This window comes from Protopterus annectens, chromosome 8.part0 (genome assembly GCF_019279795.1).
Source record: "Protopterus annectens isolate FY-2018-M chromosome 8.part0, PAN1.0, whole genome shotgun sequence".
In the NCBI taxonomy this organism is placed as follows: domain Eukaryota; kingdom Metazoa; phylum Chordata; order Ceratodontiformes; family Protopteridae; genus Protopterus; species Protopterus annectens.
Genome location: NC_056741.1, coordinates 499,468,843 through 499,540,931, shown reverse-complemented (window position 1 = coordinate 499,540,931; position 72,089 = coordinate 499,468,843).

Here is a 72,089-nt window from a genome sequence, read left to right as displayed (position 1 = left end):
GCCCTGGACATTCCCAGTGGGGACACGGTTCCAGTGGCCATTTGTCATCGGACAGTAGCCATTCTCTACCTCTGCCTGGTAGTGCCCATGCAACCCCTGGCAGGCACAGGACACATGGCCGTGGCTGGACACAGTGAGCTGTACAACCTGCTCTGTACAATCTGGAGCTGTCGATAATACTCTTGTGTAGGCCTCAAAAATGACAGAACTGTGTGCACACATACACGCACACAGCAAACACAACTGTAGGGCTCCACAACACCCACATGCATACGGAACAGACATGTCCAATCAAATCACCGGCCCTTACCCACACACATGATGTCATCCATTGGTGCAGCCTATGCCCCTGGCAAACATTATCACCCTGTGCATATGATGAAGCCTGTGCCACATCCCTGTCATCTACACCATCGGTGCAGGGATATGCTCAAATGGTCTAATGCACAGGGTGAACAGAATAGCAAGAGGTGTATGTTACATTACTTGTGTATGCATAGTGATGGAAGTGTATGTTGCATTGGTTGTGTGTGAATAGTGAGAGACGTGTATATGACATTGGTTGTGTACTGTCGACATGCACCAGACATACCATGTAGTACAGGTGCAGCATGCATTGTGATATGTTCACAGTATGTGTCTCAGTTACAACAGTAACAGCATGTTAGTAATGATGCCCTGGTTCCCTCCTATGGTGTATTAGCATGCGCCTACAGGTAGCAGTGTTTGCATTCCCCCATGTGTAACTGTGGAGTATTCACAGGCACGTATGGCAATATCAGCATGCTAAATGTACCCTCAACCTGACTGTTGGAAAGTCTAACATGACACAGATGTCTTCACATATACTGCACCTGTAGCATTTGGTCAGTTGAACAGGCTACAGCAGCCAGAGACGTGACATACATACCAGGAAACATTACAGGTATGTTGACATGGTGCAGGAGTTGTACATAGCGGTCTGGCCAATGATGACGTTAGAGGCCACTTGATAGCATGAGGCCACACTGTGTAGCAGTAATACCCTGTCACATTACAGGAACATACAGGAACATGTCCACATTCACGGGGTCTACAACACTATAATGCATACCCCATAGTGTTGAGGTGAGGACCCTTGCCTATGTGGTCAGCCCCCTCACAGTACTTTGAAACCCACACAACGTGACACAGAGAAGGAACATGCACAGGTAGCCAGTACGGCTGGGACCAATGGCATCAACAGGGTAGTAGACTGCATCACCATGAGGGGTTGGTGATCCTGTTTTCACTGTATGGTAGCATACACCCTCACACAAAGCACCAGACAGCCATACATACATACACACACACACACACACTGTGGTGACCACAAATGTGTATATGGATAGCCGATGTGTGTGATACACCACACCTGCCAACGTCATGCTTTCTACACTGCGGTATGTACAGATTTCTACAACGGTGTACAGGGGCGTGTAACAACTGGGACGTAATCCCCACCATATGTGGCATATGTGATCACACAAGCGGACACACATGGCAGTGCTGGGAATGATACACCTGCCATATGATGAGACCTTTGACAGACATGCAGCGATATTGTCCGCATTATGTGTACCAATGCTATGTCTGGCAATTGTGCTGCTATATGCACACTGGAGGAGGTAAGTGTTACAAGTTTCATGTGATGTACAGTCGGTAACACCTGACCGCTGTGTGTTATGTCATCACCGTCAAGTAACAGTGACATAGCGTACTGTTTGTACATGTCAGGGTAGGATGGCGTGTGACACACCTGTGAGCCGTCCCTGGCAAACATCCATCTACACAGGTGGATCACCACTTTATGTACACACATCTCTCCATATGTGATGTACAACCAACCATACTGTCAGTATGTCACCATATACAGGTGTCACTGATGGGGCTGCATTGCGACTGCATGTTGTAGTTAGGCACAGATGAGTTACGGACGTCAGCCACTGCATATGCATGGTTGCTGCATGCACAGTACAGATTGTACATGTGTGTTGGTCCTACATGCGTCTCCTGTAGCCATGTTTGTATGCATTGCTATTGGTGGACATGTGAGTTGACATACATAACACATGGACTGTGGTATGATATCATGGGTGTCATGGGTGACTAGTACAGGGGAATGTGTCCTCAGTCAACATTGCTACCTCCTGTATTGTGAGCATTCAACAGACATGGACCCACCTTCCATTTGTGTGCGTATGATTGCTTAAGCCACTTGTCTGCACGGGGGACAGCAAACGCTATGCTATGTACATATGTGTTGTGTGTGTGGTCCATGCACACATCCACTGCAATCACATGTCTGACATATCAAAACATGTGTGCTCGTTGGTGTACAGCAACACTCATCTGTAACAGCTGTGAAAGACCCAGGGCCCCTGGTATGTCTTGAGCCGACCTGGTCATGTATAGTGGTATCATTGCAATGCATAACACCTGTTGGAACCCTGTCAGTACATGTGTACTCTGCACAGTTGCTGTAGACCTCTGTACAGTCCACTGGTCATGTGTCACATGGTGTTGTGGTAATGTATGGCTGTGTATTGCTGCACCAATGACATGGTGATGTCTTGAGGGCTACAGTGTAGACTGCGGTGTGTACATCTGGGATCTGCACCTATGACAGCTGTGATGGCACCTGAGTGTGTACTGGTCACTGCATGTGAGTGTCCGCCCTGTGCGTGGGGACAGTTATACCTTACTGTGCCCTTCCGTGTTTAGACTCCGTCTGCATGCAAGACAGCCCTTTGCAACTGCTAAGTGTGTAAGCATGCCCAGTATGCCGTTGTGTAGATGGACACACAGGACAGTCCAAACTGAGCCCTTTTGTGTTTAGACTCTGTCTGTATGCAAGATGGCCCTTTGCAACTGCTAAGTGTGTGAGCATGCCCATTATGCCATTGTATGGATGGACACACAGGACAGTCCAAACTGAGCCCTTGCATGTTTAGACTCCATCTGCATGCAAGACGGCCCTTTGCAACTGCTAAGTGTGTGAGCATGCCCAGTATGCCGTTGTGTAGATCGACACACAGTACAGTCCGAACAGATGTGTATTACTGTGTGGCCATGGCCAGTGACACCTTGTGTCGGTGATGTCCCTCTGTGCATGGGTATGGCCATTGACATCCTGTATAGTGATGGTGGTCATCCACGCAACAGATGTCCATTTTCAATGTCACAATGGATGCCTACCGAGTACACACTGGTCGACTATCTTGAAGGGTGTACTGTCTGTGGCACGTCCCGTGTCTATGTATTGTTGTTGTAGTGCTCCGTAAATCTTTAGTTGCCCCAATCACACCACTGCCATGTGTTTGTCTACGTCTACCGTGGGACAGTAATATGTCTATATGCTTTCAGACTGATCACTCTCTATACAATCCCTGTCGGCGTCCTTGTCTTTGCGGATGATGACACGCACCTAGAAGTATGCCTCTGGGAGTGCTGTGTTCAGTAATCTCGGTAGGGCATTCTGTAAATGCGTCATGCTGTAGTGTGATAGGGTAGTTAGATGTACGTTCGACTCCCAGCCCTGCCAAGTGTGTGTGTGTGTGTGTGTGTGTGTGTGTGTGTGTGTGTGTGTGTGTGTGTGTGTGTGTGTGTGCATGTGCTTCCATCCGCCTGGGGACTCAGTCATGCTTTTAGATGCCTCACACCACAGATATTTCCTACCGGTGTGTCTTTGCTAATGTGGATGATGACACGCACCTAGAAGTATGCCTCTGGGAGTGCTGTGTTCAGTAATCTCGGTAGCACGTTCTGTAAATGCATCATGCTGTAGTGTGATAGGGTAGTTAGGTGTATGTTTGACTCCCAGCCCTGCCAAGTGTGTGTGTGTGTGTGTGTGTGTGTGTGTGTGTGTGTGTGTGTGTGTGCGCGCGTGCTTCCGTCCGCCTGGGGACGCAGTCATGCTTTTAGATGCCTCACACCACAGATATTTCCTACCAGCATCTTTGCCTTTGCGGATGATGACTCATGCCTAGAAGTATGCCTCTGGGAGTGCTGTGTTCAGTAATCTTGGTGGCGCGTTCTGTAAATGCGTCATGCTGTAGTGTGATAGGGTAGTTGTATGTTCGACTCCCAGCCCTGCCAAATGTGTGTGCGTGTTTCCAGCTGCATGACAACAGTACATTGCTTTTACATTATTCACTCTCCATAACATCCGTACGGCGTCTTTGCCTTTGATGCTGCTGTCTGCAGGCTAGACATATGCCTGTGTGAATGCTGTGATCTACTAATCATGGTAGCACATTCTGTAACTGCGTAATGCTGTTTTGTGTGGTACAGTGGTTACATCTGTGTTCTGCTCCCTACCCTGCCAAATGTGTTTTGTGTGTGTGTGTGTGTGTGTGTGTGTGTGTGTATATCTATATCTATATATACATATATATATATATATATATATATATATATATATATATATATATTGTATATAGATATGTATGTTGAGATTATCACTCTTGAATGTGCTGCATTATCTGTACGTGATCACCTTGGATGTATGTACTTCTGCTATGGCTCTGTGATAGTGCACATACTGTGTGCTGTAGTGATCCTGCGTTACACTTGTGTAGTGACCAGTTATTGTGTTGCTGGGTATTACAAGGGGCATTGGAAACAATGTTAGTACAGCACCTTTGAATGGTCGTGTGCTCATCTCGGCAACAGTCAGCAGTGGTTATTACTTTGGAGGGTGACTATGTCTCATATACGTATGTATTAACTGACAATACTATGCAACTCAGGTTAACATTACTGACTCCCATTTATCCACAGGTTGTGGTACAGATCCCAGGACTGTATGTGTATACATTGACAGGTGCAGGGCTGGGTTAGTGTTGGATGCATGGAGGGGTGTCCATGGCCAGTAATGGCGATCTGTACAGCCTGGCAGGTATGGTCTGTGACTGTCCCACAACCTCCTGTATATGGCTGACACATGCTGTACCTGTGTATATGCAGACACACACACTTACCACAAACAGCTAGGGCTATCACATACACACATCCATTGCATCACCATTGGGCCATGCAATAACCATTGTCCCTCACTCACACACACACACACACACACACACACACACACACACACACACACACACACACACACACACACACACACACACACACACCTACGTGTAGATTGGCTCAATGACAGCTCTGGTAATGTAACACCACATCCTGTGCATTTGATGTCACCTGTGCCACCACCTGTGATGTGTAACATTGATGCAGGATCAGACTAACCTGGTGCTGATGCACATGGTGGCTTTATACCACTGTATTGATGTTAGAATGTTGTTAACACAAAGTGTGATATCCTTCTAGGTGTATATCAGCAGGCATGATGCATTGCAGCTATGACCATCAATGTAGCATAGTTTACAGCACTGTTAATTCTGATGATGTATTCTCCATCCATGTGCTATTTCACTGATATGTGTAGTACTGGCAGCATGTGTTTCTGAGTGTGCAGTACTTGTGTAATGTGTGTAATACACATTTATACATGCTTACAAACATGTACACTGGCTTACACGACATTACACGGGCTTCAACATTTGTACACTAGCTTACTCGTTCTTCAACACGTGCACACGGGCTGACATGCCTGCACACATGCTTAATCAGGAGTACTGGCATGCACAGGCATGGACACACTGTAGGCAGGTTTGTAGGAAGCATCGGTGGTATCCATGGCATACACCATCAGTCTCCTGACTTTCCCTAGGATAGATCATAACACGACTCTTACACTGATGAGTACTGACAGTAAACATGTGACACTGCTCCGGTAAGATTACAGTGTTTTATACATACACACTCATGTTGTCACCTATCTTATACTCTGATAGTCCCCTTATCCTACACTACACTGTAGAGGCTTGGCCCATATGGCATGACATATTGCGATTGACTATCCTCAGCCTCACTTGCATCAGATTGCCTACAAATACTTGGTTACATCTCTGACAAAGCGCTTCCACACATAACAACCAGTACGCAGTAGCCATGTTGTCTCTAGCTTGCCATTCATCTGCATGGAGAACTAACATCTAACTAAACCTACATTTTGTATGTATATTATACATATTTGACTTGTTTTGAAGCACAGCGCGTACTCATGCCGCTGCGCTACGCTTCCACACCAGAGATCGGGGGAGGACAACTACAGTTTTATTGCTATCCAATGGACAATAATGCACTGGCTTTATATTTGGTCATTGGCATGCTTCTTCGACTGTATTCATACTGTATTTGCAGCTGACATTGCTCCGTTTAGCAACATGCAGAACGTTACTTGCTTAACATCCAGGTAAATTTCTGCACATAATTCTGCTCTTGCACGGACAGCGTACTGTTTCATGTATCGCATATTTACATCATTTGCATAGCTTTCACCTACAAATGGGGTATGTTGCAAATCCCAACATTGTCCGTGCAATGTTCGTGTTACGGGCGGTCTTACATGCCCCTAGAGGAGTTTTCTGAATAACTTGACAGACATCTTTCCTTGCTTTACTCTCACTCTACTTGTACACACTGGAGGCTTCGTGTATCATGGCCTAGGCTTTGCTGTGTGCTATGTCTATTTGTGGTGTATGCATGGCTGTGGGTATGTTGTGACCTGCTATGTCTGGCATTTCTACAGAGCAGCTCCCACTGCCATCATTTGTAAAGGTGGCAGCCCTATAGGTACTTTATATAGACTGCTGTGTCATTTGACATGTCAGCAAATACCTGCGGTCAATACTGACCTTCCTACTGCAGTGCTTTTCATACCTTTTGAGTGATCTTGCAGTCGATAATACTGTTTCCTCTGACATGTATCTGTTTCTGATATGGGATATCATTTTATTACACCAATACACACAATATATGGCGGCATCACAGGCCAGATGCCATTACATTCCTATTGCAGGACACAACCACCCAGCGGGTTGTATTCCTCACAAAGGCCAACAGGTGCTTATCCACACTTATTATTCTATCATGTACCTTATGTGTTCACCGGTATTTGTGCTTTCTGTCAGTGGCAGAACTCCACGTGCGAGTGTGGGGAACTGGACACTGTATCGGGGACACTGCATGACATCCTGAGGGACACATTTCTTTTGATTCTATTAACCTTCCATATTGACTTTCACAGGGCATATGTTGTCATTCACATTTGTCGAGGTACATGCTTTTGAATTGTACATGTTTTGTCATTTGTCCTGACGTCTTTCTTCTCACCTGTCCACCTAGTATCACTAGTTCTGTACATTTATTTAGGACGGGTTACCTTCATACCTCTCACCTGTACACATTTTGGGTAAATGTCCCGAGGTTTGACCTATGATTTTGTTACTTTTTTCATAATAATGTGCCTTTCTGGTAAATTACTGGCAAGGCATTAAGGACTGTGAAGTTAGATAATAATGACTGACATTTGTATTTCATGGTTAATAACCCTCATAAAATTCATACTCCTGACTACGCCATTATTCTATCAACGTTCTGACTTTGTCTGAGGTATATTTAATATAGTCCCTATTTGTATTTCATGTACTATGCCTTTGTCCAGCTGTCTTATTCTGAAAGGTTGGAAGGTATGGTTACCATCTTGGTTGTACGCATGTCCATCCATGATAATCGCCTACATGACACTGATATAAGTTCCTACATCTTCTCCCAATGGTTTACACAATATCCAGTAGATGGGTTCTAACTTTTTGGAGAATATAGGTGTGTGCTGTACCCACATAGGTATATTGATCACTCCCATGGGGCGGACCTGATAAATCTGTGCCAACCAACGCCTAGGCCCATTTCTGCATACCCATGATTCCCATACCTGACACCCCTCCACAGTACTCATTAGACATATTTAATGTGAGCGATAATAAAGTATGAAGACACTTCTAAGCACTCTCTGCTGTCCAGATATCAGGTCGTACGTCATACATTCTATCGACCCATGTGTTATTACCCTTGCACCTGCTACTGTTGCATGTACAGCTATATCGTAGTTGCAGCTGTGACTCCTTTGCATCGATGATAATTGGACACACTTAGTACGGGCTCAATTTTTGGGGTCCTGCAAAGGACACCTATATCCATGTTTAAAGTGTAGAACTTGCAGGTCTGTCACACTGGTACTTTCCGAGCAATGGTTTGGAGAGCAGCAGTATATTCACCTTTCATGCATGTCTGTCTGTCTATCCATAATAGCTATGCTGTGACCTATTTATGTACATGTGTTATATCTACAAGGACATATGTTTATGTTTGTTGTGTATATATCTATTAATGCATCGTGTGTGTATATATATATATATATATATATATATATATATATATATATATATATGTCCATATATGTCTGTACATTCCTCATTTCATACATTTCTTTGGTTTAAGTCTGTGGATATATGTGTATACACAGATATATATATATATCCATATCATACCTTTCAACTGTACAGATTTTCGCCAAATGTACAGATGTTTGCCTCTTATCTTTGGTCCGTTTTTCATAACCTTGTGGCTATCTAGCAAATTAGTGACATATCATTAAAGACTGACGTTGGAAAATAATGACAAGCATTTGAGGTTACGACTTCATACCCTTCAGAGAATCCATGCTAGTGAAACACCTGTTATTATATCCACATTCTATGTTTGTTAGGGCAATATTTGAGAATTGTCCCTATTTGTACCAGTTGTTTTCATGGCTTTGCCCGGTTTCTTACTTTACGGGGTTAACAGTTATGAGCCATATATATATAACGTGGAGAAAACAGCATTAATTTGCTATGCTGTGAGCGGATTACACACACGCAGGCGCACTTGCATATCCTTATTGTGGGTTATATATGTTTAATAAATCTTTGTGCTTACGTGGGCTTTCCTAATTGTGACCGTAACAGTTACATATCTGTATTCCGGTTTACGGACATATGCGAAACACACGTTCACATTTACATATATAAATGTGTTTACAGCACAAACGCATTCATTACACTTTAAACTTATATGTGCTGTGGTCGTAATTCAACCGGGACTGCATTCACATTGGCCGAATGCTGGGAAAAACTTGGTACTACTTATTACACATTCCCTATTGTCTACTGCTGTGGACCCCAGCTGCATAGTTAATCACTCCAAGGATATGCAGAGCACCAAGGCTTATAGTCCTGGCACATACAGGTCTTTGATTGTCAGGGTGTTCATGTAGTGATCTGGGTTTAGGCTTGTCCACCTGGTGAACGTAACTTCCCTGGCCGAGTTCAAATGTCAGATGAAGCACATGGACAGGGAGTTTCTCCCTATTATGAATTTTTACCTGTGTTTACAGACACAGGTGTTTGGGAACCTGTCAGCAGCTTATGCTGTTGGCAATACATATTATGGGTGGGGTTGTTACAGTCCATACTCCACGGTGAGGGGTGTTCCCATTCACATTTGACTATTTCCTGTATTCAGTCATATGGGGATTATTATTTTGGACATGAAGTGACTACAGGTATGCAGTTGTACATTAAACAAATGTGAAGGGTTGTTACTGTAAATATGTATGGACCTCTGTAATACGCTGTTGTGTTCTGGCAAAGCAGTAGCTAATCATTAAAGACTGAAGTCGGAACATGATGACAGACAGTAGGGTTTCAGACTTCATACTCTTCAGGACATTAATGCCAATGTGCAAATTGTTATTCTATCAAATGTCTATGTTTCTAAGAGGTATCTTTACAAATTGTCCCTACTTTAGGGCCTTTGTCTCACTGTTATTCATGGCTCTGTCCAGGTATCTTGCTCGCACAGGTTGACAGGTATGGTCGGTCATGCCTGCACACAGTAAGTGTCCCTCACACTTGATCAGGGTTATCCTGTTTATGTCAGTGTCTTCATCACCCTTATGCCGTTTGCCACTATGCGAATGTGTGCAAAATATTCTCCCGCCTATTCGTGTCGGAACCCGTGTGTCACGGGCAGGTGTTTTATCCTGGGTATTAGGTTATGCATGACCACGTAGGGCTGGACAGTGTCATGGACCTCTACTGCACATTTTGACTTGTCTCCAGATAGCTACAACATTGGACATTGTGTCTTCATACCCATTCTACTATTTACATAGGTTACTTATCCCATGACGGATATCCCAAACATTTGACATGACCAAAACAAGACAGATTCCGAAAATTTTTTTGGCATTATGAAAATGTGCAGGGGGTTTTACATGCAAGGGATACATGGTTTGCAATCCTGGAACTGCCTAGGGTGACACTACCTACTACATATGCATAGGGCTCACTATGTGTAGTGGTGTCTGCAACGAACCAGTAGGCCAAGTACGGCTGGATTTGGTGGACGTTCTGGTATGGGAGTGGGTTGTGTGATGTGGAGGGAATGCTGGGTAGGCCATTATGCATCAAGGTGTGTTGCATTTGTTACGGCCAGTTCCATCAGGACCAATCTGTGGGTATGTGACGGTGACATATCTATACATTTGTATCGCACATTTCCATATTCATATGTTTGTGGGATTGTGTTCTACACTATGGCTTGTCTGCTTGTCTTGCAGCTGTTTCTGCATGTGTTTGTGTTTCTTTTAGCTTCACCCGCTACTCCCTCATACACCTCCGGTTCACCTTTTCTGCATACGACACAGTATCGTCTTGGAGGATTTTACCATTACCCATCCACTCCACACACACAGATTCCTTACACCCCATAGATCACTACTTTGGTTGTTGGCCCATGACATTGCCAGAGTAACACATTGAATACCCTACATGTGTCAGGTACCTTTATGGTTGTGTGGACTACACTGCCATGTTTGCTTTCCACATGCTATACCTCATGCACATAGGTACATACCCATACTTAACTTTCATTACTTGGTTGGTATACCCGGGTACTACCCATTCCACTGTGTCACATACAGGTTCTGCTTGTACCGCTGACTTCCGGATTTTGCCAGCCTGTTGTACTCATTGGTAGGATGGCACCTTTTTCTATGTCCAAGCTATTCCTTACAAATATCCAACTGTTGTGGACAATGCCTCCCCACAGTCGACAGTAGGGTTTCCACCTTTTCAATTGGCCACAGTGGGACATTTGTGGTGAACACATCACATTTTACAGGCTGACACATACCCACAGTCAGTTCGGCAGATAGAACTTACAATTCTTGCCTATATATAAGCTTATTCTTTTAGCATTTTAGTATCTTATTCTGTTTCTTATGACATTTATGTAATATACATACAGAGAAACTGTTTAATGCAACTATTACATAATCTCTAAGGAATAATTTTGTCCTATAATCTCTGGACATTTGCCATTTTTACAAGTTTTTGTCAGGACACATCTGCCCATAGAGGGACTGTCGCTCGCAAAGTGGGACAGGTGGTAATCTTAGTTGACGGTACGGATCATACTGTTCCTTTCGGCCTACATGTGTCCTTATTGTTGTAGCTGTTTATATGCTCCTTCTGTTTTGTTTACATGCATATTCTATTTCCTATCACATTTGGTATGTGAAATACGGACATACCTTTTGTATGTGACTATTACATGCCTTGTGGGATATGATTCGGACATACGGTCACTAAATATATCTACATTTCTCCTCGTGTATTTTGTTATGGACACATCTGCCCAGCTATGTACCCTCCCTCATGTTATGGGTCAGCTGGTGACCCTCTCCATTAGGCTGGACGTACCTACTGGCAGCGCTCTAACATATGATGCGTTTCACTTCCACATGGTATAGCTTTCTACCCTACGTTGGACTACGGGCACATGGTTTTCCATGTCATTTGTTCAAGGGTTAGGGACCCGTTATTGCCTACTTTGCATTTGTGTTTGCCTCTTCATTTTCTGTTCGCAGGAACTATCTTGCATGCTTTGCATACGTTTCAGTATCCACAAACACTGATAGGTGCGATTACTATTGCAGGCGGAATATAATATTCAGCAGTTTAGGTTGCTCATCGACAGCTGACATTAACATGCCTCCATGCGCAACTTCGATATGCCCCATGCACTTGCACAAGTTTCCTATGCACGTAGCTGTGGCGGCTACGCACCTTCATTAATATGCATATGGCACTACTACTCCATATATACGCCACACGGCCAGCGCAAGCCTTATGCCGGCCTTGCGCCGAGCTTCATGAATCCCGGGGTTTATCTATTATTTGAATTTTTTTTGTAAATCAAATTCATCTATTGATATCACAGTTAATAATTCTTTCCAATTTGTAGAGCAATTTGGACTTATGCAATCTAAGATTGTTTTAGATATTGATGCTTTTATATATGTTTCTGTATCAGGAAAGTTTAATCCTCCCTGTTTCCATGGTCTGATATGATGTATTAAAGCTATTCTGTCTCTTTTGGGAAACCATAAAAAATGTATTAGGCATGAATTTATTTCTTTAAGTATATTCCTTTCTGGTAATAGTTGTATTGCCAAGGCAATATATAGGATCTTGGGCAGCAAAAACATTTTTATTAAATGTAGTCTATCTTCAAATGTTAATATTATTTTGTTTCATTTTTCCAGAGAGATTTTAATTTTATTGATGATATTATTGCAGTTTTTTTAGACTAATTCATTATTATCCTTCATAATTCAATTCCTAGATATTTTATGGTAGATTCTTGTTTCCCTATGAAGTGGTCACCCTTCGTCTGCAGTTCTTTTTTATTTAAAAATAAAAATTTTGATTTTTATTTATTGAAATGGAGTCCTGAAGTCATGTGAAATTTGCCAGTTAATATATCTAATTCTTCTAATGTCTCTTTTGTATTAGATAATGTTAGTAATATGTCATCAGCAAATAGCATATTGTTACGAATTGAATCTGCCAATATTTCAATAGCCAGAGCAAATAGAATCGGTGACACAGGATATTCTTCTTTAGTGCCTTTTGTTATATGTATAGATTCAGAAGTAAAAGGACCTAACTTGACATATGCTAATTTATTCGTATATATATTCTTTAGGAGAAGAACAAAGGGTGCAGGAAATTCAAATAGCATTAGGATTTTGAATAAATAGTCCCGATTTAGGGAATGAAAGGCTTTCTCTATATCTAAGCCAATTATGAGTGTTTTATTTGTTTTAGTAACATAATCTATAAGATAAATTATCATTTTAATATTGCCATGTGTGTGTCTGTGATATATAATTCCAGTTTGATCATTATTTATTGTTTTGGATAGTGGTATTTTCATTCTGTTAGTTAATATTGTCATAAACATAGTTATTATTTAATAATGATATAGGTCTATATGAGGTAGAGAGGGGTGGGGATTTGTTTTCCTTTAGGATTGATGTGATTAAGGAATATATCCAAGATGGTGGTATTAAAGCTTGTGACTGAATTTCTAATATAGTTTTATGGAAGAGGGATAGTACCTTTGAAAAAAAAGTTTATATATTTCCATAATTATGCCATCTATACCTGGAGCTTTATTATTTTTACCCTCTTTTATTGTCACTGCAATTTCTTTGTAGGATATGGGTGCTTGCAGATCTAGTTTTAATTTTTTCTGTTTTTTTTATATTAGAACATTTTCCATCTAGATTTAATTGATCAATATGTATATTTTCTTTTTGGAAATGTTCCATATAGGGATTTATATAGGAATCAAGAATGTAACCTATATCCAAGACATTTTTCCCTTTGTTTTCATGGAAGATACCTTCAATGTTATTAGTTTTTGATTGAATTTTAATTCTTGTGGATAAATTATGTAGATGTTTGGGAGAAGTGGCCAAGGTATTCATTTTTATTTTTCCTAAAGCTAAACTAGTTTTATGTGTTAGAATTCCACTGTATTTATTGTTTAATACTTTTACTTTCTTTTTCATCTCCAAATGATTTTGATTTTTTTTCAGCTTTTACTGACAAAAGTTTGGATTGTAGATCTAATAATTCAGAAGCCTAGTGTTTTTTTACCAAAGAACAGTCTGATTTTAGAGAATTGAAGAAGCCTAGTGATTTTTTACCAAAGAACAGTCTGATTTGAGAGAACTGAAGAAGCCTAGTGATTTTTTACCAAACATGCATCCTAATGTTTCTGTTTTTGTGAATTTATGTCAAAATGACATTGAGTGTTATATTCATGATAAAAACAGGCGAAGGTTTCACAATTTATGTTCAGCACAGCGTGAAGCTTTGCAGCAATTATGTCGAGATGAAAGGGTAGTGGTGAAGCCCGCAGATAAAGTGGGTGCGATTGTGATACTTAGTAGACAGGATTATTGCAACAAACTTTCGTCTTTATTACAGGATAATTTTACCTTTATACCTATTTCATCTGTTATGGTAAAAATGATAGGTGACAAGGTCCAGACTGTTCTTTTAAATTTGAGAAAAAGTGGGCTAATAATGGATTCTTCTTATGAATTTTTGCACATAGAGCATCCCAAGACCCCAGAGTTCAAGGGGCTACCTAAGTTACATAAAGATGGGCCCAGCCCTCCCCTTTGACCCATTGTCTAGGGGAGAGGTTGGGCCACTGAACACATCTTGCTATGGGTGGAGTGTGCGTTGAGACCTGTTGTTCAACTTTATTTTAGGATTTTGAAGGATGCGCCTCATTTTCTGACTTCACTATCTACGTATATGGACACAGTTGTTTGGCAAGATTTTTTTATTCATGACTTTGGATGTGAAGAACTTGTTTACTGTTATTCATAATGAATATGGGTTACAGGCTATTGAATATATATTGAAAGAAAAGATCCAAATGAATGATGTTGATAATGAAAGAATATGTAAATTACTGAGCTTGGTATTAGAGAATAATATCTTCCTATGCCAAGGCAATCATTATAGACAGGCACAGAGCGTTGCCATGGGCACGCCCTGTGCCAATTTGTATGCTAACCTTGTGTTAGCTTTTTGGGAGGACATGGTTCTTTTCCAACAGAACCATGCATGGAAGGAGTTGGTGGGACATTATGTCCGTTTTGTAGATGATGTGTTCTTTTTATGGGGAGGCACACTGGAGGAGCTGAGGCTTTTTGTGGATTATTTGGAGAGTAGCACAGAGTTTTTTAAATTTTCTCTGAGCTATTCATCACATGAGATAGAAATTTCGGATGTACATTTATGCAAATGTTCAGATGGATGCATAGAAACTATGCCTAATAGGAAGGATTGCTGGAGGAACACCTTGCTGTCATTTGACAGCATGCATCCTAGATATACCTTTAAAAACATTGTAAAGAGTCAAGCAAATAGGGTTTCCTGCTTGTGCATTGAAATGGAGTGATTTGAACAAAAAGTTAGGTGATTTGTCTAATAATTATTTAAGTAGGGGATATAGTAGACAACAGGTGGTTACATCAGTGGATGCAGTAAGGTCTGAACGGAGGCAAGGGGCCAAACCTTGGTATAACAGGAAAGGCAGTGATGGAGACATGAATAGAAAAAGGGACATTCAATGCAGACAAGGACAATTTATGCTTACATATGGTAATGACATAGGGAGTGTTTGTGACATTATCAAGAAGAACTGGGGGGGGGGTTCTGCGTATGGATCGCAGAATAGCAGAGATGGTTGGAGAATGACCAAGATTTACTTTTAGGAGGAATAAAAATTTAAAGGACATGTTATGTCATGAACCCAAGTCAGGTCCTGACAAGATGGTCAGGATAGAACGTCAAGGCACTTTTCCTTGCTGTCACTGTAAAGCATGTGACTATATCTATAAGGATAATTTATTTATACATCCCACAACAGGACAGCAATATTATTTGAAGGGATATGCAGATTGTAGAAGTATGAATCTTGTTTATATAGCTATGTGTCAAATGTGCAATTCCTATTATGTTGGTAAAACCAACTGTATGTTAAAGAACAGGATTTTTGGACATTTGTATGAAATTAGACATCAGAACCTGCATAATGCTTTAGCACAACACATTAGTGAAAAAGAAGGTCATTCTTTTAAATTTATGGTAGTACAAATGGTTAATAAAACTGTTAGATGTGGGGATGTTGTCAATGAAACAGAATGCAATGAAGCGAAATGGATAATAAAGTTAGGGGCTGACAGGAACCCAGGTTTAAACACTGCTGTTCCTTTAAAACCTTTACTAAGGAAAAGGAGGGTAAAATACTAGGATTGGATTGGATGGCATGGTATTTTAAATGTATGTCTTAACTGTTTTAATGCATCTGAGGAAGGGCTTGTTGCCTGAAAGCGCTCATGCACACTTTTATTTATTTTAATAAAAGTTTTACTGTATTTTGGATATCGCCTTGGTGTCTCTTCATACAAGTTTTTATTGGGATATATTTGGTGTTTGTGGAGAGACTTTGGAGCAGGGAATGCATTTTTGCTTTGTTTGAGATCTAATAATTCAGAATTCCATTCTCTGATTTTTTTTTTAATACCAAGTTAGGGTTTTACCATATATGTAAGCTTTTACTGAGTCCCATATCACTATTTTATTTATCTCTGTGGTGTAATTAATATCTAAGAAGAACTGTAATTCAGATAATAACCAGGGGTCTGAACTCTAAATTTAGTTATATATGCTGGAATTAAAGATTAATGTTTTGTACCCATTTTGAAGTTTACTATCAATGAATTGTGGTCTGAAAAGGGACAGAGAGTGATTGAGAAATTTATGATTTTAAGAGTGTAAGTCATGGGCAGCAAATATTTTATCTATTCTAGTTTGGATACCAAATCTGTGATCTTGATGGGAAAACAACAAAGATTTATCTTCTTTAAATTTGATAGTATATGCAAGATGATATGATTCTACCCACTTGTTTAAAACTTTTGATATATCAGATGTATGCAGCGGTCTTTTATTTGTAGTTTCAGAAATATCAAATATACAGTTAAAATCCCCTCCTAATATTAACTTGCCTTTATAACTATTGGATATGAAAACCAAGTGTTTTTTAACAGTTCCTGTTTCAATGCCTGAGAGACAGTATAGATTGGCTAGGGTCAATGTTCTGTTATTATATTTAACTATTGCTAATGCCATAAGGCCGTCTTTATCTTCATACTTATAAATGATTTCTGGGTTAATCGCATTTGTTTTTCATAAAATTGCTACCCCTTTTGTCTTTGTCTTATAAGTGGATTGCACCAATATCATATATTCCTTAGGATTCCATTTGTAATTATCATTTGTTTTGAATTGAGTTTCTTGAAGGAAGACAATTTGTGCTTTGAATCAGACTCTGGATATCCACATTCCGCGACCACCTCCGGTCAAAGAAACCACCATGAAAAACTTTTAAATATTTCATTTGAACACTTGCTAGGATTGTTTAAGCCATTTGTATTTAAAGATAATAAAGTTAAATCCATCTTAGGTTATTTAGATTATGTATTTGTTGCTTTATTGTGACTATTAAACATTTTCCTCTGATAACTATAAAGTATATGTTTGAGCTTTTAAAGGAAATTATCAGTTTTATAATTTGAGTGTTTACCAGTAAAGTAATATTTTGGACAGGCATACTAAAAATGTTTTTGTGAAATAAATTTAAATTAATACATGTTAACAAAACAAAGATCCGCACTAGCCATGGAATGGAAATCATTCCTAATCTGATGGATAAACCTAAGTCCATCATATTATCACTCATACCTTGACAATCCAGAGCATCTGAGCTCCATAAACTGTATCATCATATGAAAAAAAAAACGAGGGTAATGCTACTCAATGCTAGAAGTCTAAACCTCAAAATGCATGGACTCGAGGCACTCCTCAGTAGGGAGAAAATCGATACACGTGCAGTAACAGAAACCTGCTTTAAGGCTCCAGAGAGCACCCCAGCACTAAAAGGCTACAACTCATACCATACATTTCGGCCTCAAAATCTGGACCAAAATACAAAAGGCAGGGGAGTATCCATATTCATCAAGGATCCCCACACCTCCAAGTTAGTGGCACAATGCTTCAGAGATCATCCACGTGTAACTAACAACAGGCAAAACTGCTATTCAAATAATAGCTTGCTACAAATCACCCACCATGTCCCAGGATCCCCACTCCGCATTCCTGGAAACACTGGGAAACATAAAGGTCCTACCAAACACCCTGATATTGGGTGATTTCAATTACCCAAACATTAACTTGGAGAACTACTCAAGTAGAAACTCCCTTGCCCAACATTTCCTAGAATATATAAACTCAAATGCCCTGGATCAACTGATCAGCACCCCCATCAGAGGTAACAACATATTGGACCTGGTTATCACCAACATTGGTGAACGGTGTTCCAAACCGAAGGTCAAGCCCTTGCTGGTTAGATCTGACCATAAACTAATGACTCTGGATATCCATATTCCGTGACCACCTCTGGTCAAAGAAACCACCATGAAAAACTTTTCAAAAGCAAGCTTCATGTTACTTAAGACCGAGGTGGAAAGTTTCAAAGCCGATATGCTAAAGGATAACGCTGTCCAAGCTGCAAAATCCTTTACTAATTCACTCTACCGGCACCTACAAGAATGCATGGATAGTGCTATCCCAAACAAAACTAAGACTCACTCCTCCAAGAAAAGGAAACCAGTCTGGTGGATCCCTGCCATAAACAAGCTACACAATAGAAGGAGGAAACTAGTACAAAAAAAGAGTAAAATCCCAAGAAGGGAAGACATCCCTGATCAGTATAAGCAAGAAACTACATTCCCTCATAAAATCATCCAAGGCTAGCTTCGAAAGAAAAATTGCCATGGACTCCAAAGATAACCACAAGGCATTCTTTAGCTATGTCAAGAATATAAGTGGCAATTCTCATATCTGCTCAGAGTTAGTGCAGAATGGCACAAAATACAATGAACCAACCAATATAGCCAACATTATGGCAGACAGGTTCAGTGCAAATTTCACCCCCCTCTCATCCCCAAAAGGGCTCATAGCAATACCAAAAGAATGTAGTGCCCCTGAAATCACAGGCACTCAGGTTAAAACAGCCCTCTCCAAAGCCAAAATCACAGTATCAATGGAACCGGATGGTGTCCCAGGCTGCATTCTACATAAGCTCAAAGATGAACTAACCCCTCACCTAAACACACTGTTTAAACTCATCCTCTTCACAGGCTACATGGCCACAGAGTGGTGCACAGCAATGGTTATTCCACTCTACAAAGGTGGAGCCACAACAAACTCCGGGAACTATTTCTCTATAAGCCTGACTAACTTGGTCTGCAAAGCTATGGAGCGCATCATCATGGATCTCATTAACAGAGACATTGGAAACCTCCAAATACTGGATCCTACCTAGTTCAGCTTTGTTAAGGGCAGATCATGCCTTTTAAACCTGGTTGACTTCTTTGAGACAGTTACCAAGGCTATAGACAAGGGAAAGTGGTCCACACAGCCTACCTAGACCTTGCAAAGACCTTCAACACCATTCCCCACTCAGGTATTATAGATAAGCTCACTAGCCTGAACATAAATCCCTACATCACAAGATGGGTTGCCAACTGGCTCATGGACAGAAACCACATGGTAAGAGTTGCAGGAGCTAGTGGCATTCCCCAGGGCTCAGTCCTAGGACCCCTCCTGTTCAACATATCCTTCTCAGAGGTACAGGCAAGCACAGGAGGACTATGGCTGACCAAGTTCACAGACGACTGCAAACTAGGGGCTATAACTTGACTCACCAGTTGACACAGACATCCCCCAAAAGGGTCTCACTGAGACAGATACCTGGTGTCAAAACCATGGCCTCAAGCTAAATGACAAAAAGTGCATAGTCATCCCCTTTGGAAAAAAGTACTCACAAACTACCACATAGGTGGTAGCCCTCTGAATACTGAAGACGTAATAAGGGATTTGGGGACCAAAGTAGATAGTAACCTCTCCTTTGATAATCACATTGCCAAAGTGGTTATAAAATCCTTCTATGTGGCCCACCTAATCACAAAAGGGTTTGCATACAGATTGAAAGAGGTCATTGGGCCCCTCTATGCATCACTCATTAGACCCATCATAGAGTACAATGCCCCATTTGGGATGTACCTTACAAGACACCTGCAACAACTGGAAAGACCACAGAAGTACCTCACCAAAAGGATCACTCGCCTCAAGCAGATGCCCTATGTAACTCGACTGAAGAAACTGTACATGGTTGCATACCGCCTACTCAGAGGTGATCTTTGCCTGACATACAAGGCCGTGTCCCACCCAGAATTGATGGACATGCTCCACCTAAAGAAAACCATATCCTCTCGAGCCACATGCTCCAGGGATCTAAACCTCACCGCAGCAATAAATAGGACATGCTGGAGAGATAGATTCCTGTCCCAGACACTTCCCATGCTCTGGAACAAGATTCCAATCAGCATTAGGCAGAGCTCCTCGCTAACCCTCTTCAAGAGAAACCTTGATTACTGGATGGGAAACAGAAAGTTTACCCCAGGGATCACTTCAGTGGCTCTGCTGGACAGAAGCACTGGGAACTAATCTAAGGGGGGGGTGAAAGCCAACACAGTCTGGCTAGGCTTATAAATGCCTTTGGGCAGATAGCCTAGTACCTACATATGAACGTATGAGAATATTTGTAATAGGAATAAACAATATTTATATTATTTTGAATATATATATATATATATATATATATATATATATATATATATAGTACTATTGCAGATTACACAGAATTATAATGCATTATAAATGTCTACTTACTGTATAAGCAATTAATATTTGCATGAAACATAGATGCCAAGCAATTCAATTATAGTAAAGTAGGATGTATCATATATAAAACCACAGTAAAAGATTATAGCACACAGTTATTTAACATATTCACCCTTTCAAAACTTATTACTTATTATAAGTTATGGTAATAATTTTTATACCAAATGTTTATAATACAATGCAGTTTACTGAATATATCAGAAGTTATATTTCATTGTTTGCCAGCATTTAAGCAATCACTCTGTTTGTTGCTAACTTACTTAAAGTATTAAGTTTGTTTTATTTGGACATTGATGAAAGTTAGTGCATTTCTTATTATAAAATGACTGAAATTGTAGGTTAAAAACAACAAATTCACTTATTGTGATTAATGATTACAAGTTCCCTTTCCATATTCATAAATTGCAATTTTATGGCATATACTGAAAGTTTTTAGATTTAAATGGCACCATTCTATTTTGTATAATCAGAAAAGGTTAAACTGAGTGATTATTGTCAATTTAATATTACTTGTTCAGAATGTGATTGTTACATTCTGTTACATTCCTAGTTCAGGCTTCTATTGTTTCCCTTGAACAACTTTATCAGTTTTATATCATGTATAAAACATTAGTTACCTTGGTAACAGCTTATGTATTATAGGATCATAGGTTCATAGGTTCATACTAGGCTATCTGCCCTATGGCATTTATAAGCCTAGCCAGAGTGTGTTTGGCTTTCACCACCCATTTTAAATGAATTTTGCTATGCCCTTTTTCGAGGTTAGTATACTGTGCCTCTGTCTAACAGTGACACAGAAGTGATACCCGGGGTAAACCTACTATCTCCCATCCACTCATCAAGATTCCTCTTGAAGAGAGTCAATGAGGGACTCTGCCTAACTTGGACTGGGATTTTATTCCAGAGTGAAGGGAGCCTCTGGGTTATGAATCTGTCCCTCCAGCATGTCCTATTTATTTCAGTGCTGAGGTTCAAGACTCTCGAGCATGTAGCTCGATGGGATTTGCATTTTCTGAGGTGCAGCATGTCCATTAATTCCGGGTTGGACATGGCTTTATACGTCAGGCACAGATCGCCTCTGAACAGGTGGTATGCCAATGAGTAGAGCTGGAGTTTCTTTAACCGGGCAGCATATGGCATCTGTTTGAGCCCTTTGATCCTCTTGGTGAGGCTTTTGGGGTCTTTCCAGTTGCTGCAGGTGTCTGGTAAGGTACATCCCAAAAGGGGCATTGTACTCAATTATGGGCCTGATGAGGGATGAGTAAAGGAGATGTGAATCCCTTCATGATTAGGTGGGCTATATAAAATGTTTTTCTAACCACTTTGGCCACGTGGTTGTCAAATGAGAGATTGCTATCAACTTGGGTCCCCAGGTCCCTAATTACTTCTTCCGTACTTAATGGATTACCACCTGTGTGGTAATTTGTGGGCACTTTGTTTTTGCCAAAGGGGATGACTATACACTTTTTGGCGTTTAGCTTGAGGCCATGGCTCTGGCACCAGTTGTCTGTTTCTATGAGGCCCTTTTGTAGGATGCTTGTGTCAGCTGGAGAGTTCATTATGGCGCCCAGTTTGCAGTCATCTGCGAACTTGGTAAGCCACAGTCCTTCCGTGTTAGCCTGTACCTCCGAGAAATATATACCTAAGAAGAGAGGTCCCAGGACTGAGCCTTGTGGGACGCCACTTGTAACTGGTTTGGAGTCTGACATGGCTCCAGCAATTCTAACCATGTGGGTTCTGTCCTTGAGCCAGTTTGCAACCCATCTAGTGACACAGGGGTTTATATTTAAGCTGGTGAGCTTATCTATAATGCCCGAGTGGGGTATTGTATCGAAGGCTTTTGCAAGGTTCAGGTAGGTTGTGTGGACCACCCTCCCCTCATCAATGACCTTGGTGTCTGTTTCAAAGAAATCAACCAGGTTTTAGAGGCAGGATCTCCCCTTAACAAAGCCGAATTGGGTAGGATCCAGTGTCTGTAGGTCCCCAATATCTTTATTTATGAGGTCCATGATGATCCTTTCCATAGCTTTGCAGACCAAGCTAGTCAGGCTTATGGGGCAATAGTTTCCAGGATCCGTTGAGGCACCACCTTTGTGGAGAGGGGCCACTGTTGCTGTACGCCACTCTTTGGGTACATATCCTGTAGTAAGGCTGAGATTGAACAGTAGTTATATTTTTGGGTTTAGTTCTTCTTGGAGTTCATGTAGGACGCAGCCCGGGACACCGTCTCGTCCCATTGATGCTGTGTTTTTTGCTTTGGAGTGGGCGGCTCTTACCTGAGCATCTGAGATGTCAGGGGGGCAGCGCTCTTGCTGGGATAGATATTTGCCCTTTTGGTGGGGAAGGGGGGGTGAAGTTTGCGCTGAACCTGTCAGCTAGGATGTTGACAATGTCTGTGGGTTCGGTGTATTTTTTGTCATTTTGGACTAATTCTGAGCATATCTGGGAATTCCCACCCAGGTTCCTAACATAACTAAAGAAAGCCTTGTGATTATCCTTAGTGTCCTGTGCAATTTTTCTCTCGAAGCTGGCCTTAGATGATTTTATGAGTGCCCGTAGTTTTTGCTAATACTGATCAGAGATGCCTTCCCTTTTTGGGATTTTGCTCTATCATGAAGTAGCTTCCTCCTTCTATTGTATAGTTTGTTTATGGCTGGGGTCCACCAGACCGGACGCCTAACTTTGGAGGATTGGGTCTTGGTTTTATTTGGGATTGCATGATCCATGCATTCCTGAAGGTGTTCATAGAATGAGTTTATAAAGGATTCTGTGGTCTGGGCCGTATTTTCTACAGGCACGGGGGCTTTGAAGGATTGCACCTCGGTTTTGAGGAGTGTGAAATTTGCTTTAGAGAAGTTTTTCACTGTGGTTTTCTGGGCAGGGGCTGGGGTCGGGATGTGAATATCTAGTGAGATTAGTTTATGGTCTGATCTTACCAGTCAGGGATAGAGTCCCCATATTGGGGATGATAAGGCCCAGTATGTTTTCCCCTCTTGTGGGAGTGGCAACAAGTTGTTCCATAGCATTTGTTATAAATTCTAGGAACCTTCAGGCTAGGGTGTTGGAGCTAGAGTAATGCTCCCATTCTATGTTAGGGTAGTTGAAGTCGCCCAATATAATGGTGTTTGGAGAGACCTTCATATTTTCCAGTGTTCTCAGGAAGGCCGAGTGGGGTTCCTGGGTTTGGGAGAGTGGTCTGTAGCAGGCTATAAACTGGAAGGCAGTTTTACCCACTGTTAGTTGCACATGGATAGTCTCTGATGCTTCGTGCTGTGCCACCAACTTGGAGGTGTGGGTATCTTTGACGAATATTGATACTCCCCCTCCTTTTGTGGTTCGGTCCAAGTTTTGGAACTGAAAAACATGGTATGAGGTATAACCTGGTATTGCTGGGGTGCTCTCGGGAGCCTTGAACCAGGTTTCTGTTACTGCACAGATATCAATGTTCTACATGCTAAGGAGAGTTTCGAGTGCGTGCATCTTGAGGTTTAGACTTCTGGCTTTGAGTAGCATTACTCTTAGTTTCTTATCCCTTGTGATACCTATGAAGGTGGGTTTGTCTTTTGAGCCTTACCTAAAAAAGGCACTATGGGGGTGGCAAGAGCCTTTGCCAATATCTGAAAGCCCAGGGGTGACAGGTACAAGCCATCCCTAGCGAAGCATCGTGGATTGTCGAGCATGTCATCCCAGGCAGACAGGCATTGAATCCCCTTTGAATGACACCAATACTTAAGCCAATTGTTGAAATTGATCACCTTGTCTTCATATTGTGGCATCATTCTTGGTGAGGGTAAGATGCTACTCAAGGTCAGGCTCATACCGGCCTGGGCTACATGCTCAGAGAGCTCCTCTATGTCTCTTTTCATGCAGTCCAGGGATGTACGTCTCAGGTCATTCACACCAGCATGGACAATGACTGAGTCATATTTGTAGTTGCCTTGGAGTGACCTGAGTGCTTGTGTTATGTGACGGATCCTAGCGCCCGACAGTCAGCTCACCGTGACCTTCTCCTTGTTCAGTCTGGTGAGCGGGATGTCAGTGTGCCTGATGATAGAGTCACCTATTACAAGTGTATCAGGTGTGTTGTTTAGCCTTAAGGGCTGTGACTGTTCGGCACATTGGCTTTGTGAGCTATATGTTGCACATGTTTTGTTTTGGGGTAGCGGTTGCTTGGGTGTCTGCTTTGGAGGTCTCTGCTGCTTAGGCAGATTTTTATTTAGAGCCTCTGAGTATGTTTTTGTGTGTTTATGTGTTTGGTTTGCTGTCGTGGTAGGTCTATGTGAGACTGGAAATGTAGTGAGTGTGGTTTCCTTCTCCTCCTGACTGGTTACGCCAGTACTGAGTTGAGAGAGCTTAGCCTCCAGTTTGGCTATATGGTTGCATCTCTCACATGTGTTGGAATTTGTTGGGAGGAGGAGAGGGTTGTCTGTGTACATGAGTTAGTTGTAACATTGCCTCAAGATTCCCAGATTCACCAGCTGGACTGGAGAGGCGATTGACAACTGACCTTTGGACATGCTAGAATAGTATTGGGAATTCCTTTATAATTGAAAAAAAGGGATATGGGGAACAAAGTACTCAAGGTGAGTTTGTGAGGGTGTAGTGCTTTTAATTTTTTAGTGCTGACTTATATAATTGCTTTAGTGAGCAAGTGCCAGGCTTTAGAGTGGGAATAGGGTGTTTATTATGAGAACTAGATCAGTTCTAAGGGAAAAAGTGAAGACCAGGCTTTGTGGAGCCGAGAATGGTTTAAGGCCAATTAAGTGGCACTGCCTGATGCTGCACTATGCGCAAAATCGCGCAAACCACGCTAAAGTGGTTTTATACAGGGGGACTTGAAAGAGCTAGAAATTGGCCCAAAACAGCCAATAGACTACCAGATTCTTGTGCTGGGAACACTCCTCCAAGGATAGATAGGCTGCTCCAAGCTCCCCACTGCCACTGTTGAACAAAGAAGCCTCCCTTTATCCAAGAAAGGAAATGGGCAACACAGGACCTTTCCAAAAGTCCAGAATACAGCAAAGCCTGCATTTGGACTACTCTAGGTCAGGAAAGACGGGAAACAAGGATTTTTTTTTTCTTTTTTGCAACAAACAGCAGGAAAATGCAATAAATATGTAACACAGGCTAGCGCACTTGAGTGTGTAGCCTCAACAGGAAAATGCAACAAACAGGACAAACTTTAAAAGTGCAGGTGCAAAAACAACTTTAAACAGTTTAAAACAGTTCAAGAAGCAGAAATACTTGCAGTTTAGCTAGATCGGACAGTCGCCTAGGTAGTAGCAGGAAAAGAAACACTTTTGTCAGGTTAGCAGTCACTCTTTTAGCCTCTCTGCTGCTAGCACCACTCTGCAGGACCACAAAGAGCTTGGCTGAGTAGTAACAAGCGCAAAAACTGCGCCAAAGTAGGTTTTATACAGGAGGACTTGAAAGAGCTAAAAATTGGCCCAAAATGGCCAATAGACTACTAGATTCTTGTTCTGGGAACACTCCTCCAGGGATAGATAGGCTGCTCCAAGCTCCCCACTGCCACTGGTGAACAAAGAAGCCTCCCTTTATCCAAGAAAGGAAATGGGCAACACAGGAACTTTCCAAAAGTCCAGAATACAGCAAAGCCTGTATTTGGACTACTCTAGGTCAGGAAAGATGGGAAACAAGGATATTTTTTTTTTCTTTTTTGCAGAAAACAGCAGAAAAATGCAATAAATATGTAACACAGGCTAGTGCACTTGAGTGTGTAGCCTCAACAGGTAAGTGCAACAAACAGGACAAACTTTAAATTACAAGCGCAAAAGTGCGCTAAAGCTGGCTTTAAAGCAGGGGGTTAGAAAGAGATAGGAAATGGCCCAAAACAGCCAATAAGCTACAGGCCACTGGGCTGGAATCACTCCTCAAGGGACAGATAGGTTGCTCAGAGCCCCTCACTCTCACTGATGAACAAAGAAGCTTCCTCCTATCCAAATAAGGATATGGGCAACACAGGAACTATGACACAGCCCAGAGATCAGCAATACCTGAAGACTGGACTATTCTAGTTCAGTAAAGAAGGCGGGAAACAAGGATTTTTTTTTTTTTTTTTTTTTTTTTTTACAAAGTAGCATAAATTAGGTACAGAAACACAGTAAATGCTTTAATTCGGCTAGCACACTTGAGTGTGTTGCCTACCAGTTAAACTAAGCAAAAACAAACTTTAAAAGTGCAAAAAAACTCAGAAATACAGGCAGAATGCAATAAAACAACTTTGCAGAGCTTATTTAGTTAAAGAAACAGAGAAGTCTATATATACAGAAAAGCAGCTAAAACACACAAACACTTCAGATGCAGTGCAACCTAGAGCACTTGAGTTGTAGCAATATTAAGGCAATTACAGTTATAATAAATGCTCTGAAATACACTCTATATTTCCAAAATGTTTGAGAAGCACAGTCAGAACACAAGGAGGTTCAGGCAAAAAAAAAAAGTTTTTTTTTTTTTTCTTTTGAAAGGGAAAAAGGAGAAACAGAAGGCCTTATCAAATGTTCTCTCTGTACTAGGTAGAATGATCTAATGACACTAGACTGGGAGGAGTGTCACAGATCAGATTTACAGTAGGGACGGGCAACTGCAAAGCCACCAATATAAGAGCAAAACACCAACTGGGCGGGAGGGTGGGGACAATAGCCTACAGCCAGTAAGAAAGCCACAAACAGATAAAGATTTATAAAGATACCGAATGCTTTTATCTGCAGACAAATCAGTTACTTGTGCAGATTAGTTAATAGCAATAAAATACACTCAAAGACTAAAAAGTAGACAATAAAAGTGCTATATATTAATTGTTAAAAACAATAATCTGTATAAATAATCGAAAAAAAAAAACAGGATACTTATATATCTCAGCTAACAGCTGCGGTCAACAACTCTTATCCACTCTGCTCAGTGTGTATAGACAGAAACCCTATCAAAGTTAGGGCTTAAATACCAGAAGAACAACTTTTTTTTTTTTTACAAGAACACAAAAGAACCAACCCCCACTCAGCAGACTATTAACACAATATAGACAAGTTAAAGAGAGGCTTCAGCTAGAAACAATAGCCTACAGCCAGTAGCACTAGAGAAAGCCACAAACAGATAAAGATTTGTAAAGATACTGAATGCTTTTATCTGCAGACAAATCACTTACGTGTGCAGATTAGTTAATAGCAATAAAATACACTTGAAGACTAAAAAGCAGACAATAAAAGTGCTATATATTCATTGTTAAAAACAATAATCTGTATAAATAATTGAAAAAAAAAAACAGGATACTTATATATCTCAACTAACAGCTGCGGTCAACAACTCTTATCCACTCTGCTCAGTGTGTATAGACAGAAACCCTATCAAAGTTAGGGCTTAAATACCAGAAGAACAACTTTTTTTTACAAGAACACAAAAGAACCAGCCCCCACTCAGCAGACTATTAACACAATATAGACAAGTTAAAGAGAAGCTTCAGCTAGAAACAATAGCCTACAGCCAGTAGCAACAGAGAAAGCCACAAACAGATAAAGATTTGTAAAGATACAGAATGCTTTTAACTGCAGACAAATCAGTTACTTGTGCATATTAGTTAATAGCAATAAAATACACTCAAAGACTAAAAAGTAGATTATAAAAGTGCTATATATTAATTGTTAGAAACAATAATCTGTATAAATAATCGAAAAAAAACAGGATACTTATATATCTCAGCTAACAGCTGCGGTCAACAACTCGCATCCACTCTGCTCAGTGTGTATAGACAGAAACCCTATCAAAGTTAGGGCTTAAATATCAGAAGAACAACTTTTTTTTTTTACAAGAATACAAAAGAACCAGCCCCCACTCAGCAGACAATTAACACAATATAGACAAGTTAAAGAGAGGCTTCAGCTAGAAACAATAGCCTACAGCCAGTAGCACTAGAGAAAGCCACAAATAGATAAAGATTTGTAAAGATACTGAATGCTTTTATCTGCAGACAAATCACTTACTTGTGCAGATTAGTTAATAGCAATAAAATACACTTGAAGACTAAAAAGCAGACAATAAAAGTGCTATATATTCATTGTTAAAAACAATAATCTGTATAAATAATTGAAAAAAAAACCAGGATACTTATATATCTCAACTAACAGCTGCGGTCAACAACTCTTATCCACTCTGCTCAGTGTGTATAGACAGAAACCCTATCAAAGTTAGGGCTTAAATACCAGAAGAACAACTTTTTTTTTTTTACAAGAACACAAAAGAACCAGCCCCCACTCAGCAGACTATTAACACAATATAGACAAGTTAAAGAGAAGCTTCAGCTAGAAACAATAGCCTACAGCCAGTAGCAACAGAGAAAGCCACAAACAGATAAAGATTTGTAAAGATACAGAATGCTTTTAACTGCAGACAAATCAGTTACTTGTGCAGATTAGTTAATAGCAATAAAATATACTCAAAGACTAAAAAGCAGATAATAAAAGTGCAATATATTAATTTTTAAAAACAATAATCTGTATAAATAAAAAAAACAGGATACTTATATATCTCAGCTAACAGCTGCGGTCAACAACTCTTATCCACTCTGCTCAGTGTGTATAGACAGAAACTATGTATGGTGAACATGGGTTACAAAACACCATTTCAGGTTAAAGCAATTATATAATTTGTTATGCACATTTACTTATATGAGAAAATCATCATGCTTCACCTTGATGTTCAATATAGTGTATGTCATTTATGACAAGTTAAAAGAGTAGTGTTATTATAAACAAGCCCATGCTATTAAACTGAGTGTCTATTGTCAATTTAGTACTATTTCTTCAGAATACGATTGTTGCATTCTTTGACATTTTAAATGCAGGTTCTATTGTTTCTCTTGAACAACTTTGTCAGTTTGATATCATGTATAAAACATTAGTTACCTTGGTAACCACTTAAGTATTATATATGGTCAATATGGGTTACAAAAACTATAATTCAGGTTAAAGCAATTACATGACTTGCTGTGCATATTTACTTATATAAGAAAATCATCATGCTTCCCCTTGATTTGCAATGTAGTGTATGTCATTTATGACAGGTTAAGAGAGTAGTGTTATTATACACAAGTCCATGTTATTAAATCCTGTCTTTAATATCTAAATTCAGCAGACAGCTTCATCTCATATGAAGATTATATATGTTATGTCTAGATTTACTAAAATCATACATTACATAATTACTGTGTGTGTGGTTTTTTTTTTTTTTTTTGGCTGTTGCTTAGTTATTTAAGAGACCACAAGCTGTAATGCTTATTCTTATTATTAGCTCCTTCCAAGCATGTTTATACAGTCCATAGACTTTAAATTAAGAGACACTTCTAGTTTCTTATTTGTTATAAGTATATTTCCATCCTTACATAGTCACATATCAGTACTTCAAGCACGAGCAATAATGCCCATCCAGTTTTGCCAGAATACCATTTACTAGTTCATGTGGTGTGTTTCCAGGCTTTTCTTAAAATATCCAAACCAATATTTGTCCTGTTCCATTTTACCAGCCTGTTCTATGCAGTGGCCACTCTGCCAGTGAACCACTCAACACACCTTTCATTCCCACAGATATTTCCATGAAGGAAATCTGATGACTCTCTACAACTTCCTGGCAACCCCAAACACCCCTAGAATCAGCTATCCCCGTATGCCCAACACATCAGAGCAAGCTCGTCTCCCAGACCACTGCAAAGGATACTGCACAAGACCAAGTGCTCTTAGTCATTCACAATAACTCAGGCTCCCACTCTTATGTAGGTCCTTAATGTGTTTGGGCTAAAATACATTTTAAATATAAAATTGTGCTTAATTATTTATTTTTATCAGGAATAACCTAATGAGCTAAATGAAGTGTTGGGAGACCATCAATATGTATACATATGGTTTAAAACAGCCATTTTATATATATATATATATATATATATATATATATATATATATATACATTTTTTTTTCTCAACCAAAAACTTCATTGCTGAGAATCATCTCAGAGGCTCCACAGAGCCGTTAACCATTATCTTCACTCTATCTCCATTACCATAGTAACCTGGGAGCATCTGTTTCTGTTAGTGTGTCTGTGTACTGCATACCAGAGGCCAACGATGCACCTGAAGCAAAGCTTCACTTCACTGCAACTTCAAGTCTAAATTCCCTCCCTTTCAGTGAGGCAGCAGCCAGGAAAAGAACAGAAAGCAAATAGATAAAAAGAAAAAAAAATCCTCCTGACAAGCCGCCACAACAAGAGATAACACATTCTTCCAGCCTTCCCACCTCTCACTTAGCAGATATATAAACAAACTATTCTCTGCCAAAATATCCCAAATCACAGTTTTATCCACCCCCTTCCCCTGGATCCATGCTAAAACACCAAATGTCTCTTCTTAATACACAAGCATCAGTAAACCTTGATCACATGCTGCAACCCATAGCTTCCTGGAGTAGAAAATGGGAACATGCAACAGCTGCCAGACACAGCTGTATCCATGCACACCATGTCAGGCTTAATTAAACAGCACTCAAAGCTATGATACCTGCCATAATTGATATTAACTATTTTTAGACAGAATAATAATGACATTTGTACTAGTTGCCAGACACGGCTGCATCCACACACACACCATACCAGGGTTGATTAAACAGCATGCAAAGCTATGAACTCTGCCATAATTGATATCAACTATGTTTAGACAGAATAATAATGACATTTTTACTAGCAGACCAACACAGCTGCATCCATACATACCTTATCAGGATTGATCAAACAGCTCTCATAGCTGTGAGACCTGCCATAATTGATATTAACTATATTTAGACAGAATATTGATGACATTTGTACTAAGACCCTGCTACTATTATTTAACTAGGATGTACATGACATTTCTAAATCATACTTTAACTGAAGAAGCATTAGTCTCCATGACAGCATTTTATTTCAAAACACTCTACTGTTACTGCTATTATGTATGATGTTAATTTGTTACATTTGAGTCTGAACTCTGATGAATGGTACCTTGTTGAATTGGTTAATTAATTGCTTAAACTATTATAAGTAAAATCAATGAAAAATGAACAATATAAGTATTCATTGAGGTCAAGTAGGGGAATAGAAACTTCCATGTTTGTATTATATGTTGCTTGGTTTGGCTTATATATAATGTAAATAGTAACCCATCTTGACCTACCTTTGTTTGTGAAGAAGTACTGGACTCTTTGAACATTCTGAATAAATCATTACTGTTTCTCAGTTGTTTAAGAAACCCTCTTTTTTTTAAATAAAAACAGATGACAAGTGATGTACCATATTGGTTGATACTTTGAGAGCTGTAGTTGTAAGAGTTTTTTTTTACATCTAGCTCGGAATCAGTTTTTGTTACATCTTTCTAGCATCAGTCCAATGATTTGTTTCTTTTATTCTTTTAAGAGTGGTGGCTATTCATTCCATTTGTTCTGAGATAGACACTATGTTGTTGCTTTTGATGATATAGTAGCTTCTTCTAAGTCATTAAAGATTCTCATCTCATTGGCAAAAAGTATCTTTATCTTGTCTGGAAAGCTCAGCTGTGCTTTAATGTTGTTTTGTTTCAACAGTTTAATTACTGGCCAGACTTTTTTCATTTGTTCTAGTATTCTGGAAGAATATTCATTGTCAAACCTTATCAGGCTTTGATTGTATTTTAAGGGCAATTTTCTCCAAGCAGTTTTTAATATTAGTTCCTTGTCCAGAAATAAAAGAAATTGTATAACTATGGATCTAGGTGGAGTATTTGTTGAGTTAGAAGTAGGTTTCCTCAGTGCTCTATGCGTCCTTTCAATTCCAAATGAAAGTTCCTCTTTCAAGCCTAAAAATTCAGGAATCCAGGTTGTTAAGAATGAAATAATGTATTCTCCTTCAGTGTTTTCAGACAGACCAAAGATCCCTATGCTGTTTCTCCTTTCCTTGTTTTCTAAGTCATCTATTTTGTTAAGCAGCCATAAATTCTGTTTAAGCATAAATTCTTTTTGGAATTCTTCCTGTTTGAGTTTCCTTTCAATGTAATTTAGAGAAGTCTTTATATTTGTTATTTTTGTATGGTGCTGCTGTAATAGTTCCTTATGAGTATCAGTCTGTTTTTGAGAATTTAATTTGAGGTTTTGTATGCCATTTCTAAAGCCATCCATCTTCAAAGATAGTTCCTGTAAGGTAGATGTCATCAATTGCAATTTTTTTTTCAAAGCAGCATCTGGATGAGAATTCCCTGAGTTGTTCATATTCAGTGACTCAATATGTCTCCAAATTACTTGACAGGAAAATTTTTGTATATCTCCACCAAAATTTATATTTATGTAGATTAGTAGTTTATCTATAGATGTCTGATGTTTTAAACTTGAAAATAATAACATTTTCCTATATTATTATACTAGTTTATGGAGCTCTCAAAATACACTGCTCTCAGTTGGCCACCTAGGCTCCACCCCCTATTTTGTATTTTGATAGCTACACAGGTATTTTACTAATCCAACGATTATTCTGCGGTATGTTTTGTTACTAAACAATACTTCACACTGATATGATATAATGAATGAACTAAGCTGCTAAGTAGTTCTGAAATAAAACATATTTACTTTGCCAGAAAAGAAACAGAGACAAAGAATTAACCTTGAATTGTAGAGTTATTTTTTTCTGCTTGTGGTTAAACACAAATATTTGCATATAAAGTATACAGGAGCAGTGTGGAATGGAAAATGCTTAGCGGAATAAATAGAAACGCTGAATAACTTAAAAGTATGAAATACTTTTTTTAAAGCAGCATATGTTTTAGAACAGTAGATTATATCACAATAGTTTACTGGTATTATAATGTATGCTTTATTAAGATATCATGACTAATGACCAATGACGGAAATATGTTTATATATTCATCTAAGACTTACAGTTTTTTTCTTTTCTTTCTGTCTTTCTTTCTTTGTTAAACAATAGCTTAAGCTAATAAATGGAGACTGAACTCAAAGCAATAACATTTCAGACATATTTAAATGTGATAAAAGTAAATTGAAAATTCATTATGATTTTTATTACAAATACAGCCAGCTCTAGTGGGGTACAAGGGCAAATATCCTATTTGCAACCCATGTGACCTGAGATCACTTAGCCACTCTGACACAATGAGAGGATGATGGGTGTGCCCATCCTGGGGGGTGGAAGAACAGAGCTGGCCACATGCTGCCACAATCCCTTGGAGGAGGGATGGCAATAAAAAATGCAAGGCTTGCTGGCAGTTGTTGGGTTCACAAAGTCCCCAGCTGGTGGTAGCCTTCAATTAAGATGATTGTAAGCATTCATCCAAACAGGAAAAGGATACTGTGAGTTCTACAGTGATACAGATCTGATTACTTTCTGCCCAGGGACAGTGTTAAGTATTACAAAAACCGTCATTGTCTTGTCTGGATATCATCATGGTCTTAAAACTCCTGAATAACTTCCTAAACAATGGCTTCCTCTGGGCATCTCCCAGATTCCAAAGAAATGAATCTGTTGTTTCCCCTTGGAAGGAGGGATAATAGAAGGTAAGGGTGCAAAAAACAGTGGCAAAAATCCCATTGGGGGGATTAATGGCTGACAGAACAGGGAAAAACAATTGTTCATTACATATACTGGATTATGTTTTGTGAGAAGGTCTCATTGATAAAACAAGAAAAATGAGCTGCAGAATTCTTTGGTTTTGTAACCTGATGTGCTAGTTCCCTGGTTTAATCTAATCACTAAAACATAGTATCTCTTTGTCATTGTTGTTTAGATTTTACTCATGACTTTAGTAATATAAAAGTTAAGTTTCACTCTTCTATTGCCATAATGCTGCAAATAAGTTGAAGTTTGTAGGTTACCTTAAATATTAAACAGGAAACTGGAATTATGTTAAAAACATACCTACATAATTCATAGTGCTACCACCTAGCGTTATGTCTTTCTAAATCCCAAATATTCCACTAGTTCATCTTCTGTCACTAGAATATCTTGTTCTACTCACACTCTCAACTAACAGTCACAAGTCTGTCTCCCACTATTACTTACCTATACCAACCACACAATACTTAAACCAGAATACCACAAAACATTTCTCTAATATCTCCTCCAGGCTGCTCAGCATTAATCACATTAGTTTCCTGAAATACAAGCAAGCAGTACATGTTCTGCCATTATCCATAATCATGTATAAATCCAATCCCAAATATAAATGACTCTTCAATAGCCACATTGCTAACTGGTCAATTGTACTTGGAGGGGATATAAATTCCGATCCCAGAACCACTCATCTAACCACAGACCTCATCAAACCAGCCCTACACATCCTGAAACAGCAACAGGCTACCTCTCCAACCACCAAGGACTTAAAATACTATATTGTAACCTAAGAAGTCTCTATAGCAAAATCACAGAATTTCATACCTGTATAGCCCACTAATCCTCTGATCTCTTCATAGTGACAAAAGTCTGGTAAAAGCAAATTAGCAAAGATATAGAAATATTCCCACCAGGTTATAATATACTCCAAATAGACATAACCAACAAAAAAGCAGGTGGAGTTACTGTTTTCTACAGAAATGTTTTAGATTTTTCCCCTTATCATGACACAATACATTTCAACAATGCTGAATTTTTCATCTGTCACCTCTAACTGAATACTTAACAAACCTTGAGCTATCATAGGTCTATAAATACCACCTAATAACAACATTCCCTTCCAAGAAAAGCTCTTTTCCTGGGTCTGGGCAATCATAAGACTGGAGACCATCTTACTTAGAAGATGTTTACATAGACTGGCAAAAGATAGCCCTAAAAAAATAATTCACTTCAGCTATATAGTTTCACTCAATGTATCAATACTCAAACTGGAATTAAAAAAGTCAAATCTAAAGAATCCATCTTGTACTGAATAATAACATCCACCCCAAACAAAGCTTTCACAAGTGGCACCCCATTGGATATTCTAAGTGACCACATAATCAGATACCTGAAACAGTCCCATGAGGTTCATCACTATAACACAGTCAGAAATCCCAGCGACTTCAATGAAAATAAAAATTTTACTTACAATCTGGTCCAGATCAACAGGGCTCTGCTTAAGACTCTTCCATTTGATGAAGCAGTAAAAACATTTAATGCAATATTTCTAAATATCCTGGCTGAGCAAGCACCTTTAAGATCGACAAGAGTTATAAAAAACAAACAAAAAAACAGCCCCGTGGTTACCAAAAAAAAAAAAGTAACTCATGCAACTTAAGCCTAGAAGTCATAGCTACAAACTAAGTCTGAAACACCCAGCACAATATAGGCAGTCAAGGAAATATAGCTAGCAATGCATAAAACAGGATGAACACAGTTATTATAGCAACTCCCAAAGTTCATCTTCAAACAACCCAGCAAACTTCTGAAAATCAATAAAACATTGCTCAGTTATGGAAAATCAGTCTAAGCCAGTCTATCCCTAATCAATAACTCCCAAAACATTGCTTTACACTTTAATTCATATTTTATAAGTACAGCAACCCCCCTTAAAGGACAGCTACAATAAATCCAATCACCCCATTGCAGTCATTGAAGCTACAATAGACCACACTCACAGTGACAACATCTAAAATTGCAAAAATACCCATGCACCCTTAAGGCAACTAGCACGGCCCTTGACCAGCTTCTTTCTCAATACTACAGACTCACTTTAGATAGCCTTACATAACCTGCTTCAATTCTAATAAACTGCTCAGTTCAAGAAAAATATGTCCCCACCTTAAAGAAAAATCCTATATCATGCCTCTCCATAAAGAAAGTTCAACAACTGAGCTCACAATCTATATATCAATCACCATTCATTCACCTTATCCAAAGTGCTGGAAAGATATAGTCATGCTTAACTTACTGCATGCATTACTTCCATAAGTGAGCCAAACATTTACAATGACTTTAATTTTACACCAAAAAACTATCAAGGAAGCTTAACTGTTTCATATTATATGAAAATGTACAAAGGATTCAGTTTATGACTTTGAGGGATGTGACACCTGGCATGTTTTGATTGGGAGAAGGCAGTAAATTCTGAGCAGTCAGATTCAGAAAAGTGGTGCAGATATGAAGTGCAAAGTATGCAGATTATTGTGATTCAACATTACTAAGTTCACTAATGTTTTTATTATAGGAAAAATGGCTGGGATTTAATCTGCAACCTGTGTCCCAATACTGAGCATTATTGTTGCATTTCTTTTTCAAATAGGTGGATGCCTATGTTTCATTAGTGGAAGGGACAATATAGTGGATAATCCTACATCATACCAGTGCACAAATGCAGCACATCTATAGAGTTTAGACCAATAACGCTTCTCTTCCTCCTCCCCAAAATATTAGAAAAATGCATCCATATGCAGCTGATGCAATACTTAACCTCAAATAACCTGCTCACAACATGGCTTTAGGCCCCAACATAGCACCAATACTGCTCTACTACATTTTACCAATATAATAAACCAACATAGAAACAATGGTTTGCTTGTGTCCACTATGTTGTTAGACTTACCAAATGCATTTAATACTGCCATGCACCAGCAACTGCTTGTTCCAATTTCACAATACTCTTTGTTGTGGTCCCTTAGTTACTTATCTGGAATGCAACAAGCCATTAAATGGCAGCAAACCTACTCATCCTTTCAAACAGTTTTACTACAGGTATGCCTCAGATCTCTATCCTGGGTCTTCTATTATTTAATATATTTATTAAGGTCCTCCACACCTCCACTCACCATGCTAGTTTAGTTCATTATGCAGATGACTCAGCATTAATATGTGTGGCCTCAACAATAAATAATCTCCAAGACATTACCCAAAAATCTTTCTACTCTGTAGAAAACTTGGCTCAAAGAATCAAACCTCCTACTCAACTCCAAGAAATTACCATGAAGTCAACAAATAATACTGTCACTGAAACTGTAACTTACAGTAAACTCTAGGCGTTATAATAGACAGCAGTCTCAAATATGACCACCATATGCTGCACACCATTATATCTACACACCATAAACTATGATCCCTTTATAGGATCAATGAATTCCTTACAGATACTGCAAGAAAACTCCAGCCACCACCTTCTTACTACTGACTCTTTTATATGCCTCTCCTATCCTAACAAACATTAACAATACTCATAGAAAGAAACTTGCCTCCTGCTTCAATAAAATAGCTAAATTTGCCACTGGTCTCCCTCACGGGAGCCACCATTGTTTTAACTTAAAGCAATTAAACTAACTTGAACTGCACAAATACTTAACATATTCACAACTGACTTCTTCTTATTCCGGCTTTTTCCCGGTTAAGGGTCAACACAGTGGATCACCGCCCTCTCATGATTCGCAGTGGAGTTTTATGGTGTCGAGTTGCCAGCGCGGTGCCCAACCTTCCACAGAAGGCACACATGCATGCATAGGGCCAATTTAGTGTCCAATCCACCTACAGCATGTCTTTGAGATGTGGGAGGAAACCGGAGCACCCGGAGGAAACCCACGCGACCACAGAGAGGACATGCAGACTCCGCACAGAAGGCACCCCAGCCTATGATCGAACCAGAGAACCTCTTGCTGTGTGGTGGCAACGCTAACTGCTGCGCCACCATGGCTGTCCATATTCACAACTGACTACAACACACAAACTCATTTATCATCCAGAAAAATGAGCTGTGCTACAAAACATATTACTACCCTACTGTCCAGCATGGGACCTCTGTTCTAGTAACCAATTCTTATTACTTACAAATAAGTCAAATAATATTGCAGGAGACTCACTCAAATCCCAATGTATTGCTAAATTCTGGAATAGTATCCCCACACAAATAAAACTCTCTGACTAACTCAGTAGTTTTAAACCACTGCTTAAACAACATCTTAACCAACCCTGGTCCCATACATGCTCATCACAGGGGTTTTCACTGTACAATACTATCCAAATACTCACCTTAAACATAATATTGTCACACTCTTACTGAAATGACAAAATTATTTCTATACATAACTGCTGCCTGTACAATCCACTAAGTTGCACGTGTGCTTTCTCTTTAGTAACTTCCACCTCTGTAAAATCTTAGAATACATATGTATAAATGTAACTAGTGTTGTAAATGTTAAATAGAAATGTAACTAATGTTTGTTTATAAATGAGAATAGAAGTGTAACTACTCTGTGTCTGACTGGAACTTAGTATAATGCAATGTAAGCAAATGCAAATGGAGCTTTTCTGCCTTGGCCTCCTCTGAAAATGGGTATTACCCAGTTGGACTTTCCTGGTAAAATAAATAAATAAATAAATAAATAAATTAATGAATACTTGATATTTGGAGATAATAAGCAATCTACTATATTCTCCCCATTCAGGGATGTTGCATGTAAGCTACAGTGCATGCATTATCTGTGATATTCATGTCTTTTGTTTTAGTTTAATGTTGTTGTTGTTGTGTCTTTCGGCTTTTCCCGGTTAGGGGTCGCCACAGTAGAACTCCGGTCCGCTAATGATTGGCAGTAGATTTTTACATGCCGAGTTGCTAGCTCTGACGCACAACCTTCAACAAAGCTACGCCCCATTCATGCATGTCTCCACACAGAAGACACTCTATCTGAGAATCGAACAGGACAACGTCATACTGTGAGACGACAATGCTAATGCCGCTTAATGTTATCTAAAATAATATTCCTTTTATTATAGTCATTTTTGTCATGAAATTCCTCATAACTCCTTAGAAATCTGACATAGAAACTGTGGTTATCATGTTCCCCAGTGGTCTGACCAGAGAAAGATAATGGGAAGTGCATGCAGCATTTATGTTATTCAGTTGCACCGGTTGCTTAACAGAAGTGATAATACATATGTTAACACTAATGAGGGTAAACAACATGTCACAAAAAAGAATTAGAGTAGGTGCATTATTTTATTCCTTTGTGTATGTTTACTCATTCTCCTCCTTTTGGAGGCAGAGCTACCAGCACTCCTTAGAATGCATGGAGGTGCAAAATTGCTTTCTTCCAGTTTGTGAAATCGATTAGAGGTTCCATAAATTCTACGACAGGCAATCTACACTAATACACTACAAGCAAAGTGTACTGTACCATATTTATTAATAAAATAATAGCTACATGGATGCAATGTAAACATTCACTAATTGTACTCTAGCTCTTATGTTTCCAGTTCCACTTATTCATGGCTGTAGTTTCTCAATTAAATATTGGTGTTTGACAGATTTGACAGCCTGTTGCTTTCTTAAAAGGATTTTTTTATCATTTGGATGCAGGAAATAACTAAGTTGAAATAAAAATGTTTATATTTGTCATCACTCTTCAGCAGGTAGAAGCAGGGAAATATTCTTTAATCCTGTTTTGTTTTATGCCTCTCTGACTTAAAAGTAGTCAGGTTTCCAGTACATGACTTAGCTCTTTCATTTCTGTAATATCAGAGTGAACTGACCCATGTAAAGAACTCATTTCTGGTAGCAATATGATATGAAACATCTCCATTGTAGCATTTACATAATTTCAATTTATGCATACTTCAGCAAGCTTTATGGATGTAATATTTCCTTACACCACTTGGAAGAGCTTATTTTAATTTTTCATGTCTTTATTTGTTAACCAGGTAGGTATGCTTGTTGAAAGAGTTTTATTATTCCCATTCACCTCAAAACCAGAATATTAGTAAGGTTAATAGTTAACATTTACTTAAGTAAACCATAATACATATTCAGTTAACAAAACAACATGTTTTGTGTCAAGAAACATTTTCAAAGGAGAAGTGCAGAACTCCAATGTCCGGCATTTTTAACTGATTGTCATCTCAGTAGGTTATCAGAAAAGAATAAAAGCATGCAAGGTACATGACACAAAAAATATGGAGAAAGGCAAAGTAAACGAGCGGGTAATGGTCTAAAATCAAGGACAGATTTTAAATATTGTTCTTAAACTTAGAAAGTCACTAGAATAACAGTTTTTTTTAAATTAGAATGCATTTCATGAAGGAAATAAAGTCTGATACTCAAATGTTTATCATTATTTTTGACTAAAGTGATCAATAATTTACCATAGAACCAGAAATTTTATATCAAACAGATCAAAAATTTGAATGAGGAAATAATCTGAACAGTCTAAAAATCTGTACAGTTGAAAGGTGTGAGGGACAGAGCAAATAAACAAGACCAAAAAAGTCATGTTCCCTGTTTTTGAATTACATGACTTAGTTTGTCTAAGACTAGTTAGACCTAGCCATCCAAAAGTTCTACTTGTCTGTCAATAACAATAGTGAAAAAAAAAAAAAAATACTTACTTCATGCCATTACCAAACTTTTGGAGAGCTTTCCCTCCATGCTTAACTATCAGTTTTGAATTTGTTGACTTCTTACTATGTCCTACCCATGAGCTACTCGATTCTTTGTCTAGGTAAATCATGCCTGGGTTGAACAGGAGACCAACAGATAAAAAAACAAATCTACAAGAGTCCTTCCGCTAGGAAGCAGATCTTGCTGCTCTGGTAGGGGTGCTTTTCTTTTATATATTTATTTTTAATAGTTAAGAAATGCCATATTTCTTAACTTTAATAAATTAATTAATGAATAATTAAAAAAATAAAAATTTGAAAAGCTTCCCTAAGAGAGACACAAGAGGCACACACTTGTTGGCCTATGTCTACAGACAGCACTGACATCAACTTAGAGTTGCAGCATTAAAGAGTGAAGAAAAAATAGTCTCCTCAAAACTCAAGTCCAAAAAAAAAACAAACGTAAAAAATAAAAAGTTCTTCTCCTCCTCTGAACCTGTAGCTAACTCTTTCATACAAACTTAACAAAGTAAAAAGCAGCTTGCTACACTTAAATCAGTGACCTCTTCTAAAATTCAGCTGTGACAACACTGTGGCTTTCATAAAGTATTAAAGCGTAGTGCACCAATGCACCTGGCAATTAAGACCCTTGACAGCTTGAACACAGGGCAGCTACCCTCTTCACCCTAGCTTACTTAAGGCAATGGTACAATGTGCAGATAATCCTACTTCTGGCTTTTCCCAGTCAGGGATCGTCACTGCAGATCACCTGTCCACTCATGACTGGCAGTGGAGTTTTACAGTGTCAAGTTGCCAGCCTGGCACCCAACCTTCCACAGAAGGCACACAAATGCACATACTCACACCTAGGGCCAATTTAGAGTGTTTAATCCACCTACAGTGTGTCTGTGGAATGATACCAGAGCACCCAGAGGAAACCCACATGACCACAGGGAGGACATGCAGACTCCACACAGAAAGCACCCCAGCCAAGGATCGAACCAAAGAACCTTTTGCTGTGAGGCAGCAATGCTAACCACTGCACCACTATGGCCACCCACAATGTGCAGATAATAAAAAGACATATTATAAATATATAAATTCTAAGGCATCCCAGATGCAACCAGTGTGGTCTTCAGAAGTATTTTTTTTTTTTTTGAGTCCATGGGAATACATTCAGTGAATGATTGTTTTGTCAAAATAACTTAACCAATACAAAGAGAATATGATAATAGATCTTTAGACATAATATACATATGACAATATTCTGTCTCTATATTGATATACAAATAGTACATTCAGTTTTAAATCATATTAAAAGTTGTAGTATGTAACTAATCTATTTTTAGGGACAGTGATGCATATAATAAGAGATGAGTTACACTAGTCATTGTGTAAAGCATTTAATGCAATCTTTAGCAAGGGATGTGCTCCACTTGAATTGAAGCAAACTTTGGTTGGACCTATTTACAAAAGGAGACGTGGTGAATCTAAGAATATAGGCCAATCATCCATACTTCTATTTTGTGTAAAGTCGTTCAGAAAAATCAAATCTTATAAATCAATATTGGATGCTTCTCTCTATGAATTTCTGAAGGAATATTTCACAATGACAAACCATTATGATTTTATAATAAAAGAAACATGATCAGTGAGTTGAGAGCATATCTTATAGTTACAACTGTAAGGAGTCAGTGCTTCCGTATGACTGGAACACTGATTTTCAGAAATAATAAAACTATGAAATGTATAAAACTAGGCTTTTGTAACTGCTCATTTTAGAAGCATTTACAGTTTGCATCTTTAACAAGAGAAATGTAAATTGCATTTGCAAATATAAAATGATCAAGCATATATTAGATTACTAGGAGGTTTGCTCCTAGTAGATGGTGTTAGGTTGGAAAAAGCTATTTTGTTCCAAATAAAATTAATTCCGGGTTTCACAAAATGGTTGCAATGGCTGATTGTGGTGCAGAGCTTTACATTTATGCAAAACACGATTTAATAATGAAGCAGTTCTTGATGTCTGAACTCTTTTGTGTTCTCTGTGATGTGTCTGAATTCAAAACATTCAGTCACCTTCTTAATGAGAATTGCTAATAGCATCAAAATGCCTGATTAACACATAAAACTTAAGTTTAATGCCAATTCCTGGAGTGATGCCCAATTTTGGCTATAAATTTAAGGATATGGATATGGTCGTCGGATGCAATATAATCATTAGCTAGATTCATTAAATGTATTCTTCCACTTACAAAGACAGCTAGAGGTCATTTATTAAAAAAGGGTTAAGGTAAGGGAAAGAAACATCACATTTGGCACAGACAGATATTTTTTGATGATTATTCTGATCTTGATCCAAAGCTTTCAAGGTCTGGCATTGTGGGATCCAAAATATAAGACCTCCCTCTTGAAAACCTGTCTGACATTCCCACACTACTGCCTGAGCTGCAGATAAACATTTGAAGAAAACATTTCTTACATCTACATAACTGGACATCACTGTGCTATGTATCAACATTCAGCAAGTCTATGCCATAGACTGAGCTCCGCTTTCTTCAGACAAATGAAGACCACAAGGTCTCTGTATCAGACATATACCTGAACCATTCATCTGGAAGGAAATTAATCTTCTGACCATTAGAAATAGTACAGGGAACACAGCCTTTGCCACTTTTGCCCCTTCATGCTGTACTTTTAATGTGGCAGATTATTTTTGAAACAGATTAGTATAGTTGCCACTATTCTACAAACAGACTATGTTGCATGTCTTCTACAGCAGAAAAGAAAACTGTTCTTGCTCCACTGTTTCACTTTTGGAAAAATGACTAGTATAAGTTAAATTGCCAGAACCACTCTAGTTTTAAGACTTGCTTCATTCATATTACTCTTCTAATTGGGAATGCTCCTGCTCTCACCCTTACTAACTTCTACCTACTTGAATACTACTTCCTTCAAGCTTTCTTTAGGTTCATAGGTAGGTACTAGGCTATTGGCTCGAGGGCCAAGGCAAGCCTAGCCAACAGTGTATTGGCTTTCACCACCCATGTATTGTTAATTTCCTGCCCCTCTATCGAGCAGATCCCCAGCCATAACTCCAAGGGTGAATTTCCTATCACCCATCCACTTATCAAGGTTTTTCTTGAATAGTGCTAATGACGAGCTCTGCTTGATGTGGATGGGAATCTTGTTCCAAAGCATGGGAAGTCTCTGGGACATGAATCTATCCCTCTATATTCATTTTTGTGGTGAGGTTTAGGTCCCTGTAGTGTGTAGCGCAGGGGGATTGGGATTTCTTCAAGTGAAGCATGTTCAATAATTCTGGGTTTGACATAGCTTTCTATGTCAGACAGAGGTCTCCTCAGAGTAAGCGGTATGCGACCGAGTAGAGTTTGTGTTTCTTGAGCCAGTCAGCATAGGTCAATTGTTTGAGGCCAGCGATCCTCTTGGTGAGGTACTTTTGGAGCCTCGCAAGTTATTGTAGGCGTCTTGAGAGGTGCATCCCAAATGGGGCATTATATTCAATGAAGGATCTGACAAGTTCATAGGTTCATAGGTTGGTACTAGGCTATCAGCCCTAGGGCCTATACAAGCCTAGTCATAACAATTCCCTGGCTATTTCTTCCCATGCTATTTACTTCCCTGGACCCCTGTCTAGCAGGGCAACTGACAGGATTAGGATTTCTTCACCTGAAGTATCAGTGATGAATAGAGGGGAACAATGACTTCCTTATTTCTAGATGCAAACCCTTTTGTGATTAAGTGGGCCACATAGAAAGATTTTCTGACCACTGTGGCAATGTGGTTATCAAAGGAGAGGTTACTATCCACTTGGGTCTCAAGGTCTCTTATCACACTTTCTGTGTTAAGTGAGCTTCCCCTATTTGGTAATTCATGTGTAGCGTGTTTTTGCCAAAGGGATAACAATGCACTTTTTGGCATTTAGTTTGAGGCCATGATTTTGACACCAGGTGTCAGTCTAGGTGAGGCCCTTTTGCAGGATGTCTATGCTGTCAGGGGAATTGATAATGCCACCCAGTTTGCAGTCATCTGCGAACTTGGTTAGCCATAGACTCTTGGTGTTCACTTGCCCTTCAGAGAAGTATATACCATACAGGAGGGGTCCCAGGACTGAACCCTGGGGTACTCCATCTGTCACTGGTTTGGAGTCAGATCTGGAGTCAGCAAGTCTTACCGGGTGGGTTCTGTCCTTGAGCCAGTTGGCCACCCGTCACATGATGTAAGGGTTTATGTTAAGGTCGGTGAGTTTATCAATGATTCCTGAATGAGGGATAGTGTCACAGTCTTTAGCGAGGTCCAGGTAGGCTGTGTGGACTACCTTGCCCTTGTCTATGGCCTTTATAACTAGTTCAAAGAAGTGTACCAGATTTAGAAGACATGACCTATATTTTACAAATCTGAATTGGTTAGCATCCAGTGTTTGGAGGTTACCTATATCTTTGTTTATGAGTTCCATGATGATACGCTTCATGGCCTTGCAGACCAGGCTTGTCAGGCTAATAGGTCTATAGTTTCTAGGGTCTGTGGTGGTTCTTCCTTTGTGGAGTGGGATAACCATTGCTGTGCGTCATTCTGTGGGCACATAGCCTGTGGTGAGGCTGTGGTTGAACATGGATTTACGGTGGGGGGGGCTAGTTCATTTTGGACTTTGTGTAAGACGGAGCCTGGGATGTTGCCCGGTCCCATGGATGCTGTGTTTTTTGTTTAGAGAGTGCGTTTTTACCTGTGTGTTTGTGATTGCCGGAGCTCTACAACCATCTGGTATAGTTATGGGCCCTTTGTAGGTGAGGGAGAGTAAAGTTAGCACTGAACCTATCCACCAGTATGTTGGCAATATAAGTTGGCCCTGTATAATTTGTGCTGTTCTGTTGTAGCTTGGTGCAGATTGAGGTCTTGCCATGAAGATTCTTGACATAGCTAAAAAATGCCTTGTAGTTGTCTTTGGAATCCGTGGCAATTTTTCTTTCAAAATTAGCTTTGGAGGATTTTATGAGAGATCTTAATTTCTTACTGAGGCTCATCAGCGAGTTCCTCCATACCTGGGTTTTTACTCTCTTTTGCAACAGTTTCTTCCTTCTGTTGTAGAGTTTGTTAATGGCAGGGGACCACCAGATTGGCTTCCTTTTTTTGGAGGATAGCATCTTGGTTTTGTTGGGGATAGTATGATCCATGCACTCATGCAGGTGCTTGTAGAGTCATTCACAAATTCAGCCTAACACTTGCTATGTTTCTACCACCTTCTTATAATTTATCTTACAATGCTAACTCCTTTTATGTCTTATATAGTATTGGCATGTGCATGCCATGTACTGCAGAATGCTTTGTTACCCCATGTATCACAGAATGCTTTGTTATGCCATATACCACAAAATGCGTTGTTATTATTATTACTATGTCAATCTGTTTCTGTTAGTTTTTAAATATTGTAATATTTTTGTTAGTTTTTAATTCTTGTAATATGTTTGTTAGTCTTTAATTCTTGCAATATTGTAGGTGGAGTTTTTCTTCCCAGGCCTCCATTGAAAAGAGCACCTTTTAGTCCAATGGACTTTCCTGGTTAACAAATTGTAAATTAATTAATTAATTAATTAATTAATTAATTAATTAATTAATTAATTAATTCTTAGAAGTTTCACTACAGTTTGGTATCCCAGATCCCAGAAAATGATATACTGAAGCCAAGAATAATAAAGATGCATGTGGTACACATATCTATATTTGCAAGGAGATTGCTTTCATATCTAACCTCTCACTGACTCAAGCAGTTATACCCATATTTATATTTAAAGAACAGTTCTGTTTTTCTCAATTCATTTAACAGCTACAGTTATGGATTAACAACCTATTACTGTAAAAGTCTGACTGGGCAAAGACGCTTTTCAGCAGAGGCCTGTAGAGAATAGCTCCACATTACTTATTTTTTTCAAAGCCAATTAGCATGAGCTAACAATAAAATATGCTACATAAGACTGAACTGTATACAGTTTTAACAGTTGATCACCATGTTAAGTATACTATACAGTATTTAGAGCATGCTAAAGTTATACCTATCTAAATAATATTCAGCATTATTTTGCAGATTATGTATTAGGTCACAATGACATTTTAGTACACAGACAGCACATAAGAATATGCAAGTTTTATCCAGTTATTCCCAAGACATGTAAACAGGTGAGACAGTATGAGGATTTTATGATACTTACTTGATTTGGCTACATAAGGAGTGGACTTAACAATGGTAATGGCACAAGAGCAGGATTGTTCTGTTGCTAGGAAATATGACTTTGACCTGGCGATGACCCATGTTTGAGTAAATGACATGAGGCACTCCACCCAGTGGGATATGCAGAGCAACATGACAGAACTTCCTACAAATGTGTTAGAGGCAGGATGGAAAGATACTGGTCTAGAGAAGTATCTTACTTTCACTAGGAATGATCTCTACATGCCAAGAGAAGATAATTAGGTTTAATAATAGGCTTAGTAGTTGATGTCATTCTAAGGGTATCCAGTAAGTTCCATCCTGGGATGTGATGGCAGATAAAATGTCCTTTTCACCAGGGCTGGCTAACACCCATCATATCAGGGCTTCCACATACTGACTCTAGCCTTTGTAGTGCCCCACTTGGGTGTAGTCTCCCTGCAGGATAGTCCTATTTAGTAAACTCAAACTTAGATTTAGTCAACATCATGGCGGCATGACTCAGTGCTAGGAGTCAAAATAAAAAGGTACTACTAAGTGAGGCTCTCCTGCATCTATCGCATTTTCATATCTGTGCAGCAACTGAGACATGGTTTCAGTGCAATGACAGAACTCACTTTACACCAGAATTTAGCACCTATTTCCCTTCAGACTATTGGTTAATTGCAGGAGAGTATCTGTAATTGTAAGAAATGCCACCATCTCAGGTCAAGTTACCTATGACCCTAAGCTGGAGCTATTCAATATCCAAATCATCTTTAACCAATTCACCTATTACTAGTTTGCTAGCTGCAGATTCATCATCAATGCTCCCCAAAGATCTTGATAATTTCCTTAATACCACTGAGGGAATAAATATCAAACCAAATACATTCTTGCTAGAGAACTTCAGTTACACACACATAGACTGGTACCTTACACTTATAAAAATGGCATTTTGAACTAGAGTAAATTCTAAAAACTACCTACTAGGTGCTCTTATATTCTTGACTTGGTCCTTACCAGTCTATCCACTGCCTCTTCTTCACCCCATAGCTCCTCATCTCTGGTTAAGCTTGACCACAAATCAGTCATCTTATCTGCCAGACCTAGTGGTACCAATCCAGCATAAAATGAAAAATCTTAGGGACTTCACAAGGGCAGACCTACTTCAGATTCTAGAAGACCTATGCAAAATTCCCCAAATCCCCTGCAAACAGACCGAACTGAGAGTGCTGTTGCACTCACCTCAACATTTCAATAGCACTTGAATAGCTATATAGAAAATACTGCTTTCAGTTCAGAATAAGGTGATATAAAGGGAGGCCTACCATATTTAATAGAGATGGATCAATATCTAAACATAGAAAAAAATGGATTATAGAAAGTAAATAACACCTAAAATGTTAGAAGACTGGTAAAACAGATTAACATAGTAATCAGGACTGTTAAAATAAAGTCATATTATATAATAAAAACAAATAGGATATACTAACAGATAAAGTGTTACTACAAAAATGTATGTGTAAAAGCAACACATATCACCAAAACATACCAGGATTTATCATATACTATCTCCAATAAAAAATAAAAATATTAGTCCAAGTAGAAAAACTTAGAAGGTATCTGGAAAATGATAAAGAAAACATACAAATTTCACAATTTATTGGTGACCCAAAATGGTTTATAGAGAGAGGGGAAACAAAGCAAAAGCAAAAACACCCCTGGAAAAGAAGAAATAGGTACAGTCTGAAAAAGTATTTATGAAGACCTTGCAGAACAAAATAAAGATGCTAAATGGATAAAAAAGTAACTTAGAAAATATGAAATGGGAAGAAGTAACATCCCAAAAATTTAGACAAAATTAGGAAAAGCTCCTAACTGGAAAATTCCAGGTCCAGATGCAGTACATAACTTCTCACTAGAGGTATTAACATCTTTACACAGATTATTCCCCCTTAGTAAAAATTACTTATATGCACATCCCAAACAGGCAACAACCTGGGTAACAACAGGAAAATGTTACTCCTCCTTAAAAGTGACCAGCAAGCCATTGTAAGTACAATAGGCCAATAAGTTGCTTTGTGACAATGTATATATTACGGGAGGCATCATGTATGTCAACTGCTGGCAACTGGCATGATCAATTCAGTCAGCAAAAAAGTTACTCAATAGTTGTGTGAGATTGCTATACTAATATGGTTGTGGAATATGCGTGATCTTAAAGTTGGAATATTTAAGTAGCAGGGAGTGAAGAACAGCTTGCCCTATAGAAAAAAAATGTTTTTTTAGTTGCATGCTCTGAGGTTATGTGTTGGAGTATGTACTTTTTATTCTGATTTTTTATTATTATTTTCTATCAACATTAAGTGTGCAAGCTTTATGAAGTTGAACATTTGCAAGTACATCCATAAATTATATACTGGGATTAATGCAAATGAAGTTTATAGCCATCTAGAAAAATTTCGGTCATGACAATATGACAAAAAGGTATTAAAAGAAAATAATATTAAGCAAAGATCATCTATTGTTAAATAAAGCCATAACAGAGATCAATAAAAAGGAGAAGAATCTAAGTATGGCATGGATAGATTGTAAAAAAAAATCAAGCAACAGCATCCCATGCAGATATGGCATGCCTATAGATGTATAAGATACCCCTATATTGGTCATTTACATTGCAGTGATTATGAAACAGTGGCAAACCACTTAGCAGTTTTGCCGTGACAAAGGACAATTTTTTATCCTAAGGATAAAAATTTTAAGAACGATATTCCAGGATGTTTCTTTCTTACCACTGCTGTATTTTTCTAGCCCATAACATATTAAATAATGTATTTAATAGGCTAGGCTATGGTTGGTGCTTAACCTCGAGAAATCAGCCTTGCATAAAGACAGCTCAACTATTTTTGTGGTTGATTTAAAAATTAATAGTTCATCAGATTAGGATCTGAAAACACGTACAAATGGTTAAAACTTTCTCAGATTATACAAGTATGACATTAGGTCTTAAAAAAGTGCAAAAGCAACATTTATGATGGGAAAGCTGCAGCACCAGGAGAATATCAACTTGGGACACCAATGTGATATAAAAGAAACCTATGCAGAAACGGACCACTGACTCAATGATTTGAGTGCTTTCAATCTTTATTGTATGAAGAACGTCTTCAGAAAATAAATAAGAGTAGCAACAGTTACAAACCAGTAGTATACTGAAACACTGACCAAACGTACAATAACCAATAAAAAATATGAAGGGTGTCTTTTGGGGTGTATTTAGCCAATAGTCATATTGTGTGGATTAATCAATCAGATGAGAGCAACAGGATAAAATATAACCAATAAGAATGGTCATATACAAGCTGCTTCTGCCAATAGAAACACAGGCTACATTAACTCTTCCTAGCTCACCTTGATAGGTTTCCAATTCAACCCTTTCCATTCACAGACAACATAGCAATAGCTCTGTCATTGGTGCAGATTTCAGAAACAGTGATTGATTGTAACACTCTTCTGGACACTACTAGATTGGTTAATGTGCTCTAACTTAATTTTGGTGTGTTCTAACTTAACATTAAAAAAAAAATCTACTACTAAGGCTAAGGTCATGTGTATTAAGTGTGTTTCTGAGAAAATTTTCAACCAATTTTGTTGCAGCTCTTATTGAAATTATTCACAATTATTTACAATGTATAGTCAGCCTGTAATTGAATACAACCTATTATTTTGTAGATTTTCAGAAGGTGACCTCTGCATACTACAATTGTTCAAAGAAAATTTAGTAAAAGAATTATGGACTGCAGGACAATCACACACCCAGGACTTTTATCCAAACTTAACTTATTTTCTGTTATCACTGGTTATGTTGCAAACTGTCCATAGCATATCATGTACATTATAGAAACATAGGAACATGCTACGCAAGAGATCATGGGGACCATAAGATGCATAAGCATATACACCTTTAAGCAAACAAACTTAAAAGTTCTTGCCACCATTCTCAAGCACTTAATAGTGCTCCCTTGCCAAATTAAGCGGGGACATACATGATAACCCTTGTGTAAATTTATGTCTGTCCATCCTGTAGTTTTTCTTTGACCTGTAGTGGTAAATTATTCCATAGGCTAGGAGTATGTTGGGTTAGGAACCTCTCTCTCCAGCAAGTCTTATTTATTTATTTTAAATGGTACTGAAGGGTTTCTGTCTTTTACAACAAGAATTTCAGATAAAGAATTAGACTTTCTGGATGTGAAATTGTTGGTTGATGGGTTGGGACATCTTACTACCCTTTTTAGGAAAGAATGTAGGAGGAATACGCTGTTACAATGTGACAGTATGCATGCAAGACATGTCTTTAAAAATGTAGCGAAAGGACAATGTTTACATTTGTCCAGGTTAAACAATGATGATACACTTTCTGAGAGAGATGTGATACAGTTTAAACAAGAACTGCTAGACAGGGGATATAAAGAGAAAGAGATTGAAGCAGCTGCTAGTTTTACCCATTGAAATAGGAAGGGTAAAGGGAAACCTTATTTTCCACATAAAACAACTGCGATGGGTGATGGAAGGAGAATTAACCATGTTTAGGAGCATATACCGGTAACTTTGTTTTATACCTCAGATGTAACAGAAATCATGAGGTTATTAAAAACAATTGGTCTATTTTACATCTGGACCCTGATGTCCACTCTTTAGTGGGTGAGGAACCTGGGTTCTGCTTCAGAAATAAAAAATCTCTTAAGAGACAATTATGCTATAAACATAATAAGAAGAGTGAAAGGACTAATGATATACCATCAATGAAGAGCTGCCGCAGATGTCATTTCTGCAAGTATCTAGATCAAACAGTAGAGTTTTTTCATCCAGTTACAAATAGAAGATATCATTGTAAGGTGGTAGCTGACTATCACAGCAGGAACTTAATCTATTTGGTTAAGTGCCGGGTCTGTGACTGTTTTTATGTAGGCAACACCAATAGGTCTTTACTTGAAAGAATGAGGGAACATGTATACCACATCTATAGACATATGGAACATAATGCATTAGCAAAGCATTTTATGGAATATGGGGAGCAACATATATTTGGTTTTAGGGTGATAGAAATGATTCAGCCCAATGTTTGGGGAGGAGATTTTAGGAATTACCCAGAAGAATGGGAATTATCCTGGATTATTAATATGCAGGCAGAGAGGTTCCCTGGGATTAATGAAATAGCCTCTATAAAACCAGCACTGAAGGCTAGAGATCTCTTTAAGTAATAATTGTATTATGAATTGTTTTCTAATTGCTTTATTATGTTTGCTCTGCCATTGGTTGGTTGTTTTTTATGAGATCAGATGAATAATATATTTAAACTGCTTTGGTTTTGTTATGAGTTGTCTGAAGAAGCATATTTCATTGTGTGAAAGCACTTACCTTGTCTTTACGTTTTTATTAAACCTGTTTTTCACGGATATCAGTCTTGCTTTGGATACAATTTTTTGGCTTTGAATTTTTAGTTTTTATTTGGTACCATTAATTCTGAGAGATCTTCTTGTGTTTTTATATTTGGTTTCTTTATTGGGATCCTCAGAAGCATGGCTGAGGGGAATTATATGGATATTGAACTCAATTATGTTCCTACCAGGAAGAGAGGTGAAGACCGGTTCCTGAATTTCTTAAAGACTGATGATAATCCACTACTAGTGAAACCTGTGACTGGAGATGATGAGCGAATTATTATAGATGATGCCCATCTACAAAGTAAGGTGAGGGAGTTGGAGAATTAACTTTTTAAAATGAAATGGCTCCAATGGCAACACTTGCACCTGGAAGCATGCTTTTTCCAAAGGGTCATACCCCGTGAATTACGGGTCCTAGTTATGCCAACTTATGGAATGGTTTATCCTACCCTACTAAGTAAGTGGCAACAACTTAATCTTGAACTGAGTTTTAATTATATACGCCTCCTATTAGAGCACTTTAAACCTATTGAGAAAGAGTTGACTGACAGTATTAATACTAAGTATGCTGAATTGTTTGAATTATATAAAGAAAATTTTCTAACTAAGATGGATAGAGCTATAGAGAATGTATCGATTTATAAACAATGGCTCAAAACTCAAAAGTTAAAGAAACTGACCAGAGATATTGCAGATTTTTAAAAGGACAATGTTTTCACTTGGCCTAGAAATGTGAATAATTCAACTACTGAGAGCTCTTTGAATATCCAGAATAATATTAATGCTGTTTCTTCTGAGGGTTCAATTGCCATTAAATTAGCTAATAAAAATAGTACGACTGTTGAAACCGCTGAACTATCTACCACACCTAGTACATCTGGCATTGCCTCTTCAAATCCGGCAACTTTTACCAAGCCAGCAGATATACGCCCAAAGCCAATAAATATGCAAAGCCAAAGAGGGAAACTCCCTTTACCCCTCCTTATTCGACAGAAAGAGAAGAGATATTCACGTTCGCAGAGCAGGGGAGGAAATGGCAACGCCTAATGGAGGAAGGTGGAAAACAAATGCTCAAAACCATGTGGACAGGTTAATTAATTCAGTCGTTTATAATATTTCTAAAAAAACTTGACTGAATCTCAGATTTCATTGCTAAATCATGGACTTTCATTTATGCCAGCTCAAGACTCTGTATCAAGTGAGACTATTATTGATATTAAGAAATATGTTTGAAATGTTATGCTTAAAATGATATTTAAAGAATGTGATATTACTGACACGGTTTGTTTTAAGAAACCAAATGTCTTTCAACCTCCTTTACATCCTGTTCTAGATACCTTCTCCAAAAAATGTGAGAATGATCTTTTGAGCATTTATAATAGTAGAGGTATGAAGAGAAAGTTTTTTTAACTTGAATAGAGCTTAGTGGGAGGCCCTATTACAGCTACAAAATGATGAAGAATCAGTTATAAAGTCCGCCAATAAGGGAGGATTCATCGTGGTGATGGATGCAACATTTTATAATGAAAGCATTTTGGAGCTTTGTGTCTATACTAAAATAGATTTTTTTTTTTGTTGAATTTTTACATGATAGAGTGAATTCCAATCTACATGATTGCTATTGCAATAGATTGATTTCTAAAGAGCTGTTTGATTATTTCTTGGTGGAATACCCTTTGATTCCAATGTTTTAGGGGCTCCCAAAGATTCATAAAGATGTAACCAAACCTCCTTTTAGGCCCATAGTGGCTGGTAATGGCTGGATTACTGAGCCGATTTCTGTTTTTATAGAAAAGCAGCTCAGACCAGTCCATGAGATGCAAAATCAAGTGCTAAGGGATACAGAACAATTCTTAAATGAATTATTTGACTCAGTTAGTGGGTTAACTTTTAATGGGGAATTATTGCTTGTTAGTATGGATGTAGTATCCATGTTTACATGAATTCCCCATGATAGAGGCATAGAAATGTTGAAAGATTTTTTAACATTAAAAAGTAGATATGATGCAGTAACTATTGCTCTGATTTGTTTATTCTTGGAGATGGTGTTAGAGAATAATGCATTCATGTTTAATGAGCGTATTTGTCTGCAGAAAGTTGGCGTAACTATGGGCACTAGTTGTGCCAATAGCTACGCTAACACTATGACAAGTATGTCTTTGATTCTACTTTCTCTTCCCATTTAGTGTTGTATAAGAGGTTTGTAGATGACCTCTTCTTTATGTTTAACAGATATCATGAATTATTGATGGAATTCATTCAATATTTAAATGGTACTGAGCGGTTTCTGTCTTTTACATTAAGAATTTCAGATAAAGAATTAGACTTCCTGAATGTGAAATTGTTGGTTGATGGGTTGGTACATCTTACTACTACCCTTTTTAGGAAGGAATATAGGAGGAATACGCTGTTACAATGTGACAGTATGCATGCAAGACATGTCTTTAAAAATGTAGCGAAAGGACAATGTTTACATTTGTCCAGGTTAAACAATGATGATACACTTTCTGAGAGAGATGTGATACAGTTTAAACAAGAACTGCTAGACAGGGGATATAAAGAGAAAGAGATTGAAGCAGCTGCTAGTTTTACCCATAGAAATAGGAAGGGTAAAGGGAAACCTTATTTTCCACATAAAACAACTGCGATGGGTGATGGAAGGAGAATTAACCATGTTAAGGAGCATATACCAGTAACTTTGTTCTATACCTCAGATGTAACAGAAATCATTAAGGTTATTAAAGACAATTGGTCTATTTCACATCTGGACCCTGATGTCCACTCTTTAGTGGGTGAGGAACCTGGGTTCTGCTTCAGAAATAAAAAATCTCTTAAGAGACAATTATGCAATAAACATAATAAGAAGAATGAAAGGACTAATGACATACCATCAATGAAGAGCTGACGCAGATGTCATTTCTGCAAGTGTCTAGATCAAACAGTAGAGTTTTTTCATCCAGTTACAAATAGAAGATATCATTGTAAGGTGGTAGCTGAGTGTCGCAGCAGGAACTTGATCTATTTGGCTAAGTGCCAGGTCTGTGACTGTGTTTATGTAGGCAACACCAGTAGGTCTTTATTGAAAGAATGAGGGAACATGTATGCCACATCTATAGACATATGGAACATAATGCATTAGCAAAGCATTTTATGGAATATGGGGAGCAACATATATTTGGTTTTAGGGTGATAGAAATGATTCAGCCCAATGTTCGGGGGGGGTGTGGATTTTAGGAATTATCAAGAAGAACAGGAATTATCCTGGATTAGTAATATGCAGGCAGATAGGCTTCCTTGGATTAATGAAAGAGCCTCTATAAAACCAGCACTGAAGGCTAGAGGTTTCTTTAAGTAATAATTGTATTATGAATTTCTTTTATAATTGCTTTATTATGTTTGCTCTGCCACTGGTTGGTTGTTTTTATGAGATCAGATGAATAATATATTTAAACTGCTTTGGTTTTGTTAAGAGTTGTCTGAAGAAGCACATTTCATTGTGTGCAAGTGCTTACCTTGTCTTTATGTTTTTATTAAAGCTGTTTTTTATGGATATCAGTCTTGCGTTAGATACCATTGTTTGTGTTTGAATATATGTACATTAGATAGACACAGCAAGGCTAGTCTTAGTTTAAAGAGGAGTTAAGATAAAAGGTTTAAAGAGGCTATTGATTCCATAATGATGTGGGCATTATGCACCAGACATGTAAGTTCAAAGATGTTAGGGGTTATAATCATCAACCTACGAAATAAGTGATTAGGCTAAGAATAACTTAAAGCTTGAGTCTAGTCAGAACCGTTGTTAAAACACATTAATTATCTCATCCTAAAGTCGATTTCCAAATTATTATCACCTCTGAACCCAATATGACTCTAGATACTCCAACAATATATTTATACCATGTACGGATATTGTAGTGTATTCCAGAACAATTAATTATATTAGCCAGGTTGTTAAACAGAACAGCAACTAAGACAAACCAACTAGTTAAAAAATGATGAACTAATTAAAGTTAACTGAAATGGATCAGCTACTCTACTGAAAATGTGATTTAAAAATTCAATTCGAGCTGTGTTAAGCATACCATGGTGCAATCACAACCCATACATTTTCCATAATATCTCACTAGAGACTTTTGACATCTATATAAGGATAGAAATTAATTTAGCAACTGTATAAATTAGACATTACTATAGCTCAAAGGCTTGTAGTATAACCAATTGTCTATTTACAGTAAATGCACCACAAAAACATATAGGCCTTTTCTGTTCTCATTATTAAAAGCATTAAAGACAGCACTGTTCATGTTATACAATATTTCTGACACACTTATAAATTCTAATTGTATTTATAATATAGTTATATATTTTATATATTCTAACCTTATACTACTGGACATATATACACTTAGTATTGTTATTTACAGTCTGTCTCTTCCTGCAGTCAGATTCTCTTCTATTTAAGGAATGGAATATCTATAAATTTATGATTATGACTTCTCTAGTGATTATCTCCTGCTTCAAAGGAAGAGAGCGTTAATCAGAGACGTCGTACAGTCAGACAATGTTAACATTTTATGTGCTGTCTACATGCTATATAATTCACAGTTATAAGCACACATATCATTGTGGTATCCTTATGGAGACGTCAGACCAGTTTAAGTATAATCTCTAGCCTTTTGAAGTTGCTCACAGTCTGCTTAAGGTACCTGTCTTGGCTATATGAATGTTACTTTTTATATGTCTTTACATTTCTCCAGACAAATGCACATTAATCATTAAGGTCTTGGCCATTCAGGTTTTGAGATTCAAGTAAGCATGTCATCAAGTATGTTATCCTTGTGCTGACACTGCACATTAACCTTCATGGAAAGAGATTTTGACAGGACTTTTTTAATATTAATTGACAAAGGGAATTGTCGCATACAGTTTGCTTCTATAGCAGATTGCATCAACATAATCATGGAGCATGAACAGACATAGACATGGATTATCCTTACCTTGATGCAAAATACTTAGTCTGTTAACTGATTTCAGATTATTCTTCTTTCTTCGAGACTTATTTCTGCCGTGAAGAGGTGAAGAATGATGTACAGTATTGGTTCTGGATGCTGTATCTCATAGGTTCATAGGTTCATAGGTTCATAGGTTCATACTAGGCTATCTGCCCGAGGGCATTTATAAGCCTAGCCAGAGTATGTTTCTCTTTCGCCACCCATTTTAAATTAATTTTGCTATGCCCTTTTTCGAGTTTAGTATACTGTGCCTCTGTCTAACAGTGACACAGAAGTGATACCAGGGGTAAACCTACGATCTCCCATCCACTCATCAAGATTCCTCTTGAAGAGAGTCAGTGAGGGACTCTGCCCAACCTGGACTGGGATTTTATTCCAGAGTGAAGGGAGCCTCTGGGTTATGAATCTGTCCCTCCAGCATGTCCTATTTATTTCAATGCTGAGGTTCAAGTCTCTCGAGTGTGTAGCTCGATGGGATTTGGATTTTTTGAGGTGCAGCATGTCTCTTAATTCCGGGTTGGACATGGCTTTATACTTCAGGCATAGGTCGCCTCTGAGCAGGTGGTATGCCACTGAGTAGAGCTGGAGTTTCTTTAACCGGGCAGCATATGGCATCTGTTTGAGCCTTTTGATCATCTTGGTGAGGTACTTTTGGGGTCTTTCCAGTTGCTGCAGGTGTTTGGTAAGGTACATCCCAAAAGGGGCATTGTACTCGATTATGGGCCTGATGAGGGATGAGTAAAGAGGCACGGTGACCTCCCCTAATCTAGATGTGAATCCCTTCATGATTAGGTGGGCTATATAAAATGTTTTTCAAACCACTTTGGCCACGTGGTTGTCAAATGAGAAATTGCTATCAACTTGGGTCCCCAGGTCCCTAATTACTTCTTCTGTACTTAATGGATTACCACCTATGTGGTAATTTGTGGGCACTTTGTTTTTGCCAAAGGGGATGACTATACACTTTTTGGCGTTTAGCTTAAGGCCATGGCTCTGCACCAGTTGTCTGTTTCTATGAGGCCCTTTTGGAGGATGCTTGTGTCGGCTGGAGAGTCAATTATGGCACCCAGTTTGCAGTCATCTGCGAACTTGGTCAGCCACAGTCCTTCCGTGTTGGCCTGTACCTCCGAGAAATATATAACGAACAAGAGAGGTCCCAGGACTGAGCTTTGTGGGATGTCACTTGTAACTGGTTTGGAGTCTGACATGGCTCCAGCAATTCTAACCATGTGGGTTCTGTCCTTGAGCCAGTTTGCAACCCATCTAGTGACACAGGGGTTTATATTTAAGCTGGTGAGCTTATCTATAATGCCCAAGTGGGGTATTGTATCGAATGCTTTTGCAAGGTCCAGGTAGGCTGTGTGGACCACCTTCCCTTCGTCAATGGCCTTGGTGACTGTTTCAAAGAAGTCGACCAGGTTTAAGAGGCAGGATCTGCCCTTAACAAAGCCGAACTGGGTAGGATCCAATGTCTGTAGGCCCCCAATATCTTTATTTATGAGGTCCATGATGATCCTTTCCATAGCTTTGCAGACCAAGCTAGTCAGGCTTATGGGGCGATAGTTTCCAGGGTCTGTTGAGGCACCACCTTTGTGGAGAGGGACCACTGTTGCTGTACGACACTCTTTGGGTACATATCCTGTAGTAAGGTTGAGATTGAACAGTAGTTTTATGTTTGGGTTTAGCTCTTCTTGGAGTTCATATGGGATGCAGCCCAGGACACCGTCTGGTCCCATTGATGCTGTGTTTTTTGCTTTGGAGAGGGCGGCTCTGACCTGAGCATCTGAGATGTCAGGGGGGCAACACTCTGCTGGGATAGATATTTGCCCTTTTAGTGGGGAGGGGGGGGAGAAGTTTGCGCTGAACCTGTCAGCTAGGATGTTGGCAATGTCTGTGGGTTCAGTGTATTTTTTGTCATTTTGGACTAATTCTGAGCATATCTAGGAATTCCCACCTAGGTTCCTAACATAACTAAAGAAAGCCTTGTGATTATCCTTAGTGTCCTGTGCAATTTTTCTCTCGAAGCTGGCCTTAGACGATTTTATGAGTGCCCTTAGTTTTTTGCTATTACTGATCAGAGATGCCTTCCCTTTTTGGGATTTTGCTCTATCATGTAGTAGCTTCCTCCTTCTATTGTATAGTTTGTTTATGGCTGGGGTCCACCAGACAGGACGTCTGCCATTGGAGGATTGGGTCTTGGTTTTATTTGGGATTGCATGATCCATGCATTCCTGAAGGTGTTCATAGAATGCATTTATAAAGGATTCTGCGGTCTGGGCCGTATTTTCCACAGGCCTGGGGGCTTTGAAGGATTCCACCTCAGTTTTGAAGAGTATGAAATTTGCTTTAGAGAAGTTTTTCATTGTGGTTTTCTGTAGGGGGTGGGGTCGGGATGTGAATATCCAGTGAGATCAGTTTATGGTCTGATCTTACCAGTGAGGGATACACTTCTGGTCTGGGGCATAGAGTCCACATGTTGGTGATGATCAGGTCCAGTATGTTTTCCTCTCTTGTGGGAGTGGTAACAAGTTGTTCCATAGCATTTGAATTTATGAATTCTAGGAACCTTTGGGCTAGGGTGTTGGAGCTAGAGTAATGCTCCCAGTCTATGTTTGGGTAGTTGAAGTCGCCCAATATAATGGTGTTTGGAGAGACCTTCATATTTTTCAGTGTTCTCAGGAAGGCCAAGTGGGGTTTCTGGGTTTGGGAGGGTGGTCTGTAGCAGGCTATAAATTGGAAGGCAGTTTTACTCACTGTTAGTTGCACATGGATAGTCTCTGATGCTTCGTGCTTTGCCACCAACTTGGAGGTGTGGGTATCTTTGATGAATATCGATACTCCCCCTCCTTTTGTGGTTCGGTCCAAGTTTTGGGGCCAAAAAGAATGGTATGAGGTATAACCTAGTACTGCTGGGGTGCTCTCGGGAGCCCTGAACCAGGTTTCTGTTACTGCACAGATATCGATGTTCTCCATGCTAAGGAGAGTTTCGAGTGTGTGCATCTTGAGGTTTAGACTTCTGGCGTTGAGTAGCATTACTCTTAGTTTCTTATCCCTTGTGATACCTATGGAGGTGGGTTTTTCTTTTGAGCCCTGCCTAAAAAAGGCACTATGGGGGTAGCAAGAGCCTTTGCCAATACCCGAAAGCCCAAGGGTGACAGGTGCAAGCCGTCCCTAGCAAAGCATCGTGGCTTGTCGAGCATATCATCCCAGGCTGACAGGCATTGGATCCCATTTGAATGACACCAATACTTAAGCCAATTGTTGAAATTGATCATCTTGTCTTCATATTGTAGCATCATTCTTGGTGAGGGTAAGATGCTTCTCAAGGTCAGGGTCATACCGGCCTGGGCTACATGCTCAGAGAGCTCCTCTATGTCTCTTTTCATGTAGTCCAGGGAGGTACATCTCAGGTCATTCACACCAGCATAGACAATGACTGAGTCATATTTGTACTTGCCTTGGAGTGACCTGAGTGCTTGTGTTATGTGGCGGATCCTAGCACCCGACAGGCTGCTCACCGTGACATTCTCCTTGTTCAGCCTGGTGAGTGGGACGTCAGTGTGCCTGATAATAGAGTCACCTATTACAAGTGTATCAGGTGTGTTGTTTAGCCTTAAGGGCTGTGACTGTTCGGCACACTGGCTTTGTGAGATATGTGTTGCACGTGTTTTGTTTTGGGGTAGCGGTTGCTTGGGTGTCTGCTTTGGAGGTCTCTGCTGCTTAGGCAGATCTTTATTTAGAGCCTCTGAGTATGTTTTTGTGTGATTATGTGTTTGGTTTGCTGTCGTGGTAGGTCTATGTGAGACTGGAATTGTAGTGAGTGTGATTTCCTTCTCCTGACTGGTTATGCCAGTACTGAGTTGAGAGAGCTTAGCCTCCAGTTTGGCTATATGGTTGCATCTCTCACATGTGTTGGAATTTGTTGGGAGGAGGAGAGGGTTGTCTGTGTACATGAGGCAGTTGTAACATTGCCTCAAGATTCCCAGATTCACCAGCTGGACCAGAGAGGAGATTGACAACTGACCTTTGGACATGCTAGAATAATATTGGGAATTCCTTTATAATTGAAAGCAAGGGCCAATGGGGAGTGAGGGTGTAGGGCTTTTAATTTTTAGTGCTGACTTATATAATTGCTTTAGTGAGCAAGTGCCAGGTAACTTAAGTGCAATGTGTTACAGGTAACTTAAATGCAAAAATGACAAAGAGTAACTTTCTTTCAAGTGAAACAAGGAAATAAGTACAGTAAGCAATGCAGATGTCACTAGGGATCCACAAAAGCGCTGAGAAGCCGCGTTTAGGTGGAATTAGCATTCCAGTGAAATAACAAGCAAACAAACAACAAGCATACAAACAAAGCTAGATTGAGCAGGCCTGGATCTAGTCTATGCTACAGCAAACAAGGTGTACCAATTTCAGTAAGAAACAGTTCAAATATGCAGGCACTATAAAACTTTAACCTGAAATTCCCAGCTCAGAAGGGCAGAGTCCAGCCTTTCCTCCCACAAGAGTGCAGACCACAAACCTTCTTAATGTAAAATAACTGGCCTGAAGCCCAAGTGCTTAAACCAGAACTAATACTCTTTAAGAATAACAGACACTGAGCTCTCAATCAGCAGTTCCCAACTTAGAAGGATGAAAGCTACCTGTCCTGCCACCACAGTGCATGCCACAAACCTTCCTAATGTAAAACAACTGGTCTGAAGCCCAGGTGCTTAATCCAAAAGACTTAGAATGATAGCTACACTTTAATCAAGTTACTACCAAGCAGTAATAAATACAATTGCATACTTTAAAGAATGCCTGGATTAGTGCTCAAGTTATACAAACAAAGCTAGATTCAGCAGGCCTGGATCTAGTCTATGCTACAGCAAACAAGGTGTACCAATTTCAGAAGAAGCAGTTCAGATATGCATGCACAATAAGCCTTTAACCAGAAATTCCCAGCTCAGAAGGGCAGAGTCCAGCCTCTCCTCCCACAAGAGTGCAGACCACAAACCCTCTTAATGTAAAAAGCTGGCCTGAAAGCCCAAGTGCTTAAACCAGAATTAATACACTTTTAGAATAACAGACACTGAGCCCTCAATCAGCAGTTCCCAACTTAGAAGGATGTAAGCTATCTGTTCTGCCACTACAGTGCAGACCACAAACCTTCTTAATGTAAAACAACTGGTCTGAAGCCCAAGTGTTTAAACTAAAAGGCTTAGAATGAGTTACACCAAGCAGTAATAAATACAATTGAGTACTTTTAAGATGATGCAAAAGCAAAATAAAGTAGGAAGAAACAGAAGTACAGTAAAAGCAGATTAATTTTTTTTCCAGAAAAGTAGCAAAAGCAGTAGTAAATACAATTCTCATGCAGTGCAATCTGGCACACTTGAATATGTAGCAATATTAGTCCACACACAGTTTGAAAAATGTAATTAAATTAAAAAGGACTAAAAGCAAGTGCAGAAAGGGTTTATTAGGTAGAATCCGGTAAAGAGATGGGCCTGGGGGAGTGTCTTAGATCAAATCTACTGTGGGGCAGGCACTGCAAAAGCCACCAAATTTAAACTATAGCCAAGAACAGGGAGGGGTGGGGAAAAACAGTTTCAACACAGATGTGAGGAATGTGCAAATTATAAAGCCAAAAAATATATACTGTTCTCTATATATTTGCAAAGCAGTAAGACAACAGATATCTAAGCAATCAATTTAGCTCTATAATACAGAATAATACAGAAAAATATACTCAGCTCTATATATTTGCAGATAGTTCTGTAAGGCTGTCTCTCAAACTAAGGTTCCAGTTTGAATGCAGATTGTAAATTAACAGAACACACAACACTAGCTCAATTATATCAGCTGAAAACAAGGCAGGAAATGTGGGGTGGGGTGGGGAAAAACAGTTTCAACACAGATGTGAGGAATGTGCAAATTATAAAGCCAAAAATATATACTGTTCTCTATATATTTCCAGAGCAGTAAGACAACAGATATCTAAGCAAACAATTTAGCTCTATAATACAGAATAATACAGAAAAATATACTCAGCCCTATATATTTGCAGATAGTTCTGTAAGGCTGTCTCTCAAACTAAGGTTCCAGTTTGAATGCAGATTGTTAATTAACAGGACACACAACACTAGCTCAATTATATCAGCTGAAAACAAGGCAGGAAATGGGGGGGGGATGGGTAAAACAGTTTCAACACAGATGTGAGGAATGTGCAAACTATAAAGCCAAAAAATATATACTGTTCTCTATATATTTGCAGAGCAGTAAGACAACAGATATCTAAGAAAACAATTTAGCTCTATAATACAGAATAATACAGAAAAATATACTCAGTTCTATATATTTGCAGATAGTTCTGTAAGTCTGCCTCTCAAACTAAGGTTCCAGTTTGAATGCAGATTGTTAATTAACAGGACACACAACACTAGCTCAATTATATCAGCTGAAAACAGGGCAGGAAATGAGGGGGGGGGTGGGGAAAAACAGTTTCAACACAGATTTGAGGAATGTGCAAATTATAAAGCCAAAAAATATATACTGTTCTCTATATATATTTGCAGAGCAGTAAGACAACAGATATCTAAGCAAACAATTTAGCTCTATAATACAGAATAATACAGAAAAATATACTCAGCTCTATATATTTGCAGATAGTTCTGTAAGGCTGTCTCTCAAACTAAGGTTCCAGATTAAATGCAGATTTTTTGTAAAAAACAAGAAAGTAGCACTTTGAATCCTGTACTTGGAATTTAACAAATGAATAGCAAGACAATTCGCTTCCCAGAAGGAATATTTATGGATCTGGAGCTTTCCCAACGCAGTTGATGAATATACTTTTTGCTTCCTTAGGTGAATCCATAGAGAGCTTTAAACCATTGCTGTAAAAGATTAATGTATTAGGAAAGTGCATTTGGAATTTAATGTTTTATTTGATTAGTTCTACACAGAATGGAGAAAGGCTTTGTCTTTTTGATTTAATAGCTGCTGGCAGATCTTGGGGGAAGGTGATTCTAAGTCCATTCCAAATTATATGATTTTATTTCTTAGCAGCAAGAAGTATTGTTTGTGTGTCTTGGAAGTTAAGTAGTTTAATATAAATTTGTCTTGGTAAATCCAATTCTTGTCTATTGTATACCACACGGTGAGCTCTTTCAATTATTGTTTCATCTGCATTTTCACCGATCTGTAAAAGTGATTCAAATATCTGCTTGGCTGTTCATATGAACTGACTGTTTTCATATTTCTCAGGCAGACCTCTTATGATAATGTTATTATGCCTGCTTCTAGCTTCAAGTTCTGTAATTTTCTGTTGTACTTCAGCTAGAGTAGCATTTTTGGAGCTCATTTCTTCTTTTAGTTTTTCAATCCTGAATTCATTAGCTTGCGTTTTGGCTTCAGCCTTGTCCATGCAGTCAGCGATTTGGTTAATTCTGTTTCCAAAGGTGGGGAGTTGAGTAGAAAAGTCCTGAATTGCAGTTTGGGTAGGCAGGAGACCTTGTTTGTGCTCATCCATCTGGAAAGTGGCTTTTGATTTCAGTCTTGCATTAGGCTTGGAGTTTTCTTGTTGTTGTTTTAGAGTTTTCTGCCTCTTAGACACAACTTCTTTCTCCGGAGATGCTATGGTAGATAATTACATTTTGGTGGTTTGGAATTCCATGCTATCCACTTCTTTTGATATCCTGGGAATTTGAATAATATGCTTTTCAGTAATATATTTTTCAGTACTGCAAAGGGCTGTATGTTATCCAGCCTGTCTTTTACACATGGTGAAGGGGTCCCTGGATGGTTAGGATTAAAAGATGGAATTTCACTAGGATAGATCCCATGAAAACATTCTGTTGCATTCAGTTTAGTTGTAGGCTGATTTTCTTTTAAGGATTATCCCTCTTTTAAGGTATATGGTCAGCTTTTGGAATGTTTAGGATGTAGGTTTTCAGGAGCTACATGGAGAGGGTGCTCACCAGACACCCACCATCCTGGAATTTTCAAGTATTAGAAGATTTCATCTTAAAGCATGCATGATGGCAAATAAAATTGTATCGATATTTGACCTTTGACTAATGCAGCTAAAGTGACATTGAATTTTATGTATATACTGTTTATCTGTATTATGATAATTTCATATTTCTCTAAATAGCTCAGCATTCAGGTAACACAGGCAGAACTGTATAGCCTAATATGAAATTTCACAGCTGTATAAAGAAAATCCTGCTGACAGTATGTGTCTTGCTTGAATAGTTACTGAGATATCATAAGCTGTTTAAACAACATTGCAAAATTAATATTCACTGCCTTTAGTTTGGGTTATAAAATCCAGTTTGAAGCAACAGAGTGAATGGATGTCACTAATGTGAAGATTAATTTATCCTGAATCATTTGTCATTTACAGTTTTCTAGTAACACTTATGGTTCCAGAAATATGAATTTTTGTTTGAACTGTAACATGATAACTTCATTTTTTAAAGGCTCAAACCACACCCACTTGGAGTAAAACTATAGACTCAAAAGAGTTGTACAGGAAGAAATGAGGTAAAACATTTTTTAATATGAAAGGAACTAGCATTGCCACATATCCATTTTTTCTACGGGACTATCCGGAAATCAAACTGATTGTGCAGTAATCCAGAAAACACTGTGCAAACTCCGGTATTCTATTTCAGAAAAGAAATAGACTATCAAGAGTTTGTTAAATTGGTGAATTTACTGTGTTTTTTTTTTTTTACAGAAAAGCATAGTAAATCAGCAGAATGAAGACATCAAGCATGCAAAAAGAGGACTTTCCTCCTCAGTTGACGATGGTGGTGACATCACAAAAATGGGTGGAAAGTGGGGTGGGAAAGGGGAAGAAATGGGTGGGGTTATGGGTGATTCGAGGGGTGTGTCCCTGGTCCAATTTTAGCAGCAGTGAAATGTGTCAACCCTGAAAGGAACAGTTAGAAACTGAAACTGCATTATTTTGTGCTTTAGCTAAAACAGTTTGTCTAGCCAGGTGTAGAGGTTGGCTTAGAAACTACAGCAAATGGACTTGTGAGGAAATTAATTGTTGCCATTTTCTAAATGGTTGCAATCTACTGGCTTTTGCAGAGCTGTTTGCTGGTTGGTTCTGCTTCTTCTTTTGTTTTATGTAATTGTTGTTTATAAGATTGTCTAGTTTGTCTGTGAGTCCTTTGTGGCACGACTAACTATGAAGCTGCAACTCTGTGCATTGGCATGGGTACATTTGAAAACAAAAGTGACTATTTTCTGAGTATCTCTACACCCAGAAAGTAAACTTTATATTCCCTTGTGTTTGTTCTGCCATTTCTGTTGCTACAACTGTCTTTGAAACATTTAACTGTAACTCCATTATTCTGTTATTTAAATAACTGTGGCTGATCATTTACCCACTTTCCAACCCTGTTGGTCCTGTGTTTGTAAAGCCAGTGTCTCTTCTGTTCCTTGTGAAAATGTTGCCACAAGATTCTCTACTTCCATTATACTTGCTAGAAAGCATAAAATTATCCTTTGAGAAGGCTCTAACCTTTAAATCATTTAAATACTTTTATTCTTCCTTTGTATTCCATTGATCCAGAATAGTGTGTGCCCTCCCATTCAACCAGTGTTGCTCTTTTGTATTTAGTGGCTCTGAGTTGCCTAACCTTACTGTAATTTCTCTTTGGAAGCTCCTCTGGGTCTCTTCTCATTTGCCTATACAAGTGAGCACTACAATATCAAACTAAGAAGGTCCTCCTCTTAGACTGCTAAAGCTTGATTTACTCTCTTTTTTTATCTTACTGACTGCTTAGTGCACAGTGCAATGCCTAGACCTATTAATCACTTTTTTCACATTATTCTTTTAAAATTTGCAATGTTTGTGACAAAACTACCATTCACTGGAAAGCCCTCAGTATATTTTGCTGAGTTCTACCATAATGGCATATGCTTGCTGCTACATTTACTTTGCTTGTCTAAACACTTAAGTGTCAGCCTGAGTGTTTCACCTTTGTTGCCAAACTTTGAGCACTGCATCTGTTGAGACCATAAATTATGTGTCCTATGGTCACAAATAGTGAGCTAATTCTTATATTAATTTGGAGGTTTCTAAAGACATGCAGGTAGGTGCGTGCATGAGTGGGTGTGCCTTCTTTGAAGATTGGGTGCCGGGCTGGCAACTCGACACTGTAAAAATCCACTGCCAATCATAAGAAGACCAATGATCCCCTAACTAGGAAAAGTTGAAAGACCAACCTTTTAGCTAAAGATTTGCCCTGTTGGCTTCATACATTTCCACCACAATCCTTCACTAAGCATGGCAAATTGCATTATGTTGAGGTTGTGAGGTTCCTAGAAATAAGAAAATTAAGTCAAAGTAACAATCAGTTCACTCAGCCACCTCATGCACCCCTACCCTAAAGAGTCTCCCTGAGGCAAAATTCTCCAAATCTATCACTGAACCGCAACAGAAAAAAAATGTTTTTTTGAGAGGTGACTCTGTTAGGCACACACATTGTCACTCACAAGACTGGACAACGATAGGGTTACAATGAGTTGTCTTTCAGGCACTGTAGATCATTATGTGTAATGTTCCTATTGAACCACTGTAGCTAGTTAGCATGTGCATATATGTACTGAGCACATGCAAGAACAATGCCATTTTGTACTGTTGTTAGAGTGAATGTAGGTATGAATGGAGATGCACATGCAAGTGTGTTTGAAGTAATGAGTGAATCAGTTAACTCGAATATATGTTTCAAGTACAGTTCCTGACAATGTTTACATACAATAAATATCTTGAACCCACACACTCTTTCATTGTCTGCTTTGAATGCATGAGAAAAGTGACATGGTGTCAGAAGTGGCATGTCTAAAATGGCATGGTGTCAGAAGTGGCATGTCTAAAACGACGTAGTACCAGAATGGGATCCAAAGTTGAAGCAACACACAAGCAATGATTCACGAACTAACAAACAGGTCAGCTGTTACTCAAAGGTACTTAAATTTGTTTAAATGATTTTTCAGTCACCACACATTTGGCAAAGCATTCAGAAATAATTACAGAGATAAACAAAATGTCCGAAATTGAGACATACTGATAAAAGTATTTGAAATAAATACAAAAGTCTTTGAAATAACTTCTGATATGTTAATGATGTATGAAAAGGCTAAAATGACCACATTTCTTTCAGTGTACTACTTTTTCACATTAATTAAAGCTGCTCAAAGTGTCTGAGATTTCTGGAATGCCCACAGTGTTTGCATTGTCAAAGGGAAGCTTTTTCAAAGAGATTGTTGTGCATTTGTGCATATTTATAATTACCTGGTCTATGCTTATGTTTAAACATATATTGTTGATATGGCAGGGATTTCACAGACCTGAACCACTGCTGTTTGATAATAATATTGTTGAGAACCGGAGAGTGTTTGACCAAGAATATGATATTTTCATACAAGCTACTTTTTCTGATAAAGATGCACTTAGAAAGGAATTCATACTTTCTAACATATCAGGCGCAGACGCCATTGAGAGGGAATGCTCATTTGTATATGCACCTGCCATGTATGCAGAGGAGGGGAAAAACACCATACTGTCATACAGACTGAAGTGCAGGAAGATCCTGCGTGCTTAAAACATAAATTAAAAGAAATGTGCAACTCTAAAATTAATATTGCAATGGAAAGGCACATATTACACATGAGAAATCAAAAGCCAGGTGAAACTATAGCAGCATACATTACTGACTTGAGAAATAAAGCAAAAACATGCAGATTTGCTGATTTGCCAGATGAGTTGATAAATGACAGACTTGTGTGTGGTGTTAATAATGATGCACTGAGAAATGTTTTAACATTGAGCAAAGCCATAGAGATTTGTCAAATATATGAGCTTACAAAAACGCACAGGAATATGCTTACTAATGAGAAAAGTATGCATGCTGTTTTTCACACAGTGCTTACTAGTGTGAAATGTGATAGTTGAGACACAAAGATAAGATGAATAAGAGGTATAAGCCATAAAATGTGGCAGTACCCAATTTTAGCCATAAATCGAATGGGGCAGCTACAAGTAATCTTATTGTTAACTGCTGTAATTGTTGAGGCAACCATGAACCTAAATGAGAGAAGTGCTTAGGTTTTGGTCAGCAATATCACACATGTAAAAAGTGGAGTCATTTCAAAAAGCTTAGTAAGTCTAAACTGGCACATACTTTTAATAAGAAAGAAGCAAGTAGATCAGTTAGAAAGCATCGAGTAAGCTTTTTAAGTTGATGTTGTATCTGTGCTTGATGAAACAGTTAATACAGTAAACTATCAGCCAACTGGTAATCTGGTAGCAAAGGGTGAATTTTTTTGTACAGTTTGGGTCAATGGAAAACCCGTAGAGCTTAAAGTATATACAGGGTCCAAGTGCAATGTTATATCAGCACAAATGATTGCCAAGGTGAAAGCTGGTGAGAAACTTGATTCAGCAAAGTGTGCAAAACTTGTTGCTTATTGTGGTGAAGAGATTCATACTGATGGCGCAGTAGTCCTCACATGCCATTCTGTTGGGGACATCTATGACTTGCAGTTTTATGCAGTCAAAAGACACATTCAGTCATTGTTAGCTCTCAAAGACAGTTTGTGAATGTGACTGATTTCATTCAGTAAAGAAATTTGGGTCTAATTTATTTGCGCAAAAGCTTAAAACAGCAAATGCATATGCATCGAACCATATGCATCGAACCGAGAAACCATCGAAACACAATAAAAATGGAACTACACAACAAACATGACATGTAACAGCTGTAGGTAGGGGTCAAGCCTGCCTGCACCCCCCACACCCCCCGCTACTTAAATATACCAACTCCAAGTTTGCACTACATTGAAGTAAATGGAAATCTCCACCTACGGAGATTTCCATTTACAGTTTTCGATGGTTCACACTTTCGATGCATATGGTTCAATGCATATGCATTCGCTGTTTTAAGCTTTTGCATAAATAAAGTAGACCCAAGAAATTCACCATATAAATATGAACAACCATGATAGTTTTACACAAAATATTTTTCATGATTATGCTGATATTATCAAGGATGAGCTTGGCAAGCTACCAGTCACATATTCCATGAGTTTAAACCATGAAATAAGTCCAGTTGTCTGACCAGCAAGGAAAGTTCCAGTAGCAATGCAGAGTAAAGTAAAAACAGCGCTAGACAACAGGTACAGTCACTTGTGATAACTCCAGTAATAGAACTGACTGAATGGGTATCCTCCATGGTCACAGCTTACAAGAAAAGCTCAGATGATATTCAAATATGTGTTGACCCAAGATATTTAAACAAATCACTTATCATCCTCATCCTCATCATCCAATGTCCACAATAGAAGAAGTAAAAGAAGTAGCAGCTATCATGCCAAATGCCACTATTTTTTTCATTTTTAGATGCAAAAAGATCATTTTGACAGATTGCTCTGGATCACAAATTTTCATTATTGACTACTTTCAGTACGCCATTGGGAAGGTACAGATATTTGATAATGCCATTTGAGATAAATTCTGCCACTGAAGTTTTTCAGTATGCAATGGAACAAGTTTTTTTCAGGTTATCCATGTGCTATCATAGTAGACAACATTATTGTAGGAGGCAATGGTGAAGATGAACATGACAGAAACCTCAAGAAAGTTCTAAGCAATGCAAATGAAGTCAGTCTTAAACTGAATCCTCGGTAAATTCAAGCTGAGAAAAGTTACTTATGTGGGTCATTTGTTTACTAGTTCTGGTTTACTAGCAGAGATATCTAAACAAGCTGCAATTCTTGATATGCCAGTTCCAGACAATGTCACATCTTTGCAATGTTTTCTTGCTATGGTCAACTATTTAGGAAAGTTCATCCCAGACCTGAGTGAGCTTTCATCACCATTATGTGACTTGACACAGAAAAAAGTAAACTGGTCCTGGATGGAACAACACCAAAGTGCATTTGAAGTTCTGAAACAGAAATTGTCCACCCTTTGAGCTATTTTGATGTTCATAAACCAGTAACTCTTTCATGCAATGCTTCAAAGTATGGTCTTGGTGCATAATGTCTTCAAGAAGGCATAACAGTAGCCTATGTGTACAGAACTTCAACCCAAGCTGAGATGCAGTATGTACAAATTGAAAAATAGCTTTTGACAGTAGTATTCACATGTTCAAAGTTCTATGATTATATTTATGGTAAATTTGTTCAATAGAGACTGATCACCACCCTCTGGTGACAATGCCAATACATTCAGCCCCAGCACACATGCAAACTTCCCTAGTCCACGTCTGCAACACATGATGTTAAAGTTACAAAAGTACAGTTTCAGTACTGTTTACACAAAAGGCAAATATTTATACCTTGCAGATGCTTTGTTAAGAGCAACCAGACAAGCAATGGA